Source organism: Ambystoma mexicanum, chromosome 2p (assembly GCF_040938575.1).
Source record: "Ambystoma mexicanum isolate Mex_15411 chromosome 2p, UKY_AmexF1_1, whole genome shotgun sequence".
In the NCBI taxonomy this organism is placed as follows: Eukaryota; Metazoa; Chordata; class Amphibia; order Caudata; family Ambystomatidae; genus Ambystoma; species Ambystoma mexicanum.
In genome coordinates, this window is record NC_090923.1 from 165,702,203 (window position 1) to 165,774,291 (window position 72,089).

The following is a 72,089-nucleotide window of genomic DNA, read 5'->3' on the forward strand; positions in this document are numbered from 1 at the left end:
TACATTTCAGACAAACAGCCTAGTTTTTATGGCCTTGCGGAAGGCTGCATGAGAGTCGATCGTCCTGATCTGGGCTGGGAGGGTGTTCCAGATGGTCGCGCCCATGGTTGGGAAACTAGAACCTCCAGCATGCACTCTTCGTGTGTGAGGAACAGTAATACGATTAGCATATGCAGACCTAGAGGGTCTGGGTGCGGTCTGTTTTGTGATCCTTTGTGCTAGGTACAAGGGTGCCAAGCCGTGAAGACATTTATGTGAAAGGGCAAGTGTTTTGAAAACAATCCTTTCCTTAACGGGTAGCCAGTGTACCGCCCTCCTGATCCCAGAAATGTGGTCCCTGCGTGAGATGCCTGTTGCGGCCCTTAAGGCATTATTCTGAGCTATCTGGAGTTTAGCCAGATTCTTTTGGGAAGTCCCAACAAAGAGGGCATTGCAGTAATCCAACCTAGAGCCAATGATGACCCTAGCGATGGTGATGCAGTTCTGTTTGGAGAGAAATGGCCTAACTGCATTGATCAATTTAGAATGATAGGCTGCAGAGGATGCTATGGAATTGACCTGCCTATCCATGGTAAGTCTAGGTTCGAGATACCCGCCCAGTGTCGTGATTACTTGTGACACTGTGATGGGAATGTTGTCAATGGTGAATGAACAATACTCCTTGTCCAATTAACCCAATGTGGAGGGGGATCCAACCAGCAGAAGTTCTGTTTTCTCGCTGTTGAGGCATAGCCAGTTTTCTGCCATCCAGGATTGAATTGTGGAGTAGATGAAGTTGAGGGTGTTCATATCAGTTGGATAGTTAACCGAGCGTGGGATGAGCACCTGGGTGTCATCTGCATAGTTGGTATATGAGATGCCCAAGGCGTAAAGGATTCTGAACAGGGGCCTAGTGAAGATGTTATAGAGAGTAGGGGCTATGCAGGACCCCACATTTGATTGGACTGGGGATGGCACTAGAAGAGTCAGAGAAAACCTTCATCACTCTTTCCTGAAGGAAGGAGGTTATCCACTCACAGGCCTTCGGGGAGACGATGGCTGTGGAGGAGAGATGGTGACAAAGGGTTTTATGATCTACCAGATCAAAGGCCGCTGAGAGGTCTAGGAGGAGGAGGAGCGCAGGTTTGCCTGCGTCTCTCACGTCATCAATTTGATTTTTTAGATCAAGTAGTGCCATTTCGGTGCCATGTCGTGCCCGGAAGCCAGAGTGGCGTAGTCCAAGGAGGTGGTGGGTCTGTAGTTCCCTGGCACCACTGGGATGTATCGTGAGTGCGCTGCTTTCCCTATTTTGCCAACCTCTGAAGCCTGAAAGTAGATGCATGCAGGCTTGACATGCGGCCAACTTTGCACCAGACCTGCAGATGAACTTAACTGGTCTGCTGTTAAATCTCAGTTATCAGTTTAATGGTATCCACTACAGAATAATTGCTCATTTTACTATAGCTGATATGTTAGCTCAGTGGGTTGAGTGCTCGCTGCTGCGATGTGTGTGTGATCTGCATGTTTGAATCCCAGCAAGACCATCTCAGCCTTTCATCCTTCTTAGATCGATAAATGAGTACCAACACAGGTTGGTTGATATTGTATGCATATTTGTTCTATAAAAAAGAGCTTTAGCGTAAATGCTATACAATAACGTATCATTTGGCCTTGGACGTCTGCTTGTATTCACAGTAATTTGACAATATGGATCTATACATACAGATATTAATGATACATATGATGATCCATTCTTGTATGAAATGTATATCACATTAGTGAAATCATAACCATATTTTTCTTAGTGTACTTAGAAACAATGCTATTTGATGCCACTTGCTGTTTTGTCAAGAGGTGAAATGTTGTGTTTCATCACTTCCTGGGATGTCACTTTGGGGTGGGGGTCAAATGACATAATTTCTGGTGATGTCATCAGAAGTCAAGGTTTGTGAGGCGAGGGGATGGCCACTTTTTTGAGGTGAGGGGATGGCCAATTTTTTTTTTTTCCGGTGTCCGGGCCTTTTTCTTGTCCCAGTCCAACCCTGTGGCTCATGGTCAAGAATTGTTGTCTCTGTGCTGGATGTCGGATCTGGAATGCTGGTCGTGGTGTCTCGGACAGCATTAGTTACTGCAGCATGACAACAGTCAGTGGTGCAGCCGGTCGCGGTTCGAGGGCTTGACTGTCTCGAAAATTTATTTAAAAGATGGACGCTGGTTGATGCTTGTTGTGGCACTCCTCCTAGCTTCTTCGCAGGGCTCGTGTCATCCTTTAAGGTGGACGACCCAAAGCTGACGAGAGTGTTTGCAGTCAACAGCCTTGTCCTTTGTTCAGAAACTCTCTGGCACTTCCATCTCGGAAGCTTTCTGGCAGAACCTAGCAGGGCACACTGTATGCTTGGTGGGTTCCGGTTCTGGAACTGCTGGACAGGTCCTCTGAGGCGGTATCTCCCTCTGTTCCATGGGAGATGATTAGGGGAGGGATCTTGATTCCCTCTTGCAAATCCGGGCATTCCTTCACTGGCGGAAGCTGTCAGGCAGACTGTACCTTCAAACTATTTATCAATAGGGGGGATGTCAGGTAAAGAAAGAAGAGAATTAGGAGCAAACCTGATACTATATAATCAATATTAGAACGAAGCTCCCTGTCTCTATAGGTTTGGTATTCTTGTTAACTAGACCATGAGACCATGATGCGTATGTCACACCATAAGTTCGATCACAACTACATAGAGTGCTTGGAGGATTCAACCAGACTTTGTAAACATTGTCCTAAAATATAACATATTTAATAAAAAGCTGGTTAAAAAATTATCTTAAAATCTCAAAAAGTGGCTAGTGCTTAGCAAAGTGTCCCATGTCTTTCATCTAAATGGTGATTATATGTGCAAATACAGTGCAAGGAAACAATACAAGAAAAGCCTCAATACAATCATAACAGTGCAAATATGCATATACAAAAAAGTTTCTTTTGATGCTTGAAAACTTGCAATCAGTAAACAAACCACACAATCAATGACGTACTACAGAGTTCTTTGTTCATATATCACTGTGTAATTAATGTAATAACACAAAATATCTATATGACATCAAACATAGGTTTCATGGCACTACAAACACTTGACTTTAGTGTTGTAAACAGCCCTACATGTTTCGTTCCTAAAATACTACAACTTGCTCAGGGGTAAAAGACGCCACTAAGATGACCCCATAGAGTACAACAAAGGGTGGTTTTTACACAGTCCTCTTGGGAACTTATAGGTGTAGAAAAATGATTTCAATGTGACATCTTGTATGTAGCTTGCATGTAGCTTCTCGAGGGAAAATTGCAATAAACTTGTTCCCTCTGTCTCTAGTCTTTCAATGGATTCAGAGAGTCTAGACCAAACCGTCTCTTAGTGTTGGTAATTCGTCCATGGTGCCTGTAATGGTTCTCAGTACGATAGTCATAAATATCCCCACAGATATACACTTAGTGTATGTTTCAATGTCTTCTATGGTTTCATACGTACAGTACTAATGGTCAGCCCCTATGGGTACTGTATGTAACCACAGATTGTGGATCAATAAATGAGTCCCTAATACAGTGATAGAGAGTGACACCAGGCGAGTCAGAATGCAGGATGCCAGGGTCCCAATGAGTCCTTCTTCTTACTCCTTTCAAAGTCATCGGATGATCTGACAAAAGAGGGGCTTTACCTTCTTTTAAAGACTGATGAGCCCTAGTGATTGGTGCATGCTAAGCCTTCCTTAATGAACTAATCCTGGCTCCCCACAAACAATCTTCTGTAATGCGTGAGGTCATAACCAGAGTGCTTTGCAACAGGAAAGGTAAGGGGTGACAGCATGTACTACTAAGTCTCACCCATCTTCCTGTCTGTTGTGGATCGAAGTGCCTTTCTGGTTAATTGAGCTCTCTGTGACTCTTGATCAAAGTGCAGGTCTCCCTTGAAGTTTGAGGGGAGAACAGACTTCTGTCTCTATCAATTCACATACTTCTTTCCTCTGAAAGGGGGTCTCCCTGCAGTGGTTGTCTACTGTAAACAGTTGTCCCAGACATGCCATTCACTGCCCTTCATACAGAGTGGTGGGAGCGAGCTTCAAGTTGACACATTGCATATCAAAGAGGTGATGGGTTTCCTGTCCCCTTTTGTCAGTTCTGCGAAGAAGCCCATTCGCAGGGCTGCTTCAATTAACTCTCACCAGTATGCACTGCCACCAGCAGAACTTAGACAATAGAGAGGGTGGATCCATGGACCCTTTGATATGTTAATTAGGCTGGCCACAGCCGGAGGAAGGGGTTCCCTTCCCCCTTCCTGAGATGCTTTGATGTACCTGTGGCTGTCACATTCCAGGTAAATGTGACAGGGAGGACTGTGCCTGTAGGCTGTGTCCCCCTGGAGTACACATGACTATGTGTTTGTTGTGCGGTGAGCAGAGGAAAATGTGTGCAGATTAGCCCCACACATTTTCTTAGGTTGATCTTGCATCATTCATTTTCATTACAAAACTACAAAAAAGTTAAGGTAAGCGCACACTCACCGTGCAGATGATCGAATTCCTCTCACTGAGAATACCCAGCATTCCAGAAACGTGTGCTTTGGGTTGCTGTTGGTGCTCTTATTCAGAAGGGATTTGCCTGGTATTCTGGTGCTGGACTGTCTTTTTTGGAGGGACACAAATAATGTGAAAATTAATATTTCTCTTCTGTGAAATGTACAGTGAGCTAAAGCATGGTTGTAGATCTTCCTGAGTGAGAACCATCTCTGAGAACAGGTCATTTAGCAAAATCTGTAGGGCTCCCATAATGTTCTCATTTAAAGTAATGCAAACAGTTCTCTCAACTCTCTGAGATGGCCATGTGGCATGTCTAGTTTAGACAAACTGGTGTTCTTTGACTGGCTCTCCTTCTCAGACGTGCAATTTAGATTCTCCCCAAAGTCCTCTGTTCAACCTCGCTCTACTCACTGGATCCCACAGGAAAATCACTCAACCTCGCTCTACTCACTGGATCCCACAGGGGAATCACTCAGTGACGGTTTAAGGAAGATTTCTGTTTCTTGAAACTATTAGACTTGGGGCTATTGTGCCCAACCCTGCTGCCCCTTTAGGAGGTAGTCTTAGATATTATGATGCGCAAAATACTGTAGTTGTGGACATCAAACAGATAGAGACAACGCATTGCATGGGACAAGTAGAGGAATGGATTCCCATTGAAACAAACATGGCAAAATGAACAGACCCGAGCATCAACTAGTAAGAGATGCAAACGGGGAGATTGGGATAAACTAAAACCCACCCTATAGCCTCTACCCCCACCCGTCCTCTACCCCACTCGTCCTCTACCCCACTCGTCCTCTACCCCACTTGTCCTCTACCCCACCCCTCCTCTACCCCCACCTGTCCTCTACTCACCTTCTACCCCCACAAACCCTCTACCGCCACTTACCTTCTAGCCCCACTCACCCTCTACCCCCACTCATCCTCGACCCACACTCATCCTTTACCCCACCCGTCCTCTACCCCACTCATCCTCTACCCAATCCATCCTCTACCACACTCATCCTCTAGCTTCATCGACAAGCAGAGGAATGAATTCCCATTGAAACAAACACTGCAAAATGAACAGGGCCGAGCATCAAGCGTTAAGAGATGCATACGGGGAGATTGGGATAAACCAAAACCCATAAACCACCCTCTACCCACACCCATCCTCTACCCCACTCATCCTCGAACCCCACTCTTTTTTTTATTATTCTTTATTTGTTTGAGTTGAGAATTCCAACTTTTTCAAACATTTGTTAAATGTTTACATCATTTAGGAAAAAGATACTTAGAATCACATAACATCATATAACGTACAACATTGCCATTACGAAAAAGATAAAAGCGTATTAAAGCCATTATAATAAAAATAACACAGATCAATAGGTTAAAAAGAAGATGCTCCCATAATTAAAATCAGCAAGTTATCTGCAAATTCATCTCAGGGTTACAAGTTTCAAAAGACGCAATACTTCAGCATGGATTTACCAAACAGATGTCGCTTGCACCATTAGGAGTTCATAAGAGGTGTTGCAAATATCCGAGCTAAAATACTCAATCATGGATTTTTAAATCACGTATAAATTTAACAATGGCAATGTTAAGTGATATTGACTCTGGATTAAAAATCTTTAACCATAACATTCCTTCTGTTAAAATCCTGTATTGACTAAAATATTTACACAATGTTTCTTTTATTTGTAGGGCTGAAGATGGGAAGGAGACAATCAGGTATTTTAGAGTTTCAAGAGTTGTTTCACTTCTACAGAAACGACAGCTACCGTCCGTGTGTGGAGTTTTTGAATGGATAGCTATTTGCGTTTTTGTTGGCAAAACATTTATTCTTAATCTTAAAATGACTGCAGAATATTTTTTAACTGGGAATTTGGTTAGATACTTTGGTATAGTGTTTATAGGTTTTAAAGTAAAACTCACAACTTTGAACAGTTGCATAAGTTAAACATCTATTCGAAGTTTCATTCCAATCCCATGCCCATGGTTTGAATTTAGCTTTATCAGGGTTTGATACCAACATATGTACAGACATATCAGCTTTTAACAAACATTGTTTGCAATACATTTCCCACACATGCAATGGGCCAGTGACTGGCCCATTGAGGGCCCTAAATAGCAAAGGCAACAAAGTCTTTGTCTGCATGGATTCATCAATACACTTTCTGTAAAGGCTTAGAGCTTGCCATGCCACCGTGGCGGTTAAAGAGATCAGACCCAACTCATATCCAAAATTGTGATTGGTATACTCTTGGCCAGTCTTAATATTTTCTTACAGAAGATGCCTTCACAAAGTTCCCAGTTGGGATGGTCTTTTGGATGTTTGCACTGGGCAGCATGTTGCTTTTGTTACTTTCTGCTTATAAAATGTGATTGCCAGAATGTGTGAGAATTTTCTGTATTTTCTTTTTATGAGTCTAGCTTGTGAGGTTAATGTATTCATTTTCGATATAAGCTCTTTTCGATACGGTAGGTCTGTATGGCTGTTATTAATGTTTTAACCTAGATATTTATACTCATTCACAATTATAAGTGGAATATCATTAAGGACCCAATGGATTTTACCACTAGATTTTCTCCTTGAGGTTGCTAATACTAAGGTGTTTCGATTTTTGTATGTTAATAGTGAATTCTTTTGCATGCACATAATGGGCCAAGGCAGTTAATTTTCTTTGGAGGCCAATGGGTGTCTGAACAAATAAAATAAAATGAACTGCGTATAAAAGCCAGGATACTGGTTCATTATTAATTTTCCAAGGAAAAGAGCATGTCTGGTTTAAAACAAGTTTAATATAGAAGTTAAAAAGAATAGAAGCTAAAATACATCCTTGTTTAAGACCAGAATTAGTTGGAATTGCAGCTGTGAATAGGCTGTCTGTTGTCAATTTGATTTTAATGGATGTCTCTGAATAAAATTGATAAATAAGATTTAAAATGTATGTCGGACATCCTGCTTCAGCCAATTTCAACCACAACAATTCACGTGAAACCAAATCGAATGCCTGTTTAAAATCAATAAAGGCCAAGTAGATAGGCTGACCTATGTTTGTAGCTTGTGTTTTAATCGTAGATAAAAGTAATAGATTTAAAGCGGTTCCTATCCCATTTACAAATCCAGATTGGTGGTGGTCTAAGAGGTCAGCCTGTTGCATCTACATTTGGAGGTCTTTCATGATCAGCCTTGCAAACATTTTCCCAGGTATATCGAGTAAGGCTACAGGGCAGTAATTGCTAGGATTGGCCTTATTTCCATTTTTAAAAATAGGTATTATTATTGACTCTTTCCACATTGTCAAAGATAATTTGCAGTATGATGCCCATTCATGCGGGTATTTCCTAAGCATCACGTTTGACAGGCCATCTGGGCCTGCGCTGCGTGACTTTCTTAGATTTTTGATTAACATCATGATATCAGCATGATCTTATTTCAAATTCATTGCATCGGAATGGGTGATTGTCTTTGGAAGTTGATTATGTGACGATGTAAAGAGCAATGCTGAAAAGTACTTCACCCGTTCTTGTTCATTGACTGTGTTTAATGGCAGTGTTGCTGTAGCTGATTTTGGATCCTTGTTTAAAAAGTTCCCTATTTGTACAGTCGATTTATTTGAGATAGACATAAGTATATTCTCTCCGTCTAGTTGTCCTTTTTTATTGCGGATTTGGCAAAAGGCATTTCTATACTTAGTGCGCAGATGTTTTTTAGCATTCAACCAGTCAGCATGAGAAATTAGATGGATGTCTATGGGTAAACAATGGTCGCTGACAATTTTTTTGAATTTTCACTAATTACAATGAGTGTGTCTGTGTACCCTGCAGAGCTTGAGGGATTGGGTACTCAACTATTGTCGAATAAAATGGTTTTAAGGTGCATTAATATATTCATTGACCTTCTTAATTTATTCCTACTAGGATTCATGCTAAAGTTACCATTGAATTTGGTCTGTGATGTTACAGATTGTGCAAACCACTTAACTTCAAGAATATTAAGGTCAATAGCATCTGTTGGTAATATTGTGAATGTATGTATACTATTAAAGGCATTGGCTGAAATGTATACATAATCCAGAGTCGCATAAGAGGTGCCTCTGGATCATGTAGATGCAGAGGCTGCATCACCACAGAATGAACCATTTAGGACCACTACATTTCTAGCTTTCATTAGAGCAAAACACTTTGCAGCTCGTGGGTAGAGTGGCAACGTTTGGATGTGAGCACAGTTGATATTAAGATCACCTACTGTTATGGTCACTGATATCTCTGGATCTAGGATGATTTTGTCTAGTAGGTGGTCTATGTGTGTAAAAAAATAATTATCGTCAATAGCAATCGGATTCCAGTAGATATTTAAAAGAGCTGCTTGTGAATGAAGTGGATGAGCTGTGTTATTTGTGGTCAATTTTGTTAATTGCAAACCCGGATAGGGAGACGCCCAGAGATATAGAGAGAGTCCAGAATGTAGTCTAGTTGCAGTCTAGAGTGCAAGGACCCAGGCTATTTGACAGTTAGGCCAAGATGGTTGGGACATTAACCAAGTTTCTTGTAGCGGTGGTATATCATATGATGCTAGTTTGCTTTTCTTTGAATGTACTAAGTGTGAGGATCCCTGAGTAGTCCATACTGCCATAGATAAACATTTTCTTTTGGGTTATCTGGCATTGCTTGTGGGATGTTTTTACCCATGCATCCAAGCCCTACCATAAAACTGTGCAGTACTGGCATGGAAAACATCATGATGGCCAGAACTCCCCAGAGAGTGCACAGGGAAAACATGAAGAATAGGCTGCCACCCATTTTTGCCTATGTTGTGAGCAAACAACCATTGGGCTACACACACAGTAGCCTGAAACCACTGGGAATGGCAATGCTGATTGCCAAAAAGCAACTCAGAACTGTGGGGAATTCATTTTCTTAATCCCAAAAATGGTTGCATTACCAGTACTCACCACTATCAGAAAGCCGGCGTTTTAAAACCACCAGACTTTTGTGTAAAACTGAACAAATGAAACAAAACCAAACCAAGGAAAGAATTGCTAAGAGGTGGATACAATGTAAAACTATATTCTGAAATGACCTGAAGGAAGTAGTTATTTAATGTATAGGTAAAAATTGTCAGTTTGATTTGAATGTAGAAAACTGGGAACAAAAAGTGACATTTAGCTGAAACCTGGCTTAATGAAACTGAATTCTGCCTGACAACTACCCCCGACAGGAGTTGAAACTGGATCAACAGCCACTCTTCCCAGGCCTAGCTGCATCCTGCCGCCCCTTGCCAAAAGGAGTTGACACCTCTCTGATTAGATTAGGGGTGGAGCACCTGGGAACTGGAAGGGACAGAACAATGCAACTTCCTTGACTCAGGCAAATGCTATATTGGGGGCGTCGTAAAATAGCTTCCTCTTGGGAGAAACTGGGGGGCAGCTGTGCCTCTGTGAACAAGCTGGCTTGGGGGAAGTGGATAAATCAGTTATTCCACCATGTGATGTGGGAAGCCACAACCCTTTTTGGCCAGGGCATAACTTAAAAAAAGATGGATAATTCATAGCACGGACTTGTCAGAATTATATACGTAATACCATTATTCTTGTGATTTTTTGGTGCACATTTTAAGAGGCGTTAGGACCCTGAGGTGTATTCTGGGGGGTTGTTAGCGGAAAATAGGGTCTTACTCCAAATGTCTGCATGTTAAAAATCTGACACTTCATCAATTAATGTCCATACTCCTTGCGCACATGTGTGTAATTTTGGGTAAATGTCCGATATTGCAAAACCAGTTAAAAAGCGCAAAATGTTGTCATTTTTTAATGCAAGCCCCCAGGAAGATCAGAGGCGGACAAGCATGGACCATAAGGAATATATAATGTGTACATGTAATGTCAACCACTTGTGTATCTGGGAATATGTATTTGAATCAAATATAGATTTGTGGGCAAATTGACCAGGGGAGGATCCTCTGACCCATAAACAGACCTCATCATGATGACAATCCATTTCCTTCCTCCAATCATGGGAGAGGGGAGAATTGGGCCAATGACAAGTAGAGAGGGGCAGGCTTAGCTAGGCCCAGGGACACACCCATTTTCAAAACACATAAAAAGAGACTGCTGGGACAGGTAGAGACATTCAATTCCATTTGCTGCGGAGCATGCTGACCGACAACTTCACATCCAGAGATCCAGACTTCAAATCCATCAATCTCCAGAACCTGTAGCAGAAATTAATTCCAGAATTTGTAGCAGAGAGGCCTGAATCCACCAGCTGAATCCTCTTCAGCAGGCCTCAAAACTAACCAAACTATTCAACAGCTGGGCGAGCTGTTTGAATTTTTGGCGAGAATTTTTGCAAGAACCTGTAGCAGTACCCAGAAAGCAGTGTTACATCCAGAATCCAGAGAGGCTAGACCAGCAGAGCAGAGCTGACCCAGATCGCTGTGAGCAGAACCGGTGCCTGATTGACCCGTCGAGCAGACAGAACCGCAGCCGGACGTGTTGACCAGATCCGTGACGAGGCCTAGTTCAAATTTATATTGTGAGTACCTCGCAGAACTGTGCAGAACCAATCTCTTAGTTAAAATAATCTAATCCAAACTAGTTTAACCTAAGTAGAACAGCCTCCTAGAAATCGTGTCATCTGCCATTTTTAAAGCTGCACAACTGTCACCTGTCAATTCTGCAGCTGCAAGCTGTCACCTGTCATTTTGAGGTTTACTTTAAATCCGAAATCTATCTTTATTAAATCGTCCGTAACTCTTGAACCGTTTGGGCTAGGAACGAAATTTAACTTTCATCCCTATACTTTTCCCGTAATCGCGAGACACGCACTCGCGAAATTTACCGTGATTTTCGATTTTGCCCGATTTCTTCATCTGTAGAAATCAGCAGCTTTTTGCTTCTCTTTGCTAAAATTCGTTTGCAATCTGCTAATCATTCATAGAGTATTGCTAAAGTGAGCCTGAACTAATACCAACACGCATCTCCCACTCACCCTGAATCTCTAGAGGGAATTAAAATCAGTTGGCACATTTTCCCAACCATTGCCATCACATTTAAAAAGCATTTTGGGCCTGTGTTTCAAACTCCTACCTGTTTCCTCTAAGCTTGCTGGGGGGGAACTGAATTTCGTATTGTATTTGATTGCATTCCTGAGAACTGTGTGCTCCTCTTTCCATCTCCTTCCATTTCTTACATTGCATAGGGGAGGGGGGTGAATTACCAAAGAAAAAGTGATTATCTTATCTTTTGCAAAAATCATATCAAGTATTTCTGTACTGCATTTTATTCCTCATTGCTTTTCCCTTGAAACCATAAAAGTATTTTTGCTACTTTATCCATCCTATACTAACTCCTCATTGATTGTAAAGAAGTGTGCTAGTGCCAGATTACCCATTGTTGATCAACATCATATGTCTAAGTGTACTATCAGATATTAATTTATTATAAAGTGTGATATATATATTGTTTACATTTTCCAGTACTGAACTGGATATAAAAATACACCAATAAGGGTTTTCCTCAGCATCCCAGGCTAGGCATTGACTTAGCTGTAGTGTTGATTGAATATCGCTTACAAAAGTGGGGGCTCGTCTGGGATATTATGGGTTAGATTTACCACTTGTGCAGATTAATTCAGTGTGCCAACTGACCAGATACACATATCCGGTTAGATCACCACGCTGTTTTACACTGTGAAAGCATCCCTCAAAGGAACGCTCTAAGGAAACGGTCTGTTTTGCAAAATAAAATACAAACTTCTGTAAGTCAGGAAGGAACTCAAATTCCAGAATGACGACCTTGGTAGATATGAAAATAGCCAGAGAGCACTTCTTACATAAGCTATTTGTGAGAGGTGAGTGGACTCATCAGGACCAAACGGTCTGGTTGCAGGCAATCGCGCAACAGGTCACTGAAACAGGGTCAGACATATGGAGAGATCAGGGTCCATTACATGTGGCCCTGAGTGAATTATACATGGCTCCTAAAGTTAAAGATGAACACGACAAGATGGTTAGGATAGCGGCATATTTGTATCTATATATGGGAGCCATGCAGGACAAATGTGCTGAAGGCCAAGATCTGGCAAATAGGCAACAGATGGCGTTAGAGAAGGCCCAATCTGATCTGGACTCTTCTGAGCACAGGCTGCTCAGGAGCCAGGAGTCAGAAAAGGACAGCAGACAGTACATCACTAAAATAAAGGAGGATAGGGATGTGCTGCAACAGGAAAAGGCGGACCAGGGTACCAGATTTCTGGCCTTGCAGAAGGAGTACCAAGAAGGTTTGGACTCCCTACTGCAGAGCCAGAAAAAGCTGGAGCAACAATTAGATTTCAATAGGGCATGTGCCGAGCAGGTAGTCACCCTGCAAAGCCACCTAGATAGGGAGAAGGCAGAGAGCAATAAGCTGATTTTGAAAGACCTGGATACCCAGGCAGAGTTTGACCAGGAGCGCCAGAAAGCTGGTGCCTTCCAAAGGCAAAGGGACGACCTGGCGGCACAGATGCAGGCTCTTAGTCAGGAAAGGGATACCTTAGGCCAGGAAGTCTGCCACTTAAAAAGGAAAATGGAAGAAAATCACCTGGCCCTCCAGGGACTGGGTGACCTCCAAAAAGAACACCAGAACTTGTTAGAGCACACCAGGAGGGTGGAGGATGCTCTGGCAAGAAAGGAGCAGGCCAATAGGGACACAGCTCAGGAGGTAACCCTCCTGGAGCAGAGACTAGCCCAGTACTCCAGGACCAATCAGGAGGCATAGAGAGAAAATGAGGCTCTCTGTCAGCACAATGATAGGCTCCAGCAACAGGTAGCAATGCAGGAGAGACTGATAGAGTCTAGTAAGGCCTTAACTGAGGAACTGAAAGCGCAGGCTCTTGCATTGCAACAGGGAGCAGGGGCTGATAGAGACGAGGTGCGCTGGGAAAGGGAAACGCCTGAGCATAACCTCAGGAGCCCTGGTACCAGAGGCCTTCATCTCTCCCAGTCCCTGGACTCTGCCACCCCCATGTCCCCTCACGCACATGAGCCCAGGGCCACGGAGATGGCAGATTACTATCCAGCTAGAAGTATGGGGCTCATAGGCCAGTACCTCCCAGGAATGGATGGGCGGGCATCCGGGTATGGGCACCCAAGCACAGTGCAATTTAGTGGGGAACCCCAGGAGCGTAGGCCCATTGAGGGCATCCTGAAAACCTCTGCCCAGTTAGGTCAGTGGGGGGTACCCATCCAATCCTGGCAGCAAGGAGGGGTCTGAAGACTCCTCTGAGCATTACAGGACACAGGAGACCAGGTCCCCACATTCTGCCAGCCATTCCCAGGCTCGCAGAATCCGGGAAAACCTGGAAGATCAGACGGGCACCTCTGGGAGCAGCGCTTCTGAGTTGGAGGATGAATGGACCAGGGTTACCCGAACCAAAATGGCCAATAAGGCAAAAAGGGCGTTGCTTAAGGACCCATTGAAACAAATAAAGGCAATAAGGAGTGTCATCACGCCTTATCATAAGAACGCCAAGTATTCTGTTTGGGAACACTATGAGCAAATGATGGAGACTTTCCATTTGAAGGACAGCCAAAGCTGTATTAAATATGTAAAGTGGACCTTCTCACCAGAATACTCCAGTTTCTTTGCGGGGCTGGAGGATCAAAACCATTCAAGGTGGTCCACATACAGGGCGGCCATCTTGAAACATTTTTCTGTGCACAGAAATCCTCAAGAGGCTCGCAAGGCAGCCTACAATTTGCAATGTGGGGAGGATCAGGCCCCATAAGAGTTTGTGCAAGAATTAAAGCGTGCTTTTGTGCAGACCACCAGAAGGGTACTCACGGATAGCAGAGAATTTATCAATACGTTTTTCCATGCCTTACCCAAATACATAATGACCCAGCTCGTGAGATATTTTCATGAGAAAAGATCTTTAGACTGGGTCATTGAACAGGCTCCCCGGATCTATGAGGTGCAGAAGCCCATCGAAAATATAAATAACGCGCCGAAAAACCCCAAAACCAACAGCACCCCTGCTGCTGCCAAGGTCGCGGAGGTAAAGGTTTCCCCCGTTTTAGATTTGGAGATGGGGGGGCCTAAAAACCTCCCTGCACCAAATAATTCACAGCCCAGAAGGCCCTCGGGCCAGTCACAGACAGGGAGTCGAGGAGGTAGTCCCACAAATGGGGTCCCCCGCCCCCCTGACTATGTAAGTCCCCGCTACAAGGGAAACCGACCAATCCTGGGTTATGTGTGGACTCCTCCAGCCCAAGGGGGGGGGATCCAGCCAAGCACCTGACCCGGGGAACTTCCCTCCTAACTTTCCCCAGGAGGGCAGAAATTCCTGGGCAGAACTTTTTCCCCAGGTATCTCCCCAATTTCCAGCCCCAAAATCATCCATCCTTCTTTCCCCAATTCCCTGAGCCCAGACAACCTAATCCGGGAGAGAGGAGGCCAAGGGTGGAGGGGTACCAAAATCTTCCCAACCAGGGGTACTACCAGAGAAGGGATAGCTACCCTTCCCGGGATCAGCCCAGGGGAGAAAATAGAGCCCCGTATCAGCCTGAGCGGGTTTCACAACTTGAGCGCCAGGTCCAAAATATGACACGAGATCTGGGTCACATACTGAGGGCTCAACAGAACCCTCAGATGAGCATGCCACAGCAGAATGCCCCAAACTCTGGACCTGGTGCTCCAGAACAATGACGGGGGCAGCACCCCGATAACCCACCGGTTCCCAGGGAGGAGGCACAAGGGGAAGGGGGGTGTAAAGCCTTGGAGGAAGCTTCCTTCCCAACTTGTAAACAGCCCCTGGAAACCCGGAACCGGAAACAAAATCTCCTGCCCCTGAAAGCCTGCCTCCCACGGAGCAGAGGGGGGGTAGGAGAAACAAAGGACCCAAACAGACCCACTTTGTGGAGGAGGTACAGGTCTTCCAATTTGAGGGAGAGGGATCCTCAGAAGATCCTGGGAAAAGGATCTTCTCCTTCAGAGATGGGGGAACTCCTACCAAGGAAAAATGGGTCCCAAGGGATTCCAATTCAGACTGGGGAGATGTGGAGACTGAGCTACCGCCACCCATCATCTCATCCCAGAACCCACAATACCAAAATCCCCTGGTTCAAACCCATCCTGGTGACTACCTCCAAAAAGGGGGGGGTGGCCCAGAACCGGAACCAGGGGAACCCACAATGACTCTGATCTCCAGTTGCCAACTTTTTCTTTCAGATTCCCAAGGCTCTCCACAGACTTCTACCCAAATCTCTTTGCTAGCAATGTCCAAAACCAGAAAGTTAGCCCACCAGTTGTCCAGAAATGTGCATTATCTGTGCCCCCTTGAGGAGAAGGAGGGAAGATACTATGCCTCATTACAAGTACAGGGGCAGGGTACAATTTTGGCACTGGTGGACACTGGATCCCAAGCTACCCTTCTGTCCAAAAGGGCCTTTGAGGAACTAAATGCAGGAAGGGGGGAGAATTACCGAATTCCTCTCACCTCTCTTCCTGGACAACTGCAGAACTTTGACGGGAAGGAAATTCCCGTTGAGGGGACTGCAGACTTGGACATTAAAATTGGGCGACACAAGGTGAAACACCCGGTCATAGTAGTGACTCCAGAGGGCACCCCTTGTTTACTAGGGAATGACCTCCTGAGAAGGTTGTCACCCCTAATAGATTGTGTAAACAAGGTCCTCTGGACCCAGACTAGCCGACCAATAAAATTAAAACAGAGTGTCAACCATGTTAGTTTAAACGGCACCTGCCACATGGTTGAACAAAAATCTGACCAAGTAGAATTTCACTTCCAGAACAACCAAACTCCAGACGTGACAGTAATAGCAGTAGGACAACAGACTGGTGATGGGGGGTCCTCTCTATTTCTGAAATTCAACCTTCCTTCCAGTTTAAGGTGGTATTCCATACTGGAAGGAAACACCCTGAAATTCTTTACTAATCCACAATCAGAAACTCCCACTTCTATAATCTAGAAAGATGTGAAATCAGCTCAGAGCCGGGCTGATATTCAGCAAACTGGAGAGCAGTTGTTCATCCCTGTTCAGTTAAATGATGGGAAGGACTCTGTTCTCGCTCGAGTGTGTGTGAACAACGGTAAGAGCTTCATCAGCAAAGCCATGTTCCGCCAACTCCCAAAAGATCCAGCCATTCCCACATTCAAACTGATAGACAAATGGGAAATGGACCTGGAGGCACCTAATTCCAAACATCTGCTGCCAAGCAGGTGTATGCTCAAAATCTCCATTGGCAACAAGAGCATAGTCCATAATTGTTGGGTTGTGCGAGACGTCACTGCCGCCTTTTACTTAGGCAGTGACATTCTCAATCGCTTTGCCATTAGTTTGGACCTAAAAAACTTCAAAGCTTGGTCCCGATTAGCGGATAATCCCATGGGCTTTGATGATCCAGAAAAAGCATTTCGGTCAGCTCAATTGCTACCTTATGCAGTTGAAATTCAGATCAAAGAGGAAGTCACCATCCCAGAAAGGACCCGACGATTCTCCCTGGAAGTGAAAGTTAAGAGGACAAAAATTGAAAAACCCTGATGCTTATATCCATCTAAATGCTTCTCTCCAACAGCAAGGGTTAGGGGTAAACCCAACACCATTAGTCAACATAGAACATGACACCATTCCAATAGAGGTGGATAGCAGCGACTTAAAGAGTATTACTCTAGCCGCAGGCACCATTATTGGAATGGCGATTGATGACCGACATTTCTCCATTGATTTAGGAAATGAACTGTTAGGACCAATCCCCAAGGACTGTTTTGACAGTGACAATGAGGACAATGCAACACCAGACAGGATTTTCACCCGGCATGGGGGGAACTTCCTGGTGTACACTTCTTGCCCTTATGGTAAGGAAGATGTGACTTGTGACTTCAGAAGGGATGAGGTGATTTTCTAGGTCCATGAGGGCTGCCTTTCCCACCTGAAGCCTCCAGTCCAAATCAGCACTCTGACCAGGGACTTCACCACCGAGCTGGAGCAGGCCGCTGAGATAGCCAAACCAGAAGTCTTTCCAGGCTTCAGGCAGATGGTGGAAGAGAGAGTCAACCTAGCTGATGCCTGTGTGACTCTGGAACAGAAGCAAAAGTTGAAACAAGTTTTCTTGGATTTCCAAGATCTCTTTGCGGTAGACTCATATGACTGTGGTCGCACCGACATCCACACCACAACAATTCCCACGAACCCTGGAATGACTCCAGTGTTTGTGAAGCAATATCGCTTGCCTCTCGCATCCATGGAGTCCCTTACTGAAATAATTAAGAACCTTGAGTCCCGGGGAATAATCCGTCCAGTCCACAGCACTTTCAATAATCCGGTGCTGGGAATATTGAAGCCAAATGGCCAGTGGAGACTCTGCGCCGACCTTAGGGAGCTCAACAAACGGGTCCATACTTCCCGATGGCCTCTGCCCTACATTGACCAAGGGCTGACCCAGATTCAGGGGTCACGGGTATTCACAGCAATAGACCTGACCAATGGATACTGGACCGTGCCTGTCAGTAGGGAGGACCAATACAAACTGGCTTTTACCTTTGGGGGCCAGCAGTACACATGGACCCGAACTCCCTTCGGATACCTCAACTCCGGCAATGAATTCAACATTTTCATACATAAGGCCATGCCGACCTGGGTGCGAGGGGTAACCTGGTTTATGTAGATGATGTCCTCATCAAAAGTTCATCTGTGGAGGAACACATAGCGGAGATCCGTTATGTTCTGACACAGTTGAGGGCCGCCGGAGCAAAACTTTCCTTTCAGAAAGCACAGTGGTGTAGAACCCGTGTTAATTTCTTGGGGCATGAGATTACTCCTCAGGGTCTCTGTCCCCAAGAAAAGAAAGTGGAAGCACTCCAGAAACTGAAAGACCCCACAACCTGCGGGAACTAAGGAGCCTCCTTGGACTGACTAATTACAGCAGAAAGTTCATTGAAGGCTACGCAGAGATCACTAGACCCCTGATTCATCTCTTGAAGGGGGGGTCAAGTGGGAATGGGGTCCAGAACAATCCGAGGCGGTAAGACAAATCAAAAGAAGCCTCTCACAAGCGCTTTGCCTAGCTTACCCTGTCAGAAACAAGGAGTTCTTCCTGGAGACGGGGTTCTCTAATACGTGCTTGACTGCAGTATTATACCAAAAGCATGACAAGGTCAATAAAGTAATCTCCTATGCGAGCAAAACTTTATCCTCTGTGGAGGAAAAATTCAACGATTGTGAGAAGGCACTCCTGGCAACGGTGTGGGCATTGAAGAATTATCGCCCGTTTATCCAGGGGGAACACATCATAGTGGAGACTCCACACCAGCCTCTGCAATATCTCCAAAGTGACAGAATCCGGGCCGGAAATGTGAGTAATTCCCGAATTACTTCCTGGATTCTGTCAATGCAAGGCTTTCCTGTGGAGGTCAGATATGGCCAAAACAAGAAGAGTCCCCTCGTGCAAGGTCTGGCTGACTTGCATGATTGTGCCAGAGAAAACTGTCTCGAGGACGAAAGTCTAAAAATCAAGGACAACATAGAGGCATACCTTAATTCCCCACACAAAGTCTTTGAAGAAGACAAGTGTGAGGGAATGCCCACCGTCTATGTGGATGGATGCTCTTACCATGTTGACGCCAACGGGGAGAAAGAACTGGTGGCCGGCGTAGGGAATGCATGGGTGAATGAGTCACCAGAACCCTCCGCTGGATACAAAATTGGTCCCCGAAATTGTCAGGTGGCAGAATTGATGGCTGTGCATCAGGCCATCCTCACTGCTGTCCAACATCAACTCCATGAACTGGTCATAATCACAGATTCGGATTATGTACGGAACGGGTTTGTGGAGCACCTGGTTAACTGGAAAACTAGAGGCATGTTATGTGCTAATAACAAACCCCTGAAACATGGGAAGTTAATCCAAAATATTGATGATCTGGTCACATCGAATGGGATGACCATCTACTGGAAAAAGATCAAGGGTCATTCCAAAGTAGAGGGACCAGACAAAACTGGAAATGACTTAGCTGATCAGCTGGCCGAAACCGGGGCCATCCAAGGGGATCTAATAGAAATAGAGTCCCTGTTGGTGGAAATCCAGGTCACTGCTATCACTAGGTCCCAGACAAATGCTCACAATGATCTTTCAACTGCCCAATGGAGCAAGGAGACCCCTGATGCTGATTTGATTACAGCTCAGAAGGGGGATCCAATCATTGGTAAGTTTTACCAACACCTTGAGGACCCTGAGAACTTTCCCCTGACGGACACAGATTACATTGGGAAAGAGGACCTAAGAGTGTTGATGAAATGTCCAAAAATGTTCCGAATCCAAGACGGTTTGTTGGTAAGGAAATCCCAAGCTGGCCATGATCAGTGGGTGGTTCCTACCTCATTCCGAAGCGTGATGTGAAGTCACGCCCATGATACGGCCACCGCCGGACATAGGGGTTTCACACAACACTGGAAATCTTAAGAGAGGTTGCATACTGGCCACACATGGGGCAGGACCTCGACCAATACTTGAAGGGGTGTCTTGTGTGTGCACAATTTCAGCCATCATCCCTCACACATCGTGCGCCTCTCCAAAAGAGGGGGATGACACTGCCATGGTCAGATTTGCAAATCGACTTTGTAGGCCCTGTGATTCGCTCGTCTAGAGGAAACAAGTACATGTTGACCGTTACATGCTTGTTTACCAAGTGGGTGGAATGTCTCCCGGCCCCAAATTGCAAGGCAGAAACAGCAGCTGCCCTGATGATTAACCACATCTTTTCCCGTTTTGGTCTACCTCAAAGGATTGAGTCAGACAGGGGTAGCCACTTCACCAGTGAAGTAATGACAAAGATGTGGGAGATACTGGGGGTCAAAAGGAAGTTGCATATTGGTTACAGGCCAGCTTCTTCTGGAGCAGTGGAGAGATATAACCGAACCATTGTGAGCATATTAAAAAAGTTTGTGGCAGATTCTGGGCCAAGTTGGGATATCCGATTACCTCTGGTCCTAATGGCCATCAGATCTACCCTTTCATCTGCAACTAAAATGTCACCATTTGAGTTGATGACTGGGCGCAAAATGGTGCTTCCCCAGCATTTGCTCTACAAAACCCAAGAGCAAACGTTGATAAATGCCTCCACAACTCATGAGTATGTGGAGAATTTAAGGAAACACCTTCAGCATGCTTTTGCCTATGCTCAGCGGAATCTAGAAAGATCAGCCGAGAGCATGAAGACCCACTATGATTTAAAAACTACCCGAAAGGAATATAAGGTGGGTGATTGGGTCTATCTATACAATTTCCAAAGGAACCAGGCCAAACAGCGAAAATTCTTGCCTACATGGAAGGGACCGTTTGAAATTATAGACAAGATCTCCCCTGTTGCGTATAAGATCTGCATCCCCAAAGGCAGTCTGGCGGAAGGGGAAGACAAGTGGGTACATATAAATCAGCTAAAGTGTTGCCATCCCAGGCACACTCTGCAACAACTGGAGGAATCCACTGGAATCCCAGAGGGGGCCGCTCCAGAGTAATTCAGTTCCAACCCAAAAATATTCCACATATAGCATATAAAATTCTGTGATCCTTGTATATATATATGTTCTTGTCTCCTAATTTAAAAAAGAAAATGTATGTGTTCATATCTTCTGATTCATAAAATGTATATGTTCGCCACACCATTAATAGTGGTGAAGAAATGTCTACGAATAGGGCAGAGACCCGAGGGGCCCGGGGTACCGCCCAATCCTCCCATCAGGACCAGAAAGGAGAACTGATTGATCGACTGGAGGGAGGAAAAGATGCTGAACTGTGCCATCCATGGAATTGGAAGAAGAGGAGGCGAACATCCCAGATCTTGCGAGTTCCATCAGCAAAAGGACAGAATGGCCATCGCAAGAGGGGGGGCTTGTGGGATATTTTTACCCATGCATCCAAGCCCTACCATAAAACTGTGCAGTACTGGCATGGAAAACATCATGATGGCCAGAACTCCCCAGAGAGTGCACAGGGAAAACATGAAGAATAGGCTGCCACCCATTTTTGCCTATGTTGTGAGCACAGGAGGGCACTGCCTAAAACCACCATTGGGCTACACACACAGTAGCCTGAAACCACTGGGAATGGCAATGCTGATTGCCAAAAAGCAACTCAGAACTGTGGGGAATTCATTTTCTTAATCCCAAAAATGGTTGCATTACCATTACTCACCACTATCAGAAAGCCGGCGTTTTAAAACCACCAGACTTTTGTGTAAAACTGAACAAATGAAACAAAACCAGACCAAGGAAAGAATTGCTAAGAGGTGGATAGAATGTAAAACTATATTCTGAAATGACTTGAAGGAAGTAATTATTTAATGTATAGGTAAAAATTGTCAGTTTGATTTGAATGTAGAAAACTGGGAACAAAAAGTGACATTTAGCTGAAACCTGGCTTAATGAAACTGAATTCTGCCTGACAACTACCCCCGACAGGAGTTGAAACTGGATCAACAGCCACTCTTCCGAGGCCTAGCTGCATCCTGCCGCCCCTTGCCAAAAGGAGTTGACACCTCTCTGATTAGATTAGGGGTGGAGCACCTGGGAACTGGAAGGGACAGAACAATGCAACTTCCTTGACTCAGGCAAATGTTATATTGGGGACGTCGTAAAATAGCTTCCTCTTGGGAGAAACTGGGGGGCAGCTGTGCCTCTGTGAACAAGCTGGCTTGGGGGAAGTGGATAAACCAGTTATTCCACCATGTGATGTGGGAAGCCACAACCCTTTTTGACCAGGGCATAATTTAAAAAAAGATGGATAATTCATAGTACGGACTTGTCAGAATTATATAAGTAATACCATTATTCTTGTGTTTTTTCGGTGCACATTTTAAGAGGCGTTAGGACCCTGTGGTGTATTCTGGGGGGTTGCTAGTGGAAAATAGGGTCTTACTCCAAATGTCTGCATGTTAAAAATCTGACACTTCATCAATTAATGTCCATACTCCTTAGAACCTAGAACCGACTTCCTACTCCCTATACTTTTCCCGTAATCGCGAGACACGCACTCGCGAAATTTACCGCGATTTGCGATTTGGCCCGATTTCTTCATCTGTAGAAATCAGCAGCTTTTTGCTTCTCTTTGCTAAAATTCGTTTGCAATCTGCTAATCATTCATAGAGTATTACTAAAGTGAGCCTGAACTAATACTGACACGCATCGCCCACTCACCCTGAATCTCTAGAGGGAATTAAAATCTGTTGGCACATTTTCCCATCCATTGCCACCACATTTAAAAAGCATTTTGGGCCTGTGTTTCAAACTCCTACCTGTTTCCTCTAAGCTTGCTGGGGGGGAACTGAATTTCGCATTGTATTTGATTGCATTCCTGAGAACTGTGCGCTCCTCTTTCCATCTCCTTCCATTTCTTACATTGCATAGGGGAGGGGGGTGAATTGCCAGAGAAAAAGTGATTATCTTATCTTTTGCTAAAATCATATCAAGTATTTCTGTACTGCATTTCATTCCTCATTGCTTTTCCCTTGAAACCATAAAAGTATTTTTGCTACTTTATGCATCCTATACTAACTCCTCATTGATTGTAAAGAAGTGTGCTAGTGCCAGATTACCCATTGTTGATCAGCATCATATGTCTAAGTGTACTATCAGATATTAATTTATTATAAAGTGTGATATATATATATTGTTTAAATTTTCAAATAAACCTTTTAATTTGCAAAACAAACCTACTACTTGGCTCAGTGGGGTCAGGGGGATTCTAAGAGGGGGGGTGTTATACAAGGGTTGTCATCCAGAGTACTGAACTGGATATAAAAATACATCAATAAGGGTTTTCCTCAGCATCCCAGACTAGGCATTGACTTAGCTGTAGTGTTGATTGAATATCGCTTACAACTGGTTGGTGTTAGAATAGGCTTTTGTGGTGATATTAGCAAGCCATGACCATTTAGTCTGGGATCGCGGTGAAGAGGTGTGTTGGCGTTGGACTTGACGTCCTACCACTTGACGGGTTTTATTGTATGTAATCATAAGAAGTTGATAATTATAATTTTCCTCTCGCTGACTTTGTGCAGAATGAGACAAATGGATATTATGCCCCTGTTTTGGAGGTGATTTAATGTAACCCCTTATCTTTGGTTCGAAGGTTGCAGTGGGCTACATTGTTTGCTCTGTAATCTTAAACCCAACTTCCATTAATTTGTTCTTGATTGCCAGAGTAAGTCAGCTACAATATTGGATGGAATGATTAACTCGATTGTGTCAAGCTTGGAACTATCTGTGAACCTAATGGCCTCAATGTCGCATGACTGAATATTTTAAGTTTGCGATGGTTTGAAAGGCAGTGATTATAGTGGTTCGATTTGGAAAAGGATCCTCTCGCCGCCTATCACTCATAGTAAGAAGAAATATGATTGGGTGTGAACTTTAGACTTTGAGGCTAAATTAGGTTTAACATTAATCTTTGGGATAAAAGATTTTTTTTTTTTTTATTTTCATTTAGTTTGTACAAACTTTTGAAAACTTTATCTTTAACATAAAAAAACATTCCATCTATCGTCCTTAACTATTTTTCACTAAACACCTTATTGGTCTACTTCTCGAGGCTTATTCTACCCCCAATTCCTCTACCTTTACATCAACAGATATTCTGTCTTATCAGTCTTTTCAATGCGGTTGGTCTCCTGACCTCTAGCTGCACAGGCTGCTGTTTTGGGCAACTACCGGATTTGCTTTTAGGCACTTCTGCAGAAGCTCTAAAAATCGCATTACTGCAATCATCAGTGGCTTGCTTTCAGTCAAGTGTAGTTGTCTCCACCATTCTTCTTCAGACAACGTCTGGTAGTCTGTTATCATCTTTCCCATGCAACTGTCACGTTGGTCATTTAGTTCAGTGCAGCTTAGAATGAGATGTTTTAGATTTTCATCTTTCTCTCCACAGAATCGGCATAGAGTGTTTTCCCTTGCTATCGAACGCCTGTTTCTCAGAATTTCTTTTGTTTCTATAATATTTAGACGAAACATCAAGTAATGTTTTCTAAGGTGCTTACACGGAGCCAGTGCCAGATATTTCTGAAGTGTATTCCGTTTTTTTGCTTCTTTTGGTTGATTTCTCATGGATTTTTCACAGGCTCTTCTCTCCCCAATTGTGATCCAGTCGAGGTCCAGCAATTTTCTTTTTACAAAATCTGGATTATTCCATAATGTTGGCTCATCCGTCCCTAGCTGTTTGAGGATTTCTCTACATTGCTGTTTCCAGTCTCCTAAGGCTGACTTATTTTCACCTATTTCGTTTCCCATTAGGATTTTGAACGGTGGTAGGTTTGCTTCATCGTTCATTTTCCTGAAGAGCAATAACTTATTACATGTAATCCTTACGTTCAGAGTGGATATTCCTACTTCATATAGAACACACGCAGTCGGTGTACTTTGTGGTATTTGGAGAACTTTTTTCCAGAAGAAACCTTCACACCTGGACCATATCTTGTGGTCACAGCCAAACATGTTCTCTGCACCATAAATCATGATCGGTGTGATTTTATTTTGGTAAAATTTTCTCACTGGCTCACACGTGAATTTCCCAAATTTCTTCTGCATTACGATTCCTTGTGAGGTTAATTGTCTGCAGCTATTTAGAATTTTTTTTACCATTGGTTCGTCATTTATGCTGGAGTTGATTATTGTGCCCAGGTATTTTGTAAATTGCACTTTTTCCAGCTTCTTTGATCCCACAGATCAAAAGTATTTGAATGATTAGTATTTCTAGATGATGTTCTAGAAGCTTGAACAGAGGTGTCACCAATGTCTTCTTTTTTTGTTTCTGAATCCCTAGAATGCGCCACTTGATGTAGGAGGACTCTTTTTTTGATAGAGAGTTCGAAAGTTAGGAAACGCTTCCTCTTCTTGCTGAGCAGTAACTAATCTACTGCCTATGGATGAGTGTGAGGGATAATGTAAACTCTCTATTATGAGATTCAGTTCTGGAAGAGATGTAACAGAATAAGTTGATAAGTTCTCTGACTCTAAATTAGTCCTCGTGAATGATGCACTGATGGAGTCAAAGTTGTAGGCTGAGAGGAGAAGGGTTCAAGACTTGAGTTGATTCAGAGGTAGTGTCGACATTGCGATGCTTACTCATCTGTAATTTGGGATTAGAGGTAAAGCGAGTTTAGTGGGAGTTGTTAGTCCATTAATAAAACCCTTAGTTTTAGGGTTAATAGATTTCTTTGTAATGGGTAGGTTTTTTGGTTTTTTCAAATGTTTTGGCTGTGTGGATAGGATGTTTTTTTAAACTCCTTTTCTGCGGAATGGGGTGGAAAAGTTCAAATACTTGAGGGACAGACGAAGCTGCAATAATTTCAATATCTGCATCGGGTTCCGCTAGGGTTGCATTAGCCATTAATAGTGAGGTGCAGGCAATGTCATCTGCTTGAGTTTGATTAGCACATGATGGTGAGATGCAATGTCGTCAGCATAGTTTATTTGGGCTGTATTTGCTTTACATCTCTCTCCTGGAACCTCCTCAGCCTCCACATCTGACCCAGCTACACTATTATGACAAACCTTTGCTGCAGGTGTCAGCGTCGTCGCCCCTCTGTCAATCAGCACGACTGGTTGAGGGGGATATCTGCTGCCACCCAATCAACTTTGGTAGTCAACAGTGTGAGCAGTGAATACAGATCTATTTTTTTATCCATAGTTTCAGGCAGTTTAACCACACTATATAAGGTCGTATTGATTGCCATTAATGTGGTTTCATGAAGCACATGCCGGGGATACGTCATACCAAATGAGGGGCATGGAGTAGGTTGAGAAGGATGAATTAAGGATGAATTAACCACAATTTGATTGGCTGTGCCCGGGATATAGGATAGGCGAGTTAGATAAGTTTAGCACGGATTTAGGTGAATCAGCCATTTTAATTTCCAGTATGATGTTAGGCAATAATAATGGGGATTGCAGAGGATCTGGAAAAAGTGGGGTTGTCATTATGACATCATTGGGAGGTGAGCTTGGGAGAGTTCTAGTATTCTCGGGGTTTGTGATCATGGGTTTTTGGAGCGCTTGTGAATATAATAGGGGTATATTAGAGGAATCAATTGCATGCACAGTTGGAATGCATACAGTTAAAAGTTCATGCATTGTTCCTCCCCTGTATATATGGGGCTTGAGGCGTGGTAAAACTCTCAGATCAATTTTCTGAGAGAATGGGGGTGCCACACTATAGCATGGCAGAGTTTGACAATGTTGTTGGTATTGTGCAGTTTGGTCGTTCACTCATGTTGGCTGTTTACCCTAGACTTCGTAAGCGCCAACACAGCTCCAGGGATTAATCCCTCATCTCAAGATTCACCTATTACGGGTATTATAGAACAATGTCGATACAACCACTCTTTGAATTTGAATCTCAAGCTCCTGTGCAACATGACTTTATTCGATGCTCCTAATTTCAGATGCAACGACATCAAAACATTGGAGACTTGTAATTCATTTTGAATTAAATTGCTCGAGACATTATCTACCCTTTTAGGACTGGTCATTCCTTCCAGGCGATTAAATCATATATTCGGAAATAGGACTTGAAAACGACCAGGTGGTCGAAATACGTGTCGGCTGTACAATACATGGAAAAAATGCGTTCAAGTTGTCATTAACAATTGGCAAAACGGAAGCAATCAAATTGGCATTATCATTTGGAATGATCACAGTTGGCAGTATAGCAGGAGGTACACGCAATGGGGTATCAGCGTTATTCTTTGAAGTGCGACAAAAATTAGCAATGCCTGCTCCCAGCATTTTAGACGGTTTTATAAATAAGCGCGAATGCTTCGCAGTATTTGCTTTTACAATACCTGCTGTTGCTGATGTTGCTGCTCGTGTAGGCGCGATCTCACTGTTTTGCTCTCATGGCATGTTCGAGGTAACCGTTTAAGCGGCCATGTCCTCAGCAAGTTGGAATAGATAACGCTCAAGCACGAGGCAAAGGTAATCAGACTAAGGAGGGGAGGGGGAGAAATTGCACCGGTCACCGCAGAACAGCGGAACAGGCAGCACTCGCCCGATGAGCTCCTACATATGCACGCGCGCGAATGCATGCAGCCCTGTACAGATATGCACGCCGCGAGAAAGGGGCGTGGTCTGTAAACTAAAAGGAAAATATAGAGGATTTAGTGGCCAGTCTACGTTATTAATTGGTCATAATAGCAATGGAATGTCTTTGCGCTTCCAATCGCACTGTCCAGTATCCAGTGGAGATGAATGAAGTGAAGTGAAGCTTGCTGTAGGAAGGAGGAAAACACACTGGGGAAGTCAATCATAGAATGGAACAGCACTCGCCGGATGCACTCTCACTCATCCTCTACCCCACCCATCCACTACATGCATCCATCTACTACCCCAACCATCCTCTACCCTCGTCCAACCTCTACCCCACTCATCCTCTACCCCACCCATCCTCTACCTTCACCCACCCTCTACCCCACTCATCCTCTACCCTGGCCCACCCTCTACCCCACTCATCCTCTACCCCACCCATCCACTACATGCACCCATCTTCTACCCCACCCATCCTCTACCCTCGCCCACCCTCTACCCCACTCATCCTCTACCCTCACCCACCTTCTACCTCACTCATCCTCTACCTCACCCATCCTCTACCTTCATACCTTCACCCACCCTCTACCCCACTCATCCTCTACCCTGGTCCACCCTCTACCCCACTCATCCTCTACCCTCACCCACCTTCTACCCCACTCATCCTTTACCCCACCCATCCACTACATGCATCCATCTTCTACCCCAACCATCCTCTACCCTCGTCCACCCTCTACCCTCGCCCACCCTCTACCCCACTCATCCTCTACCCCACCCATCCTCTACCTTCACCCACCCTCTACCCCACTCATCCTCTACCCTGGCCCACCCTCTACCCCACTCATCCTCTACCCTCACCCACCTTCTACGTCACTCATCCTCTACCCCACCCATCCTCTACCTTCACCCACCCTCTATCCCACTCATCCTCTACCCTTGCCCACCCTCTACCCCACTCATCCTCTACCCCACCCATCCACTACATGCACCCATCTTCTACCCCACCCATCCTCTACCCTCGCCCACCCTCCATCCCACTCATCCTCTACCCCACCCATCCTCTAACCTCACCCACCCTCTACCCCACTCATCCTCTACCCCACCCATCCTCTACCCTCACCCACCCTCTACCCCACTCATCCTCTACCCCACCCATCCTCTACCCTCGCCCACCCTCTACCCCACTCATCCTCTACCCCACCCATCCACTACATGCACCCATCTTCTACCCCACCCATCCTCTACCCTCACCCATCCTCTACCCCACTCATCCTCTACCCCACCCATCCACTACATGCACCGATCTACCCCACCCATCCTCTACCCTCGCCCACCCTCTACCCCACTCATCCTCTACCCCACCCATCCTCTACCCTCGCCCACCCTCTACCCCACTCATCCTCTACCCCACCCATCCACTACATGCACCCATCTTCTACTCCACTCATCCTCTACCCTCGGCCACCCTCTACCCCACTCATCCTCTACCCCACTCATCCTCTACTCTCACCCACCCTCTACCCCACTCATCCTCTACCCCAACCATCCACTACATGCACCCATCTTCTATCCCACCCATCCACTACATGCACCCATCTTCTACCCCACCCATCCTCTACCCTCGCCCACCCTCTACCCCACTCATCCTCTACCCCACCCATCCTCTACCCTCACCCACCCTCTACCCCACTCATCCTCTACCCTCACCCATCCACTACATGCACCCATCTTCTACCCCACCCATCCTCTACCATCGCCAACCCTCTACCCCACTCATCCGCTACCCCACCCATCCACTACATGCACCCATCTTCTACCCCACCCATCCACTACATGCACACATCTTCTACCCCACCCATCCTCTACCCTCGCCCACCCTCTACCCCACTCATCCTCCACCCCACCCATCCACTACATGCATCCATCTTCTACCCCACCCATCCTCTACCCTCGCCCACCCTCTACCCCACTCATCCTCTACCCCACCCATCCACTACATGCACCCATCTTCTACCCCACCCATCCTCTACCCCACCCATCCACTACATGCACCCATCTTCTACCCCTCCCATCCACTACATGCACCCATCTTCTACCCCACCCATCCTCTACCCTCGCCCACCCTTCACCCCACTCATCCTCTACCCCACACATCCTCTACCCTCACCCACCCTCTACCCCCACTCATCCTCATCCCACACCCATCCTCTACCCTCACCCACCCTCTACCCCACTCATCCTCTACCCCACCCATCCACTACCCCACTCATCCTCTACCCCACCCATCCTCTACCCTCGCCCACCTTCTACCCCACTCATCCTTTACCCCACCCATCCACTACATGCATCCATCTTCTACCCCAACCATCCTCTACCCTCGTCCACCCTCTACCCTCGCCCACCCTCTACCCCACTCATCCTCTACCCCACCCATCCTCTACCTTCACCCACCCTCTACCCCACTCATCCTCTACCCTGGCCCACCCTCTACCCCACTCATCCTCTACCCTCACCCACCTTCTACCCCACTCATCCTCTACCCCACCCATCCTCTACCTTCACCCACCCTCTACCCCACTCATCCTCTACCCTTGCCCACCCTCTACCCCACTCATCCTCTACCCCACCCATCCACTACATGCACCTATCTTCTACCCCACCCATCCTCTACCCTCGCCCACCCTCTACCCCACTCATCCTCTACTCCACCCATCCTCTACCCTCACCCACCCTCTACCCCACTCATCCTCTACCCCACCCATCCTCTACCCTCACCCACCCTCTGCCCCACTCATCCTCTACCCCACCCATCCTCTACCCTCGCCCACCCTCTACCCCACTCATCCTCTACCCCACCCATCCACTACATGCACCCATCTTCTACCCCACCCATCCTCTACCCTCGCCCATCCTCTACCCCACTCATCCTCTACCCCACCCATCCACTACATGCACACATCTTCTACCCCACCCATCCTCTACCCTCGCCCACCCTCTACCCACTCATCCTCCACCCCACCCATCCACTACATGCACCCATCCTCTAACCCACCCATCCTCTACCCTCGCCCACCCTCTACCCCACTCATCCTCTACCCCACCCATCCACTACATGCACCCATCTTCTACCCCACCCATCCTCTACCCCACCCATCCACTACATGCACCCATCTTCTACCCCACCCATCCACTACATGCACCCATCTTCTACCCCACCCATCCTCTACCCTCGCCCACCCTTCACCCCACTCATCCTCTACCCCACACATCCTCTACCCTCACCCACCCTCTACCCCCACTCATCCTCATCCCACACCCATCCTCTACCCTCACCCACCCTCTACCCCACTCATCCTCTACCCCACCCATCTTCTACCCCACCCAGCCTCTACCCTCGCCCACCCTCTACCCCACTCATCCTCTACGCCCACCCATCCTCTACCCCACCCATCGTCTACCTCCAACCATCCTCTACCCATACTCACCCTCTACCTCCACTCATCCTCATCCCACACCCATCCTCTAACCTCACCCATCCTCTACCCCACTCATCCTCTACCCTCACCCACCCTCTACCCCACTCATCCTCTACCCCACCCATCCTCTACCCTCGCCCACCCTCTACCCCACTCATCCTCTACCCCCACCCATCGTCTACCTCCAACCATCCTCTACCCACATTCACCCTCTACCCCCACTCATCCTCATCCCACACCCATCCTCTACCCTCACCCACCCTCTACCCCACTCATCCTCTACCCCACCCATCCACTACATGCACCCATCTTCTACCCCACCCATCCCCTACCCTCGCCCACCCTCTACCCCCACTCATCCTCATCCCACACCCATCCTCTACCCCACTCATCCTCTACCCCACCCATCCACTACATGCACCCATCTTCTACCCCACCCATCCCCTACCCTCGCCCACCCTCTACCCCACTCATCCTCATCCCACACCCATTCCCTACCTTCGCCCACCCTCTACCCCACTCATCCTCTACCTCCACCCATCCTGTACTCCCACTCATCCTCGTTCCCATCCATCCTCTACCCCCACCCATCCTCTACCCCACTAATCCTATACCCCACTCATCCTCTACCCACGCATCCTCTACCCCACCCATGCTTTACCCCACCCATCCTCTACCCCACCCATCGAGCAACTAGGTGGGGTGACATACACAAAATAATTGAAGTCATGACACAAATATTTCTTTTTGCATTTTTTCTCAAATGTATTAGCTGTTTTGGGGAAAAGTGAAACGTAATACTGTACATTTTTTCTAAGTAATCTTCACAGATGACAATTACTAGGTTAAAAACATAAAATGTAGAGTATGTAATTGTGTTCGCTCCTAAGATTACAATGTTTGGTATATGACGTAAAGGGCAAGAGAGACAAAGGTGTAATTTAGTGGCTTGCTTGCAAATATATAGACATAGTAAGCTACAGCCTATGTTACAGACGTTCTAAGCAAACTAAATGAAAAGTCTTGGGATTTTCACTTATTTTTCTGATCAAAAATGTTGCAAAGGAAACACTTTCCCACTAAATCAGCTGTTCTTGCATAAATAATGCACTACTTTCCATGGGGTGCAGGAACAGCAGTGTCACTTGCATGCAGAAATAATGCACTGCTTTGCCTTGAGATACTGGGACAACAGTGTTAACTGCATGAAGACATAATGCATCACTTAACTTGGGGGTAAAAATCCAAATGAACTGACAGTAAAGTCTAACATGGAAGTCTCTCTATGGCATTTTTTCTTTACTTATCTTTATTATTGATGTGATTTAGTTAAATATAAAACTTTACACTTCATGAGGGCACATTTGAAATATTCTTACAAAGAAATGAAAGAAGGATTTGGAAAGAAAGGGGAAGTAAATGAACAAGCTAAACAGCAAGAATGTTAAAATAATGATAGGTCAACTAAACATCAAAACATGAATTCGTTTTTATATTTGTATATTTAAAAAAATAGCAAAATATTAAAAAAAATAATGTTGTTTAGACACGGTCAGAAGGCATTTTCAGCACAGTATGAGAAGATGAAGCATTCATTCCTTTATTTTCTTAATTCTTTATAGTGGAAAAGCTCAGAATATCGTCACTGAATATCATGTGTGTTAGCTGAGCAAATAAACTTAATTTAGATGATAAAATGCTTGCTTTAATAAAAAAATAATTAAACAGAAACTGGGCACTTCATTAAAACGAATTTGTACAAAGATTAAAAAAGATAGGACAATCGTACACATTAAAATAAATAACTCATGGTACTATTGAAGGACAATCTTCTCATTTTTAATTAATGCTAATTGTATAACATGCATTTGTTAATGAAAAGGACCTGCCATTTGTTCAGCTATTTCAGATATACTGACATGACCTTTGGACATTGAGTAAGGAAGTGCTGTGCAGCTTCTATGATGGCCTCTCCACAGCCTCCCCTGAGTAAGCAAGTGCTGTGCAATTTCTAGGATGGCCTCTCCACAGCCTCCCCTGAGTAAGCAAGTGCGGTGCAATTTCTAGGATGGCCTCTCCAAAGCCTCCCCTGAGTAAGGAAGTGCTGTGCAGCTTCTAGGATGGCCTCTCCACAGCCTCCCCTGAGTAAGCAAGTGCTGTGCAATTTCTAGGATGGCCTCTCCACAGCCTCCCCTGAGTAAGCAAGTGCGGTGCAATTTCTAGGATGGCCTCTCCAAAGCCTCCCCTGAGTAAGGAAGTGCTGTGCAGCTTCTAGGATGGCCTCTCCACAGCCTCCCCTGAGTAAGCAAGTGCTGTGCAATTTCTAGGATGGCCTCTCCACAGCCTCCCCTGAGTAAGCAAGTGCTGTGCAATTTCTAGGATGGCCTCTCCAAAGCCTCCCCTGAGTAAGCAAGCGTGCAATTTCTAGGGTGGTCTCTCCACAAATTCTCTTACGTGTGGGAATGCCAATCCTGGACCCCGTCATCTTGATAGAAGAAAGAAGATTGCATCTAAAATACATTAGCAACCTACATAGTTTGTCATATGGAAACTATTGTGTGTATGCGACTGGAGTTTGAAAATGAGTTATAGTATTAGCATATTTGACATATTGGGCCTCATTCCGAGTATGGCGGTAAGGGATAGCGGCCACCGGTAACGAGACCGGTGGCGGTAATCCCTTACCGCCATACTCCGAGTTCCCTTTGCGCCCTCGCCCTTAACGCCTGCTTTGAGCAGGTGTTAAAGTCGAGGGCGCAAAGGGGCCTCCAAGCCAATAACGGTGACCGTAATGAACGGTCACCGTTATTTGCATCTTCCCCATTCCCATTGAGCCCTATGGGGGCTCATTTGGGAATGGGGAAGAGCCTTGGTGAATGGGGAATTACCGCCCCGCCAACCTTGGAATGGGGCGGTAATTCCGCCATCCACCAAGGCGCTGCCGGTCCGGGTACGGCGTCAACCAAGGCGTTAATAGCGCCATTGGTTAGCGCCGTACTCGGAATGAGGCCCGTTGTCTCTTCCTCTTCAGATGTTGAACATTCATACGGCAATCCCACCGATGAGCGCTTAAGAATATAGCAATCAAGTGACCAATCAGGAGTCCAATCTATTTTACATAAATGTCAAACGACATTTACTGCAACTTTCCCAAATCCTGTCTCCAAAGAGGCCTGTTAGTGCATCAGTTGGGTACAGCTTCATTCTGATATAAACCAGAGACTGTCTGATTTCTGCTTCACTTTCCAGCAAGGTTAAACCTAACACCAAACGAATCGCCTCTATGAGAACACACATATTAATCCTTAAATAGTTCTGCACATTTTCCCTTTGGTAGTGTTCAACAATGCAAGTTTTAATCTAAAGTGTGTTTCTAGACCATAAATCACTGCGGTTATCACTGCAGAGATACACTTTGCTGGTGCCATCGAAGGAAAACCCCACTGAAAGTTTGGTAAAGCTCTTTATGAAAGATAGTCACTTTAGGGCTTTAGATGTAATGTATGGTTGAATTCTTGTTTAGCCCTATTATTGGTGTCCAAAACACCAAGGTATTTGATTTAATTAACTTTATGAATTGTGGAGTTACCTAGTATTCATGTTCTGGGGCTGATCTTACAGATTTTCTACTTCCAAACACCATAACTTTGCATTTGTAAAAATTGATAATACGCACATTGCATTTAGCATAATTAATAAGTGCTACTATGGATCCTCTGAGACCAACCTGTGTTTGATCTGCAAGTAGTACGTCATTGGTGTAACCAGATAACATCTTTTTTTGTTTCCGAGCTAAGGAAGGTTATTATGGGCTACTTGGATAGCTTTGGGCAGATCCACTAAATAAAGATCAACAGGGTAATTCATAGAATTTCGCACAAAAGTGGCGCACGCGGCTGGCGCACAGTGTGCGCGTGCGAATGTCTGCGCCAGCCGCGTGCGCTAAAATCTATTTCCGAGCACAGCATATTCATGGATTTTAGCCTCCAAAACCAGCCGTGCCGCAGAGTGGCGTAGCGACCCTGCAGCAGCGCCAGTTACATTCCCAAGAACGCCCTTGCGCAAGGAAAAGCCATCAAAATTCCCAATTCAGCGCAAAGGGCTGCGCTAACCCTGGACCAGTATACATGGCTGCCAAACAGCAAACGCCGAGCGGGGAACGTGTATTACTGGGGTGCGCGGGAAGTTCCACACGCGATTTCAGCAGGGTACGTGTATTTCTGGGGTGCAGGGAAGTTTAACACGCGATTTCAGCAGGGTACGTGTATTACTGGGGTGGCGGGAAGTTCCACAAGCGATTTCAGCAGGGCACGTGTATTTCTGGGGTGGGGGAGGTTTAACACGCGATTTCAGCAGGGTACGTGTATTACTGGGGTGTGCCAGAAGTTCCACACGCGATTTCAGCAGGGTACGTGTATTTCTGGGGTGCGGGGAAGTTTAACACGCGATTTCAGGAGGGTACGTGAATTACTGGGGTGCGCGGAAGTTCCACACATGATTTCAGCACGGTACGTGTATTTCTGGGGTGCGGGGAAGTTTAACACGCGATTTCAGCAGGGTACGTGTATTACTGGGGTGGTGGGAAGTTCCACACCAGATTTCAGCAGGGTACGTGTATTTCTGGGGTGCGGGGAAGTTTAACACGCGATTTCAGCAGGGTACGTGTATTACTGGGGTGCGCGGGAAGTTCCACATGCAATTTCAGCAGAGTACGTGTATTACTGGGGTGCGCGGGAAGTTCCACACGCGATTTCAGCAGGGTACGTGTATTACTGGGGTGCGCAGGAAGTTCCACATGCGATTTCAGCAGGGTACGTGTATTTCTGGGGTGCGGGGAAGTTTAACACGCAATTTCAGCAGGGTACGTGTATTTCAGGGGTGCGCAGGAAGTTCAACACACGATTTCAGCAGGGTACGTGTATTTCTGGGGAGCGGGGAAGTTTAACAGCCGATTTCAGCAGGGTACGTGTATTACTGGGGTGCGCGTGAAGTTTCACACGTGATAGGCCCTGTGCGAGTGGGGTACGTGTATTTCGGGGGTTCAGGGGAGTCCTACACGTGAATTGCCAGTGTGGGTCCTCCCAGGTGTTCCCTCTACACCCTCATCGGCCCCTGCAGGCAGCCCAGCCCACAGGGGACTACCCTGCACCCCTGGTCATGTCCCGCAGGAGGCCCATCCACCATGGGCGTGCCCCCCCAGCCAAGCCACATGTCACCTTGCACTAGTGATCACCAATGCATTACCCCCTTGCACCCCCACCCCACCAGCAGTGCAGGGCACCTGCCAGCAGGCCCCCACTCATGTCCCACTCATGTCCCCTTGCACCCCCACCCCCCAGCACTGAGGGGCACCTGCCAGCAGGCCCCACTCATGTCCCCTTGCACCCCCACCCCCAGCAGTGCATGGCACCTGCCTGCAGGTCCCCACTCATGTCCCCCTCATGTCCCCTTGCACCCCCACCCCCCAGCAGTGCAGGGCACCTGCCAGCAGGCCCCCCCTCATGTCCCCTTGCACTCCCACCCCCCAAGCAATGCAGGGCACCTGCCAGCAGGCCCCACCCATGTCCCCCAGCAACCCCACCCCCAGCAGTGCAGGGCACCTTCCAGCAGGCCCCCACTCTTGTCCCCACTCATGTCCCCTTGCACCCCCACCCCCAAGTAGTGCAGGGCACCTGCCAGCAGGCCCCCACTTATGTCCCCCAGCACCCTCACCCCCCAGCAGTACAGGGCACCTGCCAGCAGGCCCCCACTCATGTCCCACTCATGTCCCCTTGCAACCCCACCCCCCAGCAGTGCAGGGCACCTGCCAGCAGGCCCCCACACATGTCCCCTGCACCCCCACCCCCAAGCAGTGCAGGGCACCTGCCAGCAGGCCCCGACACATGTCCCCCAGCCAACACGTCATCACAATCTAGATCCCTGGCCCTTATGGCCAGCCTCCACAGGCCAAAGACCCACCCAAGTATTGCATCCACCCACATAGAAATGCCAATTAAATGATACAACCCCAATGGCAAGTATGTAAATGAACACATGTCCGTCACACACACACACAATGGGTGCAAGTGAATGTCAAAACCCATATCATGACATGCATGAAACCAATGAGATAATACCACAAATGGAAGTATTAAAAAATATATATTAAAGATAACATGAACGTAAATCAAATTAAACACACAACAATGGGAATAACAAAAGAAATGGTCCATGTCCGATAAATAATGAAAATCAAGAAAACATAAGCAAAAGAAATCCAAAAAGAAATGTTGTCCAAAGTCACAGTCCAAAAAATCTAATCCAAGGGAAAATAAAAAGTAAAAACCATTGCTCCATGGTGAACACAAAAAAAATATGAAAAAAGATGAATCCAATGTACAACTATATACAATTGAAGAATCCAGGGTCCGTGAGCCCAACTTAAGAAATGAAACCTACCAAAAACTACTACCTAATAAAAAAACTATATACAAAAATGTGGTGCATTGTCCAAGCGGTCCAAAATAAAGAAAAAATGAAAGGAAACCTAATACTAACTAACTAACTATTTACAAGGGCAGCGGGCAAGTCCAACGGCCCACTTGTTGATGTCCCGGGCCAGGGCATCATCGAACTCCTGCTCGATGTCCCGGGGGCGGTCCTCTTCCATGGCCCCTAGGGTCCGCAGGGACAATGACATCTGGATCTCCAGGTCCCTGCGAATGGCCTCGAGGCACTCAGCCCGCATCAGCGCCCTACGCATGGAGTTCTCCGCCCTGACCATCGTGAGCCTGTTCCGCCTGCTCCCGCTCCGCGTCTATCGCATGGCCCAACCTCTGCCACACGGAAGACACTTTCCGTCCAGGGTCCTTCTGCCCTCCGGCCGATGCCTGCCCCTCCGATGATGAAGGCCCCGAGCCATCATGGCTCCCACCTTGTTTCTGCTGCTGCTGTGCCGTTGCCTGTGCCCTGGCTCCTGCTGCCTGCACATCCTCCTCCAGCTGGGGTGCAGTTGTTGAGGTGGCCACCCCTGCTGGACGTCCGACTCCCGACTGTGGCAGGGATGTGTCCTCCACCAGCCTGGCCGCAGGGTCAGAGGCAGCTCCACAGGGCACCCAGGTGACACATGGGTGGGAAGATGGCACGGAGGACGACTGGCGCATAGGGGGTTCAGTTGAGGAGGGGGTCAGAACAAGGTCCAGAAAACAGAAGAATCCGGCATTGGTGAGCTGTCCCAGTGGGTCAACGCGGTCAACTAGCCATGCAAGAAGACGTGCAGTCTCCTCATGAAAAGACTGCAGGTCAGCTCGCATGGCACGTTGACGCAATGCCACCCACACAGGACAGGCTCAACCCGGTGCCGGATAGCCACATCTGCAGGGAGAGGAAGGCCAGTTGGTGTAAGCCGATCCCCTCCCTGAGAACGGGTCTGGACGTAGGTATCCCTGCTGGTGCAAGATGATGCAGTCACAGGATCGGGGACAGGATTACACACAGCCACCTCTGCGGCGGCCTGTGCTGCCTCCTGTCCCTGCCCCTGCACTGCACCACTAGCACCAGTGGAATCCCCACCTCCAGACCCCGTCTCTGTCCCTTGCACGGCCTCCTCCTCCACCAAACCCCCCACCAACCTGGATGACTCTGTGCCATCTTCCTCCGTCGGGCCCTGTGGGGTCTCAGCTGCCCCTTCGGCTGCCGAGGAGTCCAACTCCAACCTCCGCCTCTTGGACCTCCCCTCGGCAGCTGCGACCTGGGACGCGGCACCGGACTCCTCACTCCCCGACGAGATGACAACCTGGGAGGGGAGCCGGGCCTTGCGTCTCCGGTTGGCGGTGCGATCCCTGCCGCTGTGCTCCACAGCACCCTCTCCGCCCTCTTCATCAGTCGACGCTGCAGACAGGGAGAGATAGGACACAGGCATCAGGGCACTGTACAATGGACTCATACACACATGACAGTTGCACACGAGTGTCATTGTCAAACTTCAGACATGGCATCACAATCCCCAACACACATGTCATTTCAAATCACACACATGAGCTATTCCACAGCCATATCGCAACAGCCAGCGCCATCCATACACATACAACAGCATGAGCAGGCAAAGGTGAGCCAGACATCACATGAGACACAGTGAGTGCACTAGACTTGCACACACGCCACCACACGTACATGCATGTGTACACCTCCACCAAGTGTCGCAGTGATGAGATCGGCATCCATGTCACATCTGGCAATCAGCTTCTACATATCAGTCTCACATGCATCCATGTTGCATGACAGTTGCACACTTGTCAGATACACATACATGCACATGTACACAGTGCAGATACATGCAGCTGGAACCAACATCCATGTGTGACACCACAACCTTAACAACTGACATACACAGTCATTCAAACATGTGTGCTCACACATCTGCATTTGGCCTGCATGCTTACCCACAAATACACCATCCATGTGTCTCACACATGAAAGGACTCGCATGTGTCAGCCTCACGGCCCTGTACATACACATCCATACATGGCCCTACAAAACCACATGTGCAACCTGCACACTACTGGCACACCACCACACGCACAGCTTCCAATCAGTATGCATGTACACTTACCGCTCGACTCCAGACGGCTCTGCCTCTCAAGGACCTGGACGTGGAACGCTGGGCAAACGTGTTCCAGGACCCTCATTTGGTCTTCCGACAGGTGGCCCCGGCGCCCCTTAGCATCCACTGCCTTCAAGAGGTGCCGGGCCTTGTTGAGGGTCCTGGACCTGAAGTCCTCCCAGCGCTTCTTGACATGATGGAATTCATGGACTGCCACCCCCTCCGCGTTGATGGCAGTCACGATGTCCGTCCAGATCCTGGTCCGTCCTTCCTTGTCGGCACGCAACCTTCCAAAGAGGGCATCATACTGCCCCAGGACTTGCTCCACCAGGACACCAACTTCAGTGGCAGTGAAGCTGGTGGCCCTCTGCCTCGCTGGCTGGGAGTTGCCAGTGGTCTCAGGTGGTGGTGTGCCCGACATGGCAACCCCAGAGGCAGGAGTGGGTGGGCAACTGGGTCCTGGGGCTGGGCTGTGGAGCGATGGAATCCCAGTCGGGAGTCTTCGGTTCCAGCAGGGGTGGTCACAGCAACAGCACCCCTGGCTGACGTGCAGGCAGCAAATGGCAGGGCACGTGGGCAGCAGGCAATCAGGCAGCAGCAGATGGCAGGTGGGAGCATGCTCGGGGCTCTGGGGGGCAGTAATTCGGCCTTTCTTGGCAGGAGCGTGGTCTTCCGTGTGTGAACGCGTGGCCAGCTTGATACGGAGTGATTTGGCACGTGAAAATCTTGCACGTCAGTGTGTAATTCGAAGGAAAGGCCCTTAGCACGTAAGAGCGTCAGCGCACGTACGCGATTTCATTGGACCAAAGGCCCTTAGCGTGTAAGCGCATTTGTGACGTGACGCGCGGGGGTATTTCCCTCATAGCACGTGATGACAGAGCACACGTGGAAAAGCTGCACGTCCGAGTGTCAGCGCGTGTAATTGGAGGAAAGGGCGCGTACACGTGTAAGTGACGTGTACATGTGGGCCGGTTTAAAAGGTACATGTAGGACGCCATTTCCTTGTATGTGCTTTTTGTGGAGAGCGAGTGGTTGGATTCTGTACTTCTTGTCGGTTCACACGCGATTACTTCACAGCGTTTCAAGTTCGTACTCCCTGTTACCTCTGACAGCTTTCATTTTTCTATTTTTTTTGGGCCTGTTTCCTCAAACAGTGTTCACTTCTCCTTTTGTCCTGTCTCCTCAGACAGCGTACAATTCTTCTTTTGGCGGGGGTGTTGCCAACGCGCACACGCACATATTTTTCACGTTTTTTTTCCAGGCAGATGGTGAGTTCCGCATGTACTTAGCAACTGTGCTTGCCCGTGTGTCGCGTACCCCTTCAGAGGTCATTGTAGGCTGAGTGTATCACGCGTACGCTTATTTTTGTGTTTCTGGGTGCCACAGCGTAGTGCGGGTTCATTTTTCCACGCACGTGGTCTACGAGGGGTTGCATGCATGTTTATTTTTGTTTTTGGGCTGCCTGTGCATTGCGTGACCCGTCATCTTCCCCCAGGGGTCACAGACAGCCTGACCCCCAATTGCCCAGGACAATAGTTTACTGCTCCTCCCATACGCACAACAACATCAGTGCCATGGTTGGGAGGCGACCAAGCGGTAAGGGAGGCAAAGGTGGCCGACCTTCAAAAGGTGGATGTGGTGGGCGCGGTAGGGGACGTGGCCAGTATTTGCAGGGTGCCCGTAGACCCCCATGTGTGGAGGACCAATCAGGGACACCCATGCCCCCCCATGGTTGAGGGAAACATGGCTGAGACCATCCCAGCTCAGCCCCTGTTGGACCAGCCCATTGTGGCACCTGACCTGGCACAGGATGACTCCCTGGCTGACTTCCAGGTCAGCAAGTCTAGGCCACGTGTGGCAGTGTAAGTTGTCACCAAGGCACATGGATCTGGGGCAGCTATGTCATCTGCTGCCCCAAGTATGCAGGGTGGTGAGGCTGCAGGGGCAGCTGCAGCTCCATCCGCCCCAGCTCTGACTCTCCCAGCCAGGACAGTGTCAGTCCTGGTCCATCATACTGATGTTCCCCCTGCCAACATCACACTTCAGACAATGCCTGCACCAAGTCCTATGGTCAATGTGCATTTGCACACTCCAACAACCCAGTCCACCAGTGATTCTGCCCCTACTGACCAGAGCAGTGTTAGCCACTCTGGCTCCGCTCCACCTTCTAAAAAGAGGAAGAAGGGTGCTCTGGCACGACAGGCTGAGACCCCAGGCACGGCTACACACTCCGGCACGTCAAGGAAGCCTTGCTTTAATGGCGTAGAGCTTAATGCACTTGTGAGCTATGTGTTGCAACATAGCCACGAAATGGTGGTGACTGCAGGGTCCAAGACCACACCTGGTCAACGTAAGGCACACTGGCAGACCATCGCCAACGACATAAGTGCCCTTGGATTTGTGAGGCGCTCAGCTGATGATTGCTACAAGCGGTGGAACGACCTGAAAAGCAGAGCAAAGGACAAGCTGGCCTCAAGTCATGCCGCTACTCTGGTGACTGGCGGTGGGTCTCCACAAGAGGACAACAAACTCACTGAACATGAGTCTGTTGCTGGGACCTTCGTCACAGAGGAACAGATCCGAGGTGTGGGAGAACTACCCGATTATGACACATTGGCCCTCATTACGACCCTGGCGGAAATCGAAAAACGATGGCGGAAATGCAATACCGCCATCGAATAGCGCTCGGTGCGACTATGACCCGTCACCGCAAAGTACGAAGCCATTAGCGACACCGTAGTGAACGCCAACGCTAATTGCACCAAGCACGCGCGCGCGCGCCATGCCAAACCGCAAACACCACCATGGCGCAACGGTACGCCAATTCCGACCCTAGCGGACATGTACCTAACGCCATCAGGCATGGCGTAATGTACCATTCCGCCATGGCGAGAAGTACGGCATCGCGAATCAACCGTAAACGGCCCCACTGAGTGCCTGTACACCGCTCCCTGCCCACAAAGTACAACTCCCCGTCGGTGCAATGAAGCCACAATGCAACCATTGAAATGTACAAGTCACCCATGCATGGCAACGAACAAAAGAAACACAAGAGGGGCCAATGGGAGCTGCAGGGCACAGATGGCACGAATACAGAAGCCATCCCAATGGACATGACCACAGTCCCCCACCAAGAAACGCACGCAAACACAGGCACCTGTGACCAGCAATATTCCGAAAATCACATAATTCCACCAGTCCACCTGGCTGACCGGCATCTGTTACACAAAACCCAATCCCCCGCCCCTGAGCATGACAACATTCAAAGAGTCATATTGGCAGCCCCCATCCCTGACCTCACTGGGCTTCGTAGGCAAACGCGCCCAGCACAGTACCACGCAACTAAACCCCGAAGCTGGAACCCAATGCAGATCTCCTCACAATACATCGCCCCCCAAATAGGCATATGCCACATCACTTGCAAAGAAAAACGCTACACGGGCCAAATCAGAATAGAAATTTAATGCACATCAAAATCACCAAGCCCATACAGCCATCAGGCCATGAACTCCAAAACACTAATCACCATTGTGGGCTGCTTCCGCAAGAAATGACCAGCCACTACCTGTGTGTCGCCCTGTTCCCCCATGGTACACAGAGCCACATTCACGTACGAAAAGGCAACATGGAAGCGCACAGAACCGCAGGGCCGTCCCAATGGGGAGGCACGAGTCCAGCTGAAAGGCCGAAATGTTGCTCCGAGCCACCAGTACTGCGTAAGGGCATGTGGGCCATTGGCGATCGTCCCATAAGATCGTAATGCTGCTCCACTGATTAACACGAAGCAGCAGGTGTCGGGAGTAAAATCCATCTGCAGGAGTGGCATACAGATGGCAGTGGCAAAAGGGGAGGAGATACCTGTCAACCAAAAGAAAAGAAAAAGAACAGAATGGCCATCAGAACTACATTCCAACAACTCACTTCAATGATCACACGAAATCCACAGCCATATGCATGCTAGCCCACTCAAAAGGATCATCACCACCCCAAAACCACTTGCGACTCATAACCATCTATATCGAGGTGCAAACACCATCACAAACGAGTGTACCTGTGCATGCGTCTGTCAAAACAGATTCCATCAGATGGGAATGTTAACGTGCATGGACACAAGTGTCTGAGGGCGCCTCGAGACAGGGAGGGCTCAACAAGGCCAGATGGACGATGGTCCCACTATGGCAGCCCTGCATCACATAGCGTAGGGGAGGCGGATAGATCCCAAGAAGCCCTGTACATGGCAAACTCTGTATCAAATCACCTGCCCATGCATCCATCCATCATTCCCTCATCCCGGGATCAAAACGCCTGAATAATTACTCACATAACATTAGAAACATCCATTGAGTCTGTGCGTTATGCAGCCTGCTAAATCCACAGTGCCCCAGCCCGTAATTCCAGTGTTGTGAAGTAACATGTATTTGGGAACGGACGGCCTCATCGCCCACATAGCTATTGCGCATCCCAAACTATTCATATCAATCATTGCTCCCTCGCCATGGGCCCTGTCTCAAGGACATAGAACAATAGAACGTTATATTTGCAGTCAGACCTGTGGGCATCTCCTCGCCGCTAGCTGGAAACCGAAAGCGCCGCCCTTCGAATTCCTCATTTGCAACATCACGTCGAAAAGGCATCTGTGGCCGTTTGAAATCACTAATTATTCCATCGAGTGCGGCTGTGTGTGAAAATGGCAACTGCCTTCACCCACGAATGGGACGCCCCGCCCGTCGTTGCAACGCGGTACAGTGATGCATGAGGGCCCACCGTTACTCGAGTACTACGTTCCACTGACCCCTCACAAGTCTGTTCGCGACTGCACAGATAGTATGTGAAACAATGGGACCACAGCAGAATGAACATATCAACCAATCTTACACGGCCATCGGGTACAAATACATGATTGCAATAGCAAGATACACTTCCCCGAATTGCAGCGTTGTGCGCGGGACGTGCTCGGCCAAAGGGGAGAGCATTTTGCACAGGTGGAATCAATCACCACAGGTGGAGGCCATACAGCCAGAAAACACATAAATTGCACAGCCAGTCTCCTCCCACAACCACACCGAAATGCTACCGGCAGGACTCGCGATGTTGGCCCTGGGGGACCTGATAGCACTGCAAGTGCTCCGACTCCAAGAAGAAGACGAACACCAACTACAACCAGCCGCACGGAGGAGACGCAGGAGGAGGAGGAGGCCAAGGCAGGGCCAGCAAGGCCCACCAGCACAGCCACTACCACCACGCAGGCAGCCCGCAATCCCACGCCTCCGAGCACATCCGTTCAACCTCACTGATGAGCAGATCCACACCCTCTACCGTCTGGACCGGGACACCATAGCCGCCATTGTGGACATGACACAGGCTGACCTTGTCAGCATGATAGATAGCCCAACCGCCATCCCACCCCTACTGAAGGTGGTGTCTGTACTCCACTTCCTGGCCACAGGCACCTACCAGCACACAGTCGGACAGTTGCATGGCATTTCTCAGCCACTGTTCTCACGGACACTATTTCAAGTGCTCGATGCCCTCCTGCAGCACGCAGACGACTACATCTCTCTACCACGCTCGGAGCAGGAAATTACCAACACAAAAGTGGGATTCCATGCACTTGCCGGCATACCGGGTTGCATTGGTGCCATCGACTGCACCCATGTGGAATTGGTCGTCCCACATGCCATGGAGGCCCAGTACCGCAACCGAAAACAATTTCATTCCCTGAATGTACAAATGGTGTGTGACTCCAACAGGATCATTACACATTGTTGTGCCCGATTCCCTGGATCAACCCATGATTCTATGGTCTTGAGGAACTCTACAATACCACGCTACATGGAGCGACACGCAGGGAACAGATCCTGGCTACTCGGTGAGTCTCATTACATGCATGATTATGTGGGGTATGTGATTTGGCAATGACCTGGCAGGAAGGGGGGGGGTGTGCGTACGTAGCAATGGCATTCCACATCATACGTTTCTCGTCCACATACAGGTGATGCTGGATATCCACTGAAGAGATGGCTCCTCACACCAGTCCGGAACCCACGGGACCAGCATGAGGAGGACTACAACCATGCCCACTCACGTACCTGTGTAGTCATTGAACAGGCATTCGGCCTACTGAAGACTCGTTTCCGCTGCCTCAGCAGGTCTGGCGGGGCACTCCTGTACCGCCATGAGAAGGTTGCAAAGATGGTCATGGCATGTGTCATGCTCCACAACATGTGCGTACGTAGAAATGTGCCCATGCCCCCTGACGCAGAACTGCAAGCACCTGATGATGGTCATGATGAGGGTGGGGATGTGGCAGCACCTCATGGAGTCTGCGAGGCACCGGAGGCCCGTGACATTCGTCAGCATCTCATTGATGTATGCTTCTAGCACTCACGCCTGGTGGCTGATACATGGACACGGGACTCGTGGCACTGCGTGTGTCTGGGACATGCACAATATGGACTGTACGCCTATGATGGCCTAGTACACAAAGATCAATGTCCACACTTCTCATTGGTTGATCGTGCACTTTTTATGGCATATGTGATATCATGTTGAACACCGACCCGCCACCCAAGTGAGCCCAACACACCCCCTCCACCCTCCTACCTCCCCCCCGAACACCAGTGTCCAAAGATGCTCATTGTCAGTGGGCTGTCGCTATTGCATGCCCCCTCTGCGGTTATCAGGGGCACCCCTGCCTGTGGAGCGCAGGTTCCTTCCAGATCTACGTTGGGGGCTGCCCTGGACGGAACTTGCAACGGATGATGTCTCTGCCTGCTCACGTCCATGCATGTCCCTAAGGGTTTGCGAGAGCTCAGTGAGCACACGGCGCACTGCGGCAAGTTCGGCACATACGTCCTTGGACGTCGCATGCAGTTCCCCCCTCAGGCTCTCGGTGCTTCTCTCAATTTGTGCCCTTAGCGTCTCTGTACCTCTCTCCATTTCTGCCCTAAGTGTCTCAGTTGATGTTTCTATGTCTGCCTTAGTGCCCCCACATTCATCGGCATGGTCCTTGAGGAGTGTGGCCAGTTGCTGCTGTTGTTCGATCAACTGGTCGAGGGACTGTTGCCTCTGCTGGGCCATGGCCATTTGCGGGGGTGTCACAGAGGGGCTGTTGTCCTCATGTTGCCTTGCCACAGGGCTTGTGGGGGATGGCCAGTCGTCGTCTTGTGGGTGCCCCTGCGTGGTATCCTCATGTTGTACGGGATGGGACAGACAGGGGGATTGGGACAGGTCATGGATGGATCTGACTTCGGCATCCCCGTTTTCTGTGTCCGAGCATGCTGCCATCAATGGGGTGTCACCTATGGTGCTGCTGCCACCAGAGGCAGTGCCTTCTGTGGCATCCATTGGGGGGACCTGTGGTGGTGGTGTTGTGGGCATGCTGGCTGCTGGGGTGCCTGTTGATGTTCCCTCCTCTGTGCTGCCACCTGATTTGTGCTGCTGCCGTGTCTTGATGCGTGCAGCTGAGGTGGAGGGTCTCTGGCCGTTGGTCTTGGCCCTCTTTGCAGGTGTGCTGGTAGGGGTGTCCTGTAGCTCGTCGTTTGGATCGGACCCTGTGGTGGAGTAAAGGAGGGCGAGGGTTATTGATGGGTCTGTGGGAATTGGAATGGCATTGTATCACATGCTTTGGGGTGGTACCTGAGGGTGATTTGGGTCGGGGCCTTGGAGGTGCTTTGATTTGTGTGTGGAGTGAGGGTGCAGTTGTTTGGCAGCCTGCAGTTAGGGTGTGCCTGCTGCACGTGTAGTGCGTGTATTAGGGGTTTTTAATTATTTATGTATTTATTGTGGGTTTTAACGTGCGCTATCAGGCCGATGTGTGTGGACGTTCTCCTGGACATGTGTTTCTGTTGCACTATGTGGACGCATGGTACTTCACATGGATGGACTGTGTGGATTTGGCATTGTTTTATCTGGCCCACCTACCTGAATCTTCGGATGTCTGCACTCCTTTCTCCATCCCTCCGACTCCCTCTATGCTCTCCATTCCGATGGTGGAGGCACAGATTTCTTCCCAGGGGGTCAACTTGATGGGTGATTCAGGACCTCCCCCGGTGGCTGTGGCAATGTTGCGGTTGGCAGAGAGTATGCTGCGGACGCGTATCCGCAGGTCGTCCCATCGCTTGCGGCATTGCTGTGGGGTGCGGGGTGCGGTCCCCACCGCACTTACCCGCTGTGCCACCAGAGCCCATATGGCCTTCTTGTTTGCAAGTGCCGTCCTGGTCATTTGCGTGGAGAAGACGACGGCAGCATTCTCCTGGAGGGTCTCTGTTAGCACGGTGAGTTCCTCACGGGAGAAGTGGACCTGCCGCTTGCGGTCGCACGCTTTCTTCGCTACTTTTCCCATTTTTCTTGGTTTCGCTAGGGTGGTTGACGGGTTGGGGTGTGTTTCAGGGTAGTGATTTTAGTGGTTGTGTGGTTTTAGTGTTTTTATAGGTGTAGGCCGGGATGTTTCCCGTTCCGGGCCCATGTTTTAACTTCCGTTTCCGTATATTTCCGGTCCCGTACTTTCCGGTAGGCGCACACTGCGGTGACCGCTAAGAGGGGTGGCGGTATTGCACCTAGGGCGCCGTACGGCGGCGGTGTGGGCCGTTTTGGGGTCATTTCCGCCATCGGGGACTTTGCACTTCCGCCGTGGCGTGGTGCTCGTGCCCGATGGGTCGGAATGGGCCGCACTTTGCTCCTTCGTGCAATGGCGGAAACGCTATTTACGCTGTGGCGCTCCGGTCAGTCGCTTTCCGCCAGGGTCGTAATGAGGGCCATTGTCCGGTGAGTGCCCATGCGTGTGTGTGTAATGCATGTGTATGTTGTTTGGATGACGGGTTCTGATTGAGTGGCAGGTGAGGGTGTGTGTGACTGAATAGTATGGGTCACCCATGTGCTTCATCCAAAACATTCTGCGGCCTTGAATTTGGGTGTGACACTATCCCTTCTGCCCACAGTAGTAATTTAGCACAACATTACGGCAGTTGCCCTTGAGGTGGCATCATGCAACAACATTGTTTGTATTTGTCAGTGTTCTTTCAGGCTGATTGTTTCAATTCTCCCACTTTTTCAACACATTCCTCAGCCCTATTGTGACATATGTGACATGCTTCTGTCAGTGAAGAACCCCACATAGGCCCACATGTGTCACCTTGGTAGTTGAAAGATTTGACCATTCAGGCTGAATGAGTATTGTCCTGATCACATGATGTTTTTGGGCCTGTTTGAATGTGGAACATGCGAGTTGTTTCCGGTCATGTTGAAGTGCACAACCATTGATGTGTACATGGCCCTGCAATCACTGTATTTTTGTACACTGGATGTGTTGCAGTGTGGCACATGGCGTATCTTTGCACACTATGTGGCATTTTACATCTCTTCATGACCATCTCACATGGATGGGTGACAGTACTCATTCACTGACATATGGATGTACTTGTGGAATGTACCATGGCTATGGTACATGTCATCTGTGTGATGGCATGTGTCATTTATGTGTATAGGACATGCCACTCACAGGCCAATGTGTGATGGCAGTGCTACCCAGCATGCAGCAAATGTGTTGCTCTTCCATCTTGGTGTCATCAGTGTCAGACTTTTGCCTCCCCTTCCAACTCTGTGACAGTGCATGCCTGGGAGGGTTATAGTCATGTGGAACATGTGTAAATCATGTACTGGTTCTGTAGCTTGTCGGGCCTATTTGTGTGCTATGGCGCTAATGCCTGTTTCCATTTTCTGTCTTTCATGTTTTTGCATGGGATGACGCACGTGATGCTGGTGAGGTTGAGGAGGTGGTGCAGACCCAGGAGGAATCTCAGGCACAACCGGCCACCAGTAGGGGACGTGGTGTGGTGGTAGGTGAGAACCCACTCTTGCTGCAGACGATACTGTCAAGGGGTGTCTCTGGGTGCACCTCCCCAGACCTCTATTCAGGTGTTGATTCGGATGATGAGACCTATGTGGCGTCGCAGGTAAGTGTTTCTGGAAGGGGTTCTGTTCTGTCCAACCCACCTGCACCAGGGGTAGAACCCTCTATGGGGATGTCAGTGTTGGTTAGTCAGCCTTTGGCGGTTACGGGTGCAGGGTCACACTCCACAACATCTGATCCTGTTCCTGGGCCAGCAAATCAGAGGGGGAATGCAGTCCTGCAGCCTCAGGCAGTGCCGGCACAGCAAGGCGCAGATGGCCTTGCCCCAAACAGGTGTGGTGCCCGCCGACACGGTGGCCGTAGGCCACCAGGCAATATCGCATGGGAACAATCCATTTACGGTATGGCAACCCAACAGGCAGCATTAGTTGAGATGATGGCTCTAGCAATGGGGAGGGTGACTGTTAAAAAGCAAATTCCAGGCTCTTTAAGATTAACTTCATGTAAGTTTATTCCAGCTTAATAGTTACAGTTCCACATGAGGACATAAAGGACATAGATAGTGGACAGACACCGGCTCCCATCACCCAGGGTCAGCCAGCAGTAACTGTCACTGAATAGAACACTCACCAAGAATATTCTATCATCCACACACAAACATTCCACATGACATCACCAGATACATAACCAGAGACAGGCACGATCAACACACCTCCCTCCTTTACAAACCTAACCTGCACAAAACAAGTCACACACCACATCAAAACTACCACCTTCCAAGAACATTCCACATGACACTCAACTGAAAACGGACACTTCCACAGGCAACCCCAACCAACAAAAACATCACACCCTGACAAACCCCAAACCAAATACCCTCGCAAAAATATTATCATCCATCTGCCTGTTCCTGCCAAAAACAAGCAACTGGGCTCTCACCCCATGACCGACCAACCTTGACCTGGGCAACATCACCTACATTCCTGACCACCACACAACTGCTTTGGCTCCTGCCACCTGCCCCCGCCTACAACAGCGCGGGTGTCCAGGCTGCAACCCTGGAATCTCCAGCAGGCCTCTAGACTGCCACTCTAGAGAACTAAGACCTCAAAGTCTCCAAAACCATCAACCACAACCTCACATCAACAGGGAGTACTGACTGGAAAAACTGAACATCACTCAAACCAACAGAAACACCCATGGACTCAACACCATACACACCGCACCATACCAAGATGTACAATCCCTCCAAACGCATTGAGAGCAGTGGCCACATACTCCCAAAGCGAACATCAGAAACTGGTAAAAACTGAAACAGTATATTTAGCCAGAATGACATCCTCACCCAAATTAAACTATTGAAAACCAAGAGGCAAGACAAAATCCACAATTAAAAATCACAAGTAACATAGAAAATAATTTACTCACCAGGTATGGACATACCACTCCCACTATCACCGGGTCATTACTAGGCGTCCCCAGCTACCCCTTCAACGTCAGCTACCAACAGTCCAATATGATGAGAAGGTTAAGAAACCTTAGAGAAGGCGCTACCTCCCCTTAAAACAACCAACATAGTCATTCAAACTTTACCTCGCAAATGATATAAACTCATCAATCAAACCCAACACCAAAGTTAAAAGACAAGCATTCTCCTGTACTGCAAAAGCATGGGCGCTACCCCGCTCTAGAACTACATCCTAGCAGTTCAACTTTTACCAATAACCTAACATGAGTACACCGTTTCATGTAAACTTCAAGGCACCATACAACATTGTCCAAACCATACCAAGCACACATTACCCAAGAATTAGCAACATGTCCAAAAACAGAACATCACGCATAACCCATGCTAACTGCGAGTTGAATCCGTTACCCATACCAAGCACACATTACCCAAGAATCAACCAAGTTGAATCCGTTACCCAGCTCTCCCTGACTCTCTCCTCATCCACATACAGAAATTGCATTTTATATACAATATTATATGAGTCAGATTGATAACATGCATAAAAAAAAAACGATGAAATGCCACAACCATATTTCGCTATAAATGAAGCAAAACACCAAATCCACAATATAATGGACTTAAAGGTCCATAGCCATTACTAGGCACCATCACAACCTAAATGTCCATAGCCATTCGGGCTCTAAGGAAATCCCTACCAGCCCATGTTGCTTATTGCAACTATAAATGCTGCAAATCCTAAAAAAAAAAAATGTTAGTTTTATCCATCACATAGAAACACATTGATATGTGCATGCTTTACACCAACTCAATGACACCTTTTTGCGAGCAGAAGCCCATGTGCGAGGTTGCTCTCCACTCCAAACCTGCAATTCCTCAAAAAGGTTAAGTCTATCGCACAAACAGATAACTCGACCCCATAAACTGGTATCAAACTTGTAATTTCTAGAAGAAATTATGCCGAATAACCAAAAACACAACTCCATAAAAATTACCTTACCACTCAGTATGTAAGAGATCACGAAAATGACATCCACAATTCAATACCAAACTGTCGCAACAGTATCCTTTTTACATTCCACTGCAGATATAACTGTTTAATTAAGACTGCATTCTAAATATCCCCATCCATGCCCTCCATAATGACATTGCCTGCAACAGTCACCTTAATTGCTGGCCGCTACTCGACGTCTCACTAGTTGAGACGGAGCGGCATGGCTTCATCACATTGCCGCCTCCTTTCCTGAGGCAGAGGAAACTCTCTGATCGTCCACATCTCTGCCATGCCGATTATAGCACATGCGGTTTAGGTCCTACAAGTTATTATGTTCTCAGTGGGCTTGGCTCGAACCCTCAGTGAGCCGAGAACTCCTCCTCACTCACGACAACACGATAACTCGACAACTCCACAATGCTTGACGCCATCCGCCTTGGAGACAAAGCCAATACCAGTGCCACGCAAGAATCTTTAAAATAAAACTGCACCCAATGCGACATCATTGGTAACAACATCACGTTCCCGGAGACAACGTTATCCAGATTCTCCGGCTCAGGGATTGTGTGCCCAAGGTTTCCTGATCATGTGCAGCGCGCAGGGTCCCTTACTTTAACCAGGAAGTCATGTGTCACTCCATTGCTGCACAGGCCACCCCAGCTTCCATAGAACGGCATTTACATAATACGCCAGTAGAACGTTAACAGCAAAGTGTTCCCATCCTTCGCCAACTCCCCAGTCTTCAGTGTGACGTCATCAGACACAAACACGCTGCGGAGCCGTGCATAACTCCGATTGAGAGACGATCAGCGTGTCAGGTACCGGTATGGAAATTTTCACCACACATTACCCAGCGACCCAAAATCTAATTTTCTCGTGTGCTAAAGACAAAACCAGCAAACCGGACAGTGCCTGTGTCTTCTTCATAAGCTGTGGGAGACGTTCTAACAACAGCTTAACGTCTCCAATTTACCATTGGGTTAGCTCCCCCTTCCAGAGCTCAGGCTTTAGTCCATGTGAGCACCCTTAAAATTCATAACCTCCAGCAGGTTCCCACCTCATGATGGCTTCCCGTTATGGAGTTTAAGACTCCATCTGGGACATGGGTCAAAAGGCACATCCAAGCAAATGTTATGGGGACCAACACTTTGACCGGCCCCTGTCCATCAGCTTTCCATCCTATTGCTATGGAGCATGTCTGGGTTTTTCCTTGACCACCTCCTGGGTCCCAGCTTCCCTACACTCCACAAGCTCACCATGAGCGCTGGTCCCAGAAGACAATGGGGCTTTCTCCCTCCGGCTCCCCTTGCACTCTGGGGATCATGTCAGGACTTCTTCCTGACGACCCCTTGGGCCCCTGGGTGATGGGACTTACGGTTTCTGGGGGCGGTGTTGTCCTTCTCCATCAGCTTGTCCTTCCTGCACCCCCCGCAGCAGGGTCCTCAGTGCTTCAGCTTGTGGCACGCGTGTTACCAAAGACATCCTCGTCGCCATTGTTAAAAAGCAAATTCCAGGCTCTTTAAGATTAACTTCATGTAAGTTTATTCCAGCTTAATAGTTACAGTTCCACATGAGGACATAAAGGACATAGATAGGGGCCAGACACCGGCTCCCATCACCCAGGGTCAGCCAGCAGTAACTGTCACTGAATAGAACACTCACCAAGAATATTCTATCATCCACACACAAACATTCCACATGACATCACCAGATACATCACCAGAGACAGGCACGATACAACAGTGGCCACTTCCATTGTCCCCCCTGAAAGGCAGATGGAGTTACTACAGCAGGCAACAGACTCAATTTGCCAATCACACAGGGAGGACATGTTGGCGTCCAACAGGGACAGACGGGCGGCACTGGAGACTCTACGCCAATCGATTTCAATAGAGTCCCAGGGCCACAGGGAAGCCCTGAGGGTAGAACTCCATCACCTCAGGGAGACTCTTGTTGACCCTGAGACTGCCACTAACTTGAGGACAGAACAGCAGCTGGAGCGGCTCACACGATCGCTCTCAGCTGAGATGCAGGCAACTCGGGAGGAGATCCGGGCATCACGTCAGGTGCTGCATGGGGATCTCTGCACTATAATCCTCCAGAACGAGACTTTCCACACCCGCATGCTTGCTGCCATGGAGGACCATACCAGGGCTTTGCGTGGGCTGCCTCCCATAGCACCACCACCTCCTGTGGCAGCAGCAGAGGGTGTTCAGAGCGACAGCAGCAGTTCTCCCACATTGGCATAGGCGTGCAGGCCATGAGCCCATGGAGGTGTTTTTTTTCCCAACATCCACACAGGTGGCTGTTGGTGCACACCCTGTCCTCGGACCTCCTGGGTGCCCCCCCACCCTCCTGGCCCCCATATGGCCATTTTAGATTTTTGCTTTTTGATTTTTGATTTTTGAATATTTTTTGACAGTGTGTTGCCTTGTGTGGCTCCCGTGGGCATCCACTGTATTCCGGCTGAGCACATGCAGGATTGTCCTGAGTTTGGGTTTGATGCTTGGGTTCGTGAGACACACACCCTTCCTGCTTCCCGTTTACATGGGCTTGCAAAGGGTGTGACCAAGTGACTGTGATGTACACAGTGATGTTGGGCTCCCATGAGCTGTGTGGGCAGTCTGTAGTCAATACTGTGTAGATATCCCTTGTGTATATTCTAGTTGTATTGTACACAGCATGTTGGAATTATGTATACTTCTGCTTCAATGTCTCCCTCTGAATTTGCAGGTTCATTCCTCATGTCTTCACAAGGCCGTCTACTTTGGAGATGGAGTTCATGTTGTATGCAGTACACAGACAAGTTTTGAAGCCTGCAAGACTACAGTTGGAAGGGGGCGATGTGGTGGTATATTCAGGTTGTAAGACGACTACTTTACCTTAGTACTGTCATGTTTTAGTTATGTTTGAGCTTGTGTAGCTGCATTGTATTGTTGGCAAGTATTTGGTCATGTGTGTTGTTAGTTCAACATTACTGGGAGCATATTGTTTGTGGCCAGTTTCCATTAGGGACACTGTACTTTGTGACACTTGTGTCAGGTTTTCGGGATTGATTTTGTTTGCTCTCACATAGCATGACATGCCATGGTGTGTTGGGTGGTGGTGCTGGGGAGGGGTTGGGTGACATGGCACTGTTCTCATGTTGTATTTTGCAAGGGGGTAATGGATTTAGCAGCATATGTGTCTTTTGATGACACAGCATTGGTGGTGTAGGTAGGTATGCACACATTGTGACACTTCCAGGTGACCAATCTCAGGCTGGTATGGTTGTGACAGTTCACTGTCCCTTGTGTCATCATCGATTGTCAGCTGGTATGTGGCAGGGCTGTGTGCACTCCACAGGGGTGTGATTCTACGTGAAGTAATTAGCCACCAGCTGCATTCGGGCTGCCTCACCCCGTGCCCTTTCCCCTCCCATGCGCAGCGGGCGTGCATGTGGTTGGAGATGTGTGGGCACCACCATGTCCACCAGCAGGCCCCGGCATGTTGCAACGTTGTGCAGGACACATGCTGCCACTATTATCCTGCACACTACTGGGGGAGCGTATAACAGCTGCCCGCCAGAACGGTGAAGGGAGCGAAAGCGTGACTTGAGCACTCCGAATGTGCGCTCCACTATGCCTCGGGTTGCAAAATGGGCTGTGTTGTATCTTACCTCGGGTGGCGTGGTGGGGTTCCAAATTGGCGTCATCATGTGGGTGCTCAGAGGGTAGGCACTGTCCCCTAGGGAGGTGGTGATGGGTGTGATTAGTAGGGTTGTGACATTACTCAGTATCTGGCATGCATGTGCTGTGGCATTTATACTCACCGAGCAGCCATGTATCGCCATGCCGCTCAGCTTCTATGTCCCGGTTTAGGGTTGACATTCTGAAAATGAAACTGTCGTGGGTGGACCCTGGATAGTTGGCATATACTGAGGTGATGATTCCCTTGGCATCACATACTACCTGGACGTTGATGGAATGCCAGTGCTTGCGGTTTCTATAGATGTGCTCTGATGCCCTGGGGGGACGTAGAGCCACATGGGTGCAATCAATGGCACCTAGGACTTTGGTGAATTGTGCCACCCCGTAGAAATCCTGGACGGCAGCCTGCCTTTCTGCAGGTGTTCTGGGCAGCTATATGTGCCTGCGGACTGATGGGCGTGCAGTCATGATGGCCAAGACCTGGTGTAGGCAGCGTGACTGCGTGGCCTTTAACACCCCCCCACTATGGCACCTGTCCGCTGAAATGATCCAGTGGCCAAAAAGTGCAGTACATTAAGGACCTTCTCCAGGGGGCTGAGTGCTTGAGAGCAGAGGGTGGGTGATGTGAGTTCATCCTCCCACTCACTGACCAGGTCGAGTATTATGTGAGGTGGAAACCTGTACCTCCCACACACCTGGTCATCAGGCATGCCAAAAAGGCTGGTTCTGGGTGTGAAAATTCGTTGCCTGACTATCCTCCTCCTCCTCCTGCGGTATCCCATGACCACTGCTGCTAGGAAAGGTATGTTCATCCTGGCGTCTGAGCTTGCTTGTTGTTTCGGTGCACTTTTATGCTGCGCGGGTCCACGTACGCCTGCTTCCTGCTGTTGTACGTGTTTCCGGATTAGCGCATCTTTTTTGGCACGTGCGTGTGGGCGTTATGCGCATTTGCCTCCTGTACTTCCCCGCCCACCCCAGTAATATACGTACCCCGCTCGCCCAGGCCCAATCGCGTGTAAAACTTCCCGCGAGCCCCTGAAGTACACGTACCCCGCTCACCCAGGCACAATCGCGTGTAAAACTTCTCCCGAGCCCCTGAAGTACACGTACCCCGCTCGCCCAGGCACAATCGCGTGTGAAACTTCCCACGCACCCCCGCAATATACGCTATTTTTGACACAGCGGGTGTCCTTGTTTGCCGCGTACCCCTTTGCACGTCATTTGTCCTAGAGGGCCACAGTAAGGGACATTCATCAGAGCTGTATATACAGGCTTTTTGTTAGCGCAGGGACGCTACCGCCTGCCTTCTTGTGGCCGACATGTGTTGATGTACATAGTTGACTTTTGGTTTGTGTCATGAGATCGCCATTTCACTGCTGGGGGGTGGGGGTGCAAGGGGACATGTGTGGGGGCTTGTTGGCAGTTGCCCTGCACTGCTGGGGGGTGGGGGTGCAAGGGGACATGAGTGGGGGCCTGCTGGCAGGTGCCCTGCACTGCTGGTGGGTGGGGGTGCAAGGGGACATGAGTGGGGGCCTGTTGGCAGGTGTCCTTCAGTGCTGGGGGTGGGGGTGCAAGGGGACATGAGTGGGACATGAGTGGGGGCCTGCTGGCAGGTGCCCTGCACTGCTGGGGGGTGGGTGTGCAAGGGAACATGAGTGGGGGCCTGTTGGCAGGTGCCCCTCAGTGCTGGGGGGTGGGTGTGCAAGGGGACATGAGTGGGGAGCCTGCTGGCAGGTGCCCTGCACTGCTGGGTGGTGGGGGTGCAAGGGGATATGAGTGGGGGCCTGTTGGCAGGTGCCCTGCACCGCTGGCGGGTGGGTGTGGAAGGGGACATGAGTGGGGGCCTGCTGGCAGGTGCCCCTCAGTGCTGGGGGGTAGGTGTGCAAGGGGACATGAGTGGGGGCCTGCTGGCAGGTGCCCCTCAGTGCTGGGGGTGGGGCTGCAAGGGGACATGAGAGGGACATGAGTGGGGGCCTGCTGGCAGGTGCCCTGCACTGCTGGGGGGTGGGGGTGCAAGGGGACATGAGTAGGACATGAGTGGGGGTCTGTTGGCAGGTTCCCTGCACTGCTGGGGGGTGGGGGTGCAAGGGGACATAAGTGGGGGCCTGTTGGCAGGTGCCCCTCAGTGCTGGGGGGTGGGTGTGCAAGGGGACATGAGTGGGACATGAGTGGGGGCCTGCTGGCAGGTGCCCTGCACTGCTGGGCGGTGGGGTGCAAGGGGACATGAGTGGGGGCCTGCTGGCAGGTGCCCCTCAGTGCTGGGGATGGGGGTGCAAGGGGATATGAGTGGGGGCCTGCTGGCAGGTGCCCTCAGTGCTGGGGGTGCAAGGGGACATGAGTGGGACATGAGTGGGACATGAGTGGGGGCCTGCTGGCAGGTGCCCTGCACTGCTGGGGGAGTGGGGGTGCAAGAGGACATGAGTGGGACATGAATGGGGGCCTGTTGGCAGGTGCCCTGCACTGCTAAGGGGTGGGGGTGCAAGGGGACATGAGTGGGGGCCTGCTGGCAGGTGCCATGCACTGCTGGGGGGTGGGGGTGCAAGGGGACATGAGTGGGGGCCTGCTGGCAGGTGCCCTGCACTGCTGGTTGGTGGGTGTGCAAGGGGACATGAGTGGGGGCCTGCTGGCTGGTGCCCTGCACTGCTGGGGGGTGGGGGTGCAAGGGGACATGAGTGGGGGCCAGTTGGCAGGTGCCCCTCAGTGTTGGGGGGTTGGTGTGCAAGGGGACATGAGTGGAGGGCCTGCTGGCAGGTGCCCTGCACTGCTGGGGGTTGGTGGTGCAAGGGGACATGAGTGGGGGCCTGTTGGCAGGTGCCCTGCACTGCCGGGGGGTGGGGGTGCAATGGGACATGAGTGGGGGCCTACTGGCAGGTGCCCTGCACTGCTGGGGGGTGGGTGTGCAAGGGGACATGAGTGGGGGCCTGCTGGCAGGTGCCCTTCAGTGCTGTGGGGTGGGGGTGCCAGGGGACATGAGTGGGACATGAGTGGGGGCCTGCTGGCAGGTGCCCTGCACTGCTGCAGGGTGGGTGTGCAAGGGGACATGAGTGGGGGCCTGTTGGCAGGTGCCCTGCACTGCTGGGCAGTGGGGTGCAAGGGGACATGAGTGGGGGCCTGCTGGCAGGTGCCCTGCATTTCTGGGGGGTGGGGGTGCAAGGGGACATGAGTGGGGGCTTGTTGGCAGGTGCCCTGCACTTCTGGGGGTGCAAGGGGACATGAGTGGGACATGAGTGGGGGCCTGCTGGCAGGTGTCCTGCACTGCTGGGGGGTGGTTGTGCAAGGGGACATGAGTGGGGGCCTGTTGGCAGGTGCCCTGCACTGCTGGGGGTGGGGGTGCAAGGGGACATGAGTGGGGGCCTGCTGGCAGGTGCCCTGCATTTCTGGGGGGTGGGGGTGCAAGGGGACATGAGTGGGGGCTTGTTGGCAGGTGCCCTGCACTTCTGGGGGTGCAAGGGGACATGAGTGGGGGCCTGCTGGCAGGTGCCCTGCACTGCTGGGGGGTAGGGGTGCAAGGGGACATGAGTGGGGGCCTGCTGGCAGGTGCCCTGCACTGCTGGGGGGTGGGGGTGCAAGGGGACATGAGTGGGACATGAGTGGGGCCTGTTGGCAGGTGCCCTGCACTGCTGGGGGGTAGGGGTGCAAGGGGACATGAGTGGGGGCCTGCTGGCAGGTGCCCTGCACTGCTGGGGGTGCAAGGGGACATGAGCGGGGGCCTGTTGGCAGGTGCCCCTCAGTGCTGGGGGGTGGGTGTGCAAGGGGACATGAGTGGGACATGAGTGAGGACCTGCTGGCAGGTGCCCTGCACTGCTGGGGGGTGGGTGCAAGGGGACATGAGTGGGGGCCTGTTGGCAGGTGCCCCTCAGTGCTGGGGGGTGGGTGTGCAAGGGGACATGAGTGGGGGGCCTGCTGGCAGGTGCCCTGCACTGCTGGAGGGTGGGGGTGCAAGGGGACATGAGTGGGGGCCTGTTGGCAGGTGCCCTGCACTGCTGGGGGCTGAGGGTGCAATGAGACATGAGCGGGGGCCTGCTGGCAGGTGCCCTGCACTGTTGGGGGGTGGGTGTGCAAGGGGACATGAGTGGGGGCCTGCTGGCAGGAGCCCCTCAGTGCTGGGGGGTGGGGGTGCAATGGGACATGAGTGGGACATGAGTGGGGGCCTGCTGGCAGGTGCCCTGCACTGCTGGGGGGTGGGTGTGCAAGGGGACATGAGTGGGGGCCTGTTGGCAGGTGCCCTGCACTGCTGGGGGGTGGGGGTGCAAGGGGACATGAGTGGGGGCCTGCTGGCAGGTGCCCTGCACTGCTGGGGGGTGGGGGTGCAAGGGGACATGAGTGGGACATGAGTGGGGGCTTGCTGGCAGGTGCCCTGCACTGCTGGGGGGTGGGTGTGCAAGGAGACATGAGTGAGGGCCTGTTGGCAGGTGCCGTGCACTGCTGGGGGGTGGGGGTGCAAGGGGACATGAGTGGGGGCCTGTTGGCAGGTGCCCCTCAGTGCTGGTGGTTGGGTGTGCAAGGGGACATGAGGGGGGGGCTGCTGGCAGGTGCCCTGCACTGCTGGCTGGAGGGTGGGGGTGCAAGGGGACATGAGTGGGGGCCTGTTGGCAGGTGCCCTGCACTGCTGGGGGGTGGGGTGCAATGGGACATGACTGGGGGCCTGCTGGCAGGTGCCGTGCACTGTTGGGGGGTGGGTGTGCAAGGGGACATGAGTGGGGGCCTGCTGGCAGGTGCCCCTCAGTGCTGGGGGGTGGGGGTGAAAGGGGACATGAGTGTGACATGAGTGGGGGCCTGTTGGCAGGTGCCCTGCACTGCTGGGGGGTGGGGGTGCAAGGGGACATGAGTGGGGGTCTGCTGGCAGGTGCCCTGCACTGCTGGGGGGGTGGGGGTGCAAGGGGACATGAGTGGGACATGAGTGGGGGCTTGCTGGCAGGTGCCCTGCACTGCTGGGGGGTGGGGGTGCAAGGGGACATGAGTGGGTGCCTGCTGGCAGGTGCCTTGCACTGCTGGGGGGTGGGGGTGCAAGGGGACATGAGTGGGACATGAGTGGGGGCCTGCTGGCAGGTGTCCTGCACTGCTGGGGGGTGGGGGTACAAGGGGTCATGAGTGGGACATGAGTGGGGGCCTGTTGGCAGGTGCCCTGCACCGCTGGGGGTGGGGGTGCAAGGGGACATGAGTGGGGGCCTGCTGGCAGGTGCCCTGCACTGCTGGGGGGTGGGGGTGCAAGGGGACATGAGTGCGGGCCTGTTGGCAGGTGCCCCTCAGTGCTGGGGGTGGGTGTGCAAGGGGACATGAGTGGGTCATGAGTGGGGGCCTCCTGGTGGGTGCCCTGCACTGCTGGCGGTGGGGGTCCAAGGGGACATGAGTGGGGGCCTGTTGGCAGGTGCCCTTCAGTGCTGGGGGTGGGTGTGCAAGGGGACATGAGTGGGGGGCCTGCTGGCAGGTGCCCTGCACTGCTGGGGGGTGGGGGTGCAAGGGGACATGAGTGGGGACCTGTTGGCAGGTGCCCTGCACTGCTGGGGGGTGGGGGTACAAGGAGACATGAGTGGCACATGAGTGGGGGCCTGCTGGCAGGTGCCCTGCACTGCTGGGGGGTGGGGGTGCAAGGGTCATGAGTGGGACATGAGTGGGGGCCTGTTGGCAGGTGCCCTGCACTGCTGGGGGGTGGGGGTGCAAGGGGACATGAGTGGGGGCCTGCTGGCAGGTGCCCTGCACTGCTGGGGGTGGGGGTGGAGGGGGTCATGCGTTGGTGATCAGTAGTGCAAGGTGACATGTGGCTTGGCTGGGGGGCATGCCCATGGTGGATGGGCTGCCTGCGGGACATGACCAGGGGTGCACGGTAGTCCCCTGTGTTGTGGCCTGCCTGCAGGGGCCGTGGAGGGTGTAGAGGGAACACCTGGGAGGACACACACTGCCAATTCACGTGTAGGACTCCTCTGCACCCCAGATATACACGTACCCCACTCGCACAGGGCCTGTCGCGTGTGAAACTTCCCGCGCACACCCGAAATACACGTACCCCGCTCGCCAAAGGCCAATCGCGTGTGAAACTTCCCGCGCACCCCAGATTTTGCACGTACCCAGGCCAATCGCATGTGAAACTTCACGTGAACCCCAGGAATACACGCAACCCACTCGCACAGGGCCTCTCACGTGTGAAACTTCCCGCAACCCCAGATTTACACGCACCCCGCTCTCCCAAGGCCAATCGCGTGTGAAAATTCCTGCGCACCCCCGAAATACAGGCACACGCTATTTTTTACACAGCGGGTGTTCGTGTTTGTCGCGTACCCCTTTGCACGTCATTTGTCCTAGAGGGCCACAGTATGGGACAATCATCAGAGCTGTATATACGTGCTTTTTGTTAGTGCACATTTTGGCGCACATTTCTTTCATGCGCAGGGACGCTACCACCTGCCTTTGTGTGGCATCCGTGTTTAGGCCTGTGTGCGTCTCCGCCGGTGCGCTGGTTTGCCCTATTCGATTCCATGAATAGGTGTTGTAGGCGAGCGTGTGGGTGTTCTGCGCACTTGCCTCCTGTACTTCCCCTGTGACGCCCACATTTTCACGCGTTGTTCCCCATTCCGCGTGTCACGCCCCGTTTTACGCCTACTTTTGCAATGTGCGCCGCACTATGGGCGCTTTCACTGTGGCCGTAGCGCACGCTGTTAGATGACCTGTACGCCGGCGTGCGCCACGCAGATTTTCAGCGCACATCCCACATTTTACTCGCGCACGGACTTCCATGAATCGATGTGCGCAGGTTTTGCTGCGATTTTCGCACTTGCACTGCAATTCGCACGGTTTCGCACGCTTGCGCCGGAATTTTCAGCGCACATTAATTCCATGAATCAGCCTGCAAATAGTAACAGGTCCAGAATTCATCCTTGCTTTAGCCCATGACTGGTTTGGAGAATATCTGAATATTTCCGCAGATGGTTAAGGCGTATCCTAACCATGGACTCAGAGTATAATTGTTGCATCAGATACAGAAAATGTAAGGGGATGCCCAAGCTCAATATTTTGCTTCAGAGCAGATCTCGATAATAGTATTGCAACTCATTTTCAGGCTTCCCACAGCCTCCTCCTCTCCTTCCCTCATCTCACACTGTCTAATCGCCATTCAAAATTGGTGTGCCGCCAATGATCTATATCTAAATGCCAACAAGACTGAGCTCCTCCTTATTGGTACACCATCTCCATCCTTTCCTCTCACTCTCTGGCCGGCCTCCCTTGGCCCTCCTCCCACCCCCACTTGTGCGGCTAAGAACCTTGGGGTTATCTTTGACTCTACACTTGATGTCTCCAAAAAATCAAACTTTTTACTTCACCTCCTTAGAGGTACTCTACCTCTCCTCTCCTTCCCTCTAAAGCTCACGGTCTCCCAAGCTCTGGTTCTTTCCAAACTGGATTACTGTAACAGCCTCTTCCTAAATCTACCTCCCTCCACTCTCCGCCCACTACAGCTAATCCGGAACAGGACTGCAAGACTTGTCCTTGGCCTCAAGCCCTGGGATCGTATCTCTCCATCCTTAAATTCCCTTCATTGGCTCCCAGTGGATGCAAGGATTAAATTTAAAACCCTCTACATTGTCCACAAGGCTTTCTGGGGCCTGGGTCCAATATACCTTCAACTATCCCTCTGTAAATACCTCCCCTCTCGAGCCCTTCGCTCCTCTACTTCTAACTCCCTCAGGGTTAGTCGTTTTGCAAAAAAACGAGCTGGGTGTAGATCCCTGTCTTCGGCTGGTGCCTCCCTTTTGAACAGCCTTCCGGCCACCTTGAAACTTGAGGAAAAACATCTTCGGTTCCGGAAACTTCTCAACACCTTCCTCTTTGCCTCTGCCTTTGCCCCCCTTCTCCCCTGTTGATCTGTTTCTTCTGATGGCATTTGTGCACCTGGCCACCCTCTGTTCTTTCGGGCCCTGGTATCTGCTTACACTGCCACCCTCATGCACTGCCTCCAGGCCACCATCTGCACTAGGGTTCTGTACCCATACAGTCCCCCTCCCACGTTTCATCTGCACTTATCGGATATACCTTTCTGACTAACTTTCACCTGCCACTTGCTGTCTGCACTACAATGGTTTAAAGCCCTTATTTATTATTTATTCTATTTAATATTTATTTGTTTTTCTCTCCTCTGCTTCGCACTTTTCCCCCATTTTCCTTTCCCATGCACTTGCGCTTTCTTAAATGTCACTGGGCCTAGTAAGATCGCTGTTTTTTCTCTCCCTTGTTCCCCTCCCTTTTTGCCTGGTCGTGCTCTGAAACACTTGTGTACGAGTGCAATATAAATAAAATATCATATCATTTTATTTCATTTCATGCCACTCTGACGTCAAAAAAGAAAATAGTGGGGCATCCCTGTAGCTAGCCTGTTGTATTACATATTGTAGTGTAATAATATGATTAAGAGTTTGAATATCCAGCTCGTAATCCTTCCTGGATTCTAGTAGGTATTTCTTTTTTGTGTTCCCCCATAATGTCAGCTCAGAGAGTATAAAGGAGGACAATATCTTGCTGCTGGCATCCAGCATCGCTACTGCATAAATAACAGGTAACATTTCCAGGGAGCAAGGGGCGGCAAGCACATTTTACTTATCATTCTACAAGAAAATATTATTGCATTATTCGAAATTCAAGGCCGCTGAGTGATATTTCATCTTGGTGAACAATTCATCACCTGCAAAACCTCAAATAATCACATACAGGATAAGTGCAATACACTGTCAAGAGTGCTTCTGCCAACACAGGTGGGTATTTGCTGTGAAACGACTTCTTTTATTTGAAGTATTTTGGTCAAGTAGGATGAAGCATGAGATTAACAAATATTAGCACCCAGGATGGGGTAGCCAGACAATCAGGTTGCTTGGATTGCAAACTGAATCCCACTATCTTAGTCTGTATTCCAAGCAACCTGGTGGCTGCTTCCCCACCCTGCCATCTCCCCACACCCTCTCCTCCTTTCCCCTTGGGTCTCTTGTCCCTTCCCACCACCTACCCCATTTACCTGATTCCTCGCCGCCACCACTGCTGTTGCGCTGTATTCTCATTGGCTGCCATGGAAATGGAAGAGGGACTCTGCATGGGGCCGCGGCCTCCAGCTCCACAGCAGCCATCATAAGTATTTTGTTTGAATGAACGGGACCGTGACACCTATAACTTTTTTTTCTTTTTTGTGTTTTTAGCTATTTAGCAACCCTTAAATAATTTACAATAAATTACATGATATACATCACATTTACAAAATTACAAAATTGACACGAATAAAACAAAAATGTTTTGTATAGGAACACCATTAAATTCTCAAATTCCTAGCCAGAACTAACAAAATCCATCTATGGACCAACATAAAAAGCGATTGAATACATAAAGTTAAACATTGGTCAATCCTGTCTCAAACAGCTCTAAAACTTCTTTCTAAATGTTATGGGCTGTGGACGTTATGACAATAGATTCAGCCCTGTTTAATATACTCCAGGATTGGTCAGATGTAATCTGATCGAGATATTTGACAAAGTAGCTGTATCCCCTGACATAGTAGGGTTGTAATAATGGGCATAATAACAATATGTGTAGATTTGTAGCAATGTTTCTCCTGCAGAAATTTAAGTGCAGATGTAAAACGATTGAGTTTAATTGAACAGAATTTGTTTAAGTATGTTCGGGGAGAGTTTAACAAAAAGCTCTAAGTTGAATACGAGCATTTAAAGCAATTTCAGTTGGTATATCTAATATAGACAGATAGTGCAAGGCAGTTGATTATATGTCATAAGAAAATGCATTATTAGTGCCTGTTTCACACTTTTTTCCGATCACTCTCTGTAGTTTGTTCAGAAATACATTTGATGACAATGTCCTAAAATGAAATAGGGTTCTTTGTGTCAGCCATATCGAGGTAAGTGATGACAGACCAAATTCCATTCTTAAAACTTCCACAGGGACTGAGGGAGGAAGGTTTATTAGTGGTCATAAAATGTTGCCCTATATTTTGTTTTAGCCAACTAATTTGTCTTTGTGGGAGTACGGATAGGCCATAGAGCAGGCTCAGAATAATAGCTTTCCAACAATGCTTCGATATTATGTACCCCTTTCGTTGCCATATAATGTTTTACTACATTCCATTTTCTCCAAATCTTTGGAATGATTAAATCACCATAATAACATTTAGGAGGATTAAATTATACTGGGAAACTCAAATAAATGTAGTCTTCCTCAACTGCAAGTTTGATATACTTTAACTTCCAAACGAATGCGGATTTTTTGGGTATACTAAAATCGTGGAATTTTGTGTGGCATAGAGGGCTAAAGCGTTGATAGAACGTTGTAAAGCAACAGGGGGTCATATCAAACAAGATAGTATGATCAGCGTAAACCAGCCAAGAGACTGGCCTACCATTGATTTTCAGGGGGAAGTTACGTACAGAATTGATGGAATGAGCTATGTCAGCTACATACAGGTTATACAGCATAGGCGCTAAAACCCAGCCCTGTTAGAGGCCTTGGTTATTTGTTACTGTACTCTGTGAATTCACCAGCTAGACTTAAGCGGACAGTAACTGACGTGTTTGTGTATAGGGACTTGATGAAATTTAGTAACTGTTGATCTAACCCCCAAAGATATAGCTTTTTCCACAGCGAAGGTCTCAAGACTGAATCAAAGGCCTTGCTATAATCTATATAGCAACAATACAAGTTATGTTTAAGGCTCAGGTAGCTTCCGCCATCAGATATTAAATAGCACAAATTTTATTTATTGTGCTGTGCACCTTTCTGAAACCTGTCTGAAAAGCCTTCACCAATTCCCTGTCTTCTGCCCATCGAGTGAGCTTTTTTAATAAAAGTGACTAACATATTTTCTGGCTCGAATCCAGCCTTGCCAGCAAAGTATAAGTACTTCAAATGAACGTAAGTGAGCTCCACGATGTTTCCAAAATTGATTGGTTTTGCTTAAATGAATGCACTTTGTGATATTTCTTGACAATACCTCTTTGTCCCATCCGTCCTGTGTCATCCGTATCTCAAACAGAGTTTGGTTAGCTGCTAGGATATTATTGACCTCTTTTATCTTAGATCCAGACGATATTATTCGATTACCCTGCTTATTAACCCTTATATTTACATTCCTAGAAATGCTTTGACACATAGGAAAATGTTTAACTGTCCAGCTCAAAGAGGCGTGAGCGCTCACCTCGTTAGGTTCAATTTTAACTGGACCACAACGAGTCCTCACTGCTGAGTCAGTTATGACGTAATCGATATGCGAATAAGAATGACCATAGGACAAAGTATAAGTGGCACCCTTTTTTTCTGAAATGTAAAAGGGCAAGATTCTAGCTCGTACATGGTTATAAACTGTTTCCATTTGCAATCTGAACGTCTAAAGTATTTTGATCTTAATGAAGATCTTTCACATTTAGGTCTCCAGCTATGAATATTGGCTCTTTAGAATGTCTCGCCAATTACCTTTTAGCGGGTCATAGACGTTAAAAATGAATGTTCTGTCTATAGGACTCCCAGGTATGTAGAACATATCTGAAAGTACATAAGGAGAACACGTGCTGTAGAAAATGCTCCAAATGGTATCTAGACCTAATCCCAATCTCCAAGCAACCACTAGCGTGTCCTCGCATGGAAGGTAGTGCTGGTTTATGTAACATGAAATAGCCATCCATGCTAAATGAACTAGTCAGCCACGTTCCCTGCAGGATAAACAAATCTATGGCCAAAATCATAGCAAAGCTAATGGGATGTGCAAGGAAAGACCTATAGCCCCTCGTATTCCAAGTTAGCCAAGTCATGGGACACTCGATAAAAGTCAATTAACCCCCTCTTTTAACCTTTCCGGAACCCAATGGGCAATTTCTTGATCATTTTCACCCTTTGGGAAGCCTGCAATATGGCACAGTCAGAGGCACGAGAGTCTAAGCCTTGTGTGTTTGCTGTTATTTGTTGGGAACTATCCAAAATTTGTACCTGCTTCTTTACTTTACGACAGATGGTCAAAGAAAATCCTATTTGCTCCAATATATGAACATTCGTTTTTAACAAAGCCACCATCCGAGGGGAGGTACATTCAATGATCACACAATTTGAGGCACTACCCATCCCTGGCAGTTCAATTTGTAGCATGTCAACAGAGAAAATAACACTGAAAAAGCTAAATCTACTAAATAAATCCAATAAATAAATTCAATTTAAAAAGGGACTATACTTAGTAGGATTGCATTCCTCTAGAATTACCCACTTTCCCAATTCCTGAATGTTTTCATCTGCCATGTAGGTTTTGCCAGCCTGAGCAGACGCAGATCTGATATCATCCATATTAGTTGTAATAGGCAGGTTTTCGGGATATTGGTCAGTTGTGAAAGAATGTATCCTTGAAGACAGGTTCCTATTTCCTTTCAAGGACACAACAGTCTGGGGTTGAGTTTGTAGATATACTAAATGAGTATTAGCAAAGACATGCCCTTGTGTTTGCAAACAACACGGGACAGTCGCAGCGGCAGGTGTCGAAGGTTGTATCCATTCATCTAATGGGTCCTGAAGTCTGACCTGCCTCGCGGAGCCATCCAGAAGTGTATTTGTAGCCAATGTTTTGGGATGGGTGTTTCGTGTTTTACAAATACATTCAGACGAGACAGGATTTTTTGTAGGTTTAAGTCCCGAGTCATTTGTGTTGATGTTTTGCTTCTCTTTGTGTTTTTTCTTCTTTGAATTTGTTGTACATTTTGTGATTGCTAGCTTTGGACTCTTAGTTGTACTTTTTAGCTCAGTAGGAGGAATAGGTATCTCCTCGTAGTCGCAGTCAGAGTAAGTAGAAGTTGATTGATGCCTTCTCGCAGTGACTTTCGCTGATGTCTGTTGAGATTCTTCCCTCACGTTTGCCCTGGGAGGACTTAGGTCACAATCCAAGGATTTTGGATTAAATTGCCTACAATAGCAAAATGTAACGGTAACAAGCGTTGATGAGTTGGCCAAAACCAAATCAACAATTTTTGCCAGAATTAATTTAATGTCTACTTGTTCTTTTGCAATGGTTGCATTTACGGCAAAAAGAGCATCGACCTTGGTAATAATCACATTTACTGTATTGGTAGTCATAGAGATACATTCATCGGCCAAATGTCCAAATGCCGCATGGAACACAGGGGCCATTTCACTCTCATTTTTGGAATCAGAATAATCTGAGGAGTCCAAGGAAGAAGCAACGGTTGACAAATCCAGAGTGATTGAAAGATTTGTTCCAATAATGTTTTCATTCCCACTATTTCGGAGGAGGGAGTTTCCCCCTCTTTATGATGCTCTTTGCAAGCCTATAACCATGTTTAATAAGAATTATTAATGTCAATTGTGGGGGACAGAGTTTGTGCCCTACTTTCAACACGGGGCTGGACTGCCAGCAAGTTAGGTTGTCCCTCAGGATTAGATAGAGATTGGGTAGCCTCAAAAAAGCCCATAATTACGGGCTGCGTGCCAGCACTCTTCTCAAGCCTGTCCTTCTTGTTACGAGAGTCATGGTCTCTAGTTATGTTGTCCGTAGATGGGCTCCTGGGTCTTTCCCCAGCACTTGCAGAGCCTATATTTTCTTGTAGAAGAGCGCTTCATATCAATACGATTAGGAACTATGTTGTACTTACCTGACCGCAGTTGACCTGCTGACCACTCGCCCTCGTGTCTTGATCCACGAGACACCAGGCACTCTGTCCCACTCCGCCTACTCGACGTGCATGCTGACGCGCTTGCCACCAGTTTTTCATAAGATTTCTCCATGGGGGAGGCAGAGCACTGTTTCACCGATCAGGTAAGGCCCAGGAAGTCAATCCCAGAATGGTGGAGCAGAGCAATACGAAACGGGGACTAATGTCTGTCTGTGTCCACGCCAGACACTCTGCCACACTCTGACTACTCGACGCGCATGATAAATGTAAACTTTATATATATTCTAATTTATAAACACATCTGGTATGAAGTCATCTACCCCCCAAAAAACCAAGCAGATTTTCTGATATACATAAAGAAACTCTGTGACCTAGGAATCCTCAGGGTCACATAGTATGGAGATTTCATATACAGTAAAGTATGGCCCAGCAGATCGCACTGTGTGTAAGAAAAGCAAGTCCTGGGCAGTGAAAATATTCTGGAAAAAAGAAAGACGTCCTTGGAAAACAACAATCCAACCTTTTTCCATGTATTTCGTTTTTTCCGGGCTCTCCAGTAGCTTAGGCTCGGAAAATGAAAAACAGACGCATTACATCCAGCAATGGGGACTGAAAGGTGTTGCTTTAGTTCATTGCTCCTAGAACGGATGCTTGCAATTTTAAATAAAATAAAAATAATAAACAGATGCAGGTTCAATTATTTACAGTTGAAAATTGTGCAATTGTTGCGATATGCACATACATGTCTCCTATGACTCGTGTTACAAAAGCTTTACTCTGGTACTAGTGCAGTTTTGTAGAGTGTAAGCACTAGCGCAGAAAAACAGTAACTCTATTCTTTAATATATGTTTGCACAAGACCAAAGGGGCAATTTCTTTCCTAGAACTAATACAAAGCAAAATTGCTTTTGGTCTGGTGAAAAGTATCTATGGAATTAAACATTAGGTTTCCTACACTCAAACGCGTTGCCTTACATTCAATTTCTGTTTTATAAATCAATGTTATGCATCTTAAGTAGTCTTTCCTCCGAAAAACAAATACACCAAATATGTGATTTGAGAGAAAATGTACATTCATTACTCGTCATACTATTATATAAATTCATGAAAAATAGACCCAGCACTTTCTCTAAAGGCTACATAAGATACACAACATTGATTTATAAAACAGAAGTTGAATGTAAGAGAATGTGTTTGAGTGTAGGCAACTTGTTATTTCTATATACATTTGTAATTGATGGCATAATCACTGTACCTTACTCACGCAGAAGTCCAATATAGAGCAGCCGGGCGCTAACCATATGTCCAGCTGCCCAGTTTGGTTTTCATATCTATGATATGAGCCCTAGGCATGCAGCGTCCGAGCAGAACGGCATTTGCACACCTTCATACCAGTTTATAGTCATAGCATCGAATGCCAAAGAATCGAATGCCTTACCATCGAAAAAAAAGCACTGAATGCATTTATTTTCTTTTTTTTTTTAATGGGTGGGGTCCCCCTAACTCTCTTAGAAACCCAATACAATTAAAATAAACCCTTTACCTTAGATGCTTTTTTTCGAAGCTTTTTTTTAGGTGGTAAGGCAGTCGATGCTTTGACTAGATACCCTTCATACAGCTTGTAGCAAATATCGACCAACTCTTGCACATTTAGAAGAGCCGTTAAATAAATGAAAATTAGCCTAATAAATAGGAGAAATCACATTTGTATTGAGGACTCTGAAATTTGCTAAGTCACAAAGGACTGAGCCTGGCTTTTCCAAATGTTAAATGTTGGAGCGCACTTTAAAACTGCTCATCAAAGGGTTTTCCACAGACATCCAATGGACGTGGGTCTCTTATGTGTCTTTTAGAATGGTGGAGTCAGGCACTTTCTATGTACACATATATAGGCCGAGGTTTCCTTGACAGACTGCCATAGAACATCTTCATTATTTCTAATTCAGCACTTGTTCTCTTCCTGTTTACCTTTCTCTTTATATTAATCATCTTTTGTGACGCGGAAATGTTTTTTTTCTATGTAGATATGGCAAACTGCATAACTTGCCCTCGAGACCAGTGGTCCAATGAGAGACGAGATGCCTGTATTCCACGGGTCACAGAGTTTCTGGCCTACGAGGATCCACTGGGTCTGGTCTTATCTATCATTGCAAGTTTCTTCTTCATCCTCACTGCTGGTGTGCTGGGAATATTTGTTAAATACCTCAAGACCCCTCTTGTTAAAGCCAATAACCGGGATCTCAGCAACACTCTCCTCCTCTCCCTCATGTTGTGCTTCCTCTGCTCTCTTCTGTTTATGGGTCACCCTTCAAAGACATCCTGCCTCCTTCGACAAACCTCTTTCGGCATCATCTTCACAATTGCTGTATCCTCTGTTCTTGGAAAAACCATCACCCTCATCATCGCCTTTAAAGCCACAAAGCCCGGCAGTATGTTCAGGAAGTGGGTGGGCACCCGAGTGTCGTGCTGTCTGCTGTTTCTCTGCACGCTGGTGCAGGTGCTGATCTGCACCATGTGGCTCGTTCACTCTGCTCCATTCCCAGACATTGACGCCAAATCAGAGACTGGAAAGATGATCTTACAATGCAACGAAGGCTCCGTCATTGGGTTCTATTCCATGGTTGGTTATATGGGACTTTTGGCTCTTCTGAGCTTTGTTGTTGCCGCCAATGCGAGAAAGTTACCAGATAGTTTTAATGAGGCCCAGCTTATCACCTTCAGCATGCTGGTGTTCTGCAGTGTCTGGATCGCCTTCATCCCAGCATACCTGAGCACCAAGAGTA